Source organism: Coloeus monedula, assembly GCF_965178545.1.
Source record: "Coloeus monedula genome assembly, chromosome: 16".
Lineage (NCBI taxonomy): Eukaryota > Metazoa > Chordata > Aves > Passeriformes > Corvidae > Coloeus > Coloeus monedula.
This window is the reverse complement of record NC_138796.1, coordinates 7,778,269-7,848,026: the sequence shown is the minus strand read 5'-3', so window position 1 is coordinate 7,848,026 and position 69,758 is coordinate 7,778,269. Positions and strand designations below refer to the sequence as shown.

The 69,758-nt window shown below is 50.9% G+C and overlaps 2 protein-coding genes across 2 annotated transcripts; one reads left to right on the top strand and one right to left on the bottom strand.

Moving 5' to 3' along the window:
• Window positions 1–27,075: 27,075 nt before the first annotated feature.
• LOC309579068 (lipase maturation factor 1-like) lies at window positions 27,076–36,662 on the bottom strand (the record flags this gene model as incomplete). The annotated part of the gene is made up of 3 exons (XM_082292101.1): window positions 27,076–27,127; window positions 27,684–27,993; window positions 36,467–36,662. 3 exons carry the CDS (start codon window positions 36,660–36,662, stop codon window positions 27,076–27,078), a joined length of 558 nt encoding a protein of 185 aa, XP_082148227.1.
• A 7,243-nt stretch (window positions 36,663–43,905) lies between these two features.
• Window positions 43,906–47,222, top strand: SOX8 (SRY-box transcription factor 8; the record flags this gene model as incomplete). The annotated part of the gene is made up of 3 exons (XM_082291837.1): window positions 43,906–44,348; window positions 45,491–45,729; window positions 46,507–47,222. The coding sequence occupies 3 exons, from the start codon at window positions 43,906–43,908 to the stop codon at window positions 47,220–47,222; spliced, it is 1,398 nt and encodes a 465-aa protein (XP_082147963.1).
• Between the last annotated feature and the right edge of the window lie 22,536 nt (window positions 47,223–69,758).

The window sequence follows — 69,758 nt, the reverse complement described above, 5'->3', positions numbered from 1 at the left end:
GACAAAAACCATTCCAGTACCTATAAATGCGATTTTTCTGATCCTAAAAGGGGGTTTGCTTTGCCCACGCTCAAGGCTATTTTTTGGGATTACAGTTAAATAAGAAAATGGGCATTGCCAGGTCCTTTTGGATATCCCTCCATCCCAAGTAAAGTAAACAAGAGTCTCCATTCAGCCCCACCCCTCATGGAACCCAACCAACTCTAAGGAAGTTTTGGTGCTGGAAATCTGCTGCAATTCAGGGCTGCTTTAATGCAGATATTTTGCAACACCACGAGCCCAGAAATGACCAAAGGGAAGTGACCAAAGGGACCCCAACGCCCACAGCTTGAACCTCCAGGAACAAAGGAAGGGGGAGCAGGAGGAAGGAGACCAAACATGGATCTCAGGAGTTCAAAAAGCTGCTTTCAAAACCTGATTTTAAAGAGATTTGATGAGATGGAGGAGGAAGCAGCAGCTTTTTGGTGACGATGGGACAAATGGCAAAACTGCAGCTGGGTTAGGGAGTCGTTCTCTCCCTGCACAGCACAAAGGGAGGAGCAAACACACACAGAGGCAGAAATGCTGCTGGTCAGACACCTGAATTATGGGCCAAGGCTCAGAATCTCCCTGACATCTGCCTCTTGATACAAAGAAAGATGAACCAGTTCAGTAATCCTTTCATAAAGTCACACAGAGTGCAGTGAGGATTCTAAATCAGAGAATCCTGGGATGGTTTGGGTGGGAAGGGACTTCAGAGATCAGCTCATCCCACCCCTGCCATGGGCAGGGACACCTTCCACTATCCCAGGGTGCTCCAAGCCCCGTCCAACCTGGCCTTGGACACTTCCAGGGATCCAGGGGCAGCCACAGCTCCTCTGGGAATCTGTGCCAGGGCCTCTCCAGCCTCACTTTCACAGCTCCTGGAGAGAGCCACAAGGTCGGATAACCCAGCAAAAACCCACCTACGGCCGCTCCGAAGATCCCCTCCTCCAGCCCCGCTGCAAACACCGCAGAGCCTTCCTGGAGAAGAGAGGAGGGGAGCAGAAAAGCAGCGCGTTTTCCCACAAATATTCCCATTCCCTGAGTGCTGCTGCCAGTTGGAAGGATCCAGCAGTTCCATGATAACACAACCCAGCAAGATTTTCCTGCGCCGCCGGCAGCCTGGGTGGTGGCTCTCCCAGGCGAGTGACATCACAGGCACTTGTGAGCACATTCCCCGCCATATAATTACGGATTTTTGCTTCTAATTTGAAGAAGCAACTTTTTACATTTCGCTGGAAACCACTGGAATCGACCACATTAAAACAACAATCAGCCAGGGCAGTGACAAGTGATATTAAACAGCTCCTCACAGATGTCCCGGCACCACAAGAGTCGTTTGCCCTGTAAGGAATCCAAATGACTTCAGTGCCTAAAATGAACCAGATGAATGATTTCAGTCCTCACTCGGCACTTATTAAATCAGGCTGAAAATCCTACAACGTTTTGGGGTGGGAGGGACCGTCAGGATCATCGTATACACGCCCCAGAACAGAGGATCCAGAAAAAACCCCCAGTTTTTTAAGTGTTCAGCAACAGAAAGCCAACCTGGAATCGTAAAATAGCAACTACAGCTCAGGGATTTTCCAGACAAATAATCATCCATACCCTAAAACCTGGGAAAATATCCTGCCATTGCTTTAATCCTGCAATTTCAAGTGGATGGCAGCACCTCTGAAGCCATTTCTCCAAGAAAGAATTCAATTTATCGACAGGAATCACTGCCCAGGCTTTGATGCAAAGGTTCAGTCACTAATGGGGAACTTGTCAGGAAAGCTGGGGGCTGGAATTCCCTAACTGGAACCATGTGGGAAGGCAGCTGGAACACCAGCACTGCTTATCCTGGTGATTTATCAACCACCTGAGGCCACGTGTGGCACCCCAGTGACACCCTGGGTGGAGGAGGGAGAAATGCTCTGCTTAAAAATCATTTAAAACGTGAAAAGGGAACCAACCCCAAATCTCAAAGAGCTGTTATTTGTCAAAATCATTATTAATCAGCCAGTTTTTAAATGCTGCTGGGTTTTATACACAAAAATATCCTTCTCTTATAGAATCACAGAATGGTTCTGGTTGGAAGGGACCTTAAAAATAATCTCATTCCAAATTGTCAGTTGGTCTAGAAAAGGATTTAAGAGAGATCAACTCTCTGTAAAGTGACAGTGTCCCACTCTAAGAGAGCACATGGCAGAGGAAGCACAGATATTAAAGATAAATTATTGTTTAAAGTATCTAAAAATGTGGAAATAAAGAAAAGAGAGCACAGCAAAGCTTCCCAAAGGAGAAAAAAATCACATTTCCAAAGAAGAGCCCAGATCCTCTTCCTGATACATCTGCAGAGAGGGGAGATTTTAGCACCTGTGGCATTCCAGGATTCAAAAATGAAATCAAACACTCCAAGATATCCCTGTACAGGACAATTTTCCAAAGAGAAAGTGCTGACCCTTAGAGAGCAGCATGTGTTGGGAGCTTTTTAATTTCATTTTACTTTAAAAACTCACCGAGGAGAAGTTCCAAATGCTGTTTGTGACTAAGCCAGAGTTAAAGGGTCCTCAATAAAAACCTCCACCGATTTCTTCTGGCCATAAATCCGAAAGGTAGGATTGTGCAACACCAGTCCTTCATATTTAATAATAACAAACAGATGGGAAAATATTCTAATAAATTATTTTAACTGTCCAAGCTGTGTGCTAGAAAGTCCTGGCCAAATTCCCCTGCTTAACCATCTCTGGAGCATTTTCCCTGCAGATCTCCGAGGTCTCCCTGCTCCTGGATGGGGAAATATCAGCATCCAGTGACCTTCTTTTAAAATAAATTTTAAAAGGGCTGAAATCACCCCCTGAGCTACATCCTAGGGCTGACACAACACAGCCAAACATGAGGAAGGGTTTTCCACAACAGAGAAGGAGCTTCAGCATGGATCAAACACCCAGCAGCCCATGGAAAATCCCTAAGGATGGGGATTTATCCCTGCTCCAAGGTCGGGATCACTCCTGATTTGGGGGGTGAGTTTAAATCCCAAATCCAACGCCCATCCCAAGGGTCTGACAGCCAACACAGCTGGAAATCCTGGAGCCTTTTGGGACAAAGCTCCCTGTGCTGTGCCCACGGATGTGCAGGAGAGGGAGAATGGCCCCCGAGCCAGTGCCAGCCTCGGGCACAGCCAGGTCACATCAATCCCAGAGCTGGATTTGCTACAGCTCACATTTAAAGGGTTGATTCTAAGCCACCAAACCTTGACTTTAAAGTTCTTCTCCTTCTCTCCCTGGCCACCATCTGTTTGAAAAGCTGAATGAGCCAGAAGAATATTATTAGGAATATTAAGAAGCCATGTAAATGAGGATGTGAAATACTGATATTCCATGTTGTGATAAAGGGGACAAAGAGTATGATTTTAAAGCTTAGCAAAGGACAGATGGGAAGAGCTGCAGCTCAGCATTATCCCCTCAGACACCTCCCTGGCATTCCCTTCGCCATCCCTCTGGGAATTTCTGTCTCTCCAGGCTGTGCTTTCCTCTGGCTGAGATATCCAGCACAGCTGGGCAAATCCGACTGCCCTGACACCACCCCAGATTTACACCCCTGCTGTTTCCAACCTGTATTTCATGGAGTAAAAAGGTCCTGGCAGCGTTTGTCCCAGTGACAATCGGTGACAAAGGGCTGGGCTATCACTGTCAGGCACATCACATGCGTTCTCCCTTCCAAAATTCCAGCATTCCCTCAGGAACCCGAAACAAGGGGACAAGAACCGTTTCCCCAGCAGTTTCTGCTCCTCATCCTTCACCTTTTCCATGGCTCTTTTCCCCCTGAGGATGCTCCCAGATCTCATGGCTTGTTTATTCCCTCCCTCACTATTTCTGGGGGGATCATCTTTGCTCTCTCCTTTCATTCCCTATTTTCCGGGAGCTGCAGAATGACTTTCCCTCGGTACCACCGCCCCATTCCCACGCAGGTCTCCACGTGCTGTCATCCTGCCCCAATGCCTCTTTTCCAGAGGGAAAAATTCCCTCTCCACAGCAGGCAGGCAGCTGGGAGGTGCCATCCCAGCAGCTCCAGGGGCCATTCCTGCTCTGCTATTTCCCAGGCAGCCCTGGAAGCCGGCTCTCCATGGGATGGGGCAGTCGGAGCCCACGCGGTGCCGCCGGCCCCGAGCTGCTCCAGGGAGCTTCAGCAATCCCTGGGGACAGGGAGAACCACAGCTCGCTCAGGATTCCTCGTCCTTCCCACTCCCTCCATCCCACAGCTCCTCCAGCCCAGCTCCAGGGAAGTTGCTGAATGGGACACGACCCACAACAGGCATGAAACAAATGGAAAATGACCCCTTGTCTCCTCCATAACAAATGGTGAATCCAGAGGCAACCCCAGAAACCTCCACAGCTCCCTACCTGCTCCCTAAACCCCTGAGCTGGTTAGTCTGGGTTTAATGGTTTAATCACCTCAGAGCTTGGAATAGTCTGGGTTTAATGGTTTAATCACCTCAGAGCCTGCAAGCTGAGGATAGAAACCGAAATCCCGCTACTAAAATGTTATTATTTTAGGCACTGTGCCTTATCCAAGCTGCAACCTCCTGTTCCTATGGAGGAGCTGTAGGTAAAGCTCTGGAAGAACCTTAGGGAAAGCCTGATCCCCACCTGATATCCAGGGAGACAGGATGTGGAGGAGTTATGGCTCACCATGTCCACAGGCTCGCCTCCCCCCACATGGATAACGCAGCCCCTCCCCTGGACAGGTGCATCCCTTTGGGAACAGGAATTTCCTTCAGGCCTCAAACCTTCTCCTGAGCAAGCACAGGAGTGGCTTTTGCTCCTTCCAAAATGACAAAGCTCAGCACCTCTCACTGTCCCTGTCCCCTCCTGGCCGGAACACCCGCGGCTCCCCAGCTGGAATCCTCTCCTGCTTTGCTCCCTGCAATCTCCCCACCATTCAAGGGTTTTCCCAGAGGGATTGTCATGGAATTATGAAATTATTTGGGTTGGAAAGACCTTAAATAGCATCTCATCCCACCCCTGCCATGGGCAGGGACACCTTCCACTATCCCAGGGTGCTCCAAGCCCCATCCAACCTGGCCTTGGACACTTCCAGGGATCATGGGGCAGCCCCAGCTTCTCTGGGCACCCTGTGCCAGGCCATTCCCACCCTCACAGGGAGGAATTCCTTCCCAATATCCAACCTAACCCTGCTCTCTGGCAGTGGGAAACCGCTCCCCCTTCTCCTGTCCCTCCATCCCTTCTAAATAATCTCCCTCCGTGTTTCTTGTGGCTCCTTCAGGCACCAAAATCCCCAATTAGGTCACCCCGAAGCCTTCTCTTCTCCAGGCTATAACAAGGACAGGTAATTTTGGGATGCATCCAGGCCCATCCATCAAAAAGAACAGGAAAACACCAGAGAGTTGCCATAAACGCAGCAACTGCTCCGAGTCCAGGCCCGGGAGCTGAGGTACAGCGGAGATTTCAGCGCTGGAATTCGCTTTGAAACCCTGACACTTATCTGCTTGGAGTAACAGCAAATATGTACCTTGGCTCCCTCTCACTTCCCAGGGATGGCTGGGAAGAGGATGGCTTAACACTGCGGTTTCACCCGGCTTCGGGACGGAAAGGAAGCCCATGAGAAAATGCTTTTGCTGGGTTTAAAGTAAATAAATGAATCCCGTTTCTTGAGGAGCTTCAGGGAACATGGTGGATGCAGTGAGGGGGTGGGCCAGAAATATTTGGCTAGGTAGCACTGCCCTTAAATCAGGAATGAGAACATGAGCCTGTGACACCCCAGTGCTGGTGGAATATTTCAGGAAATCGAGGCAGCCCACACAGGGCTCAGCAGGAAGCAGAGGCAGCAGCTTTGACTCTGTGCACAAAGATGCCACAAACGACAGAAAAACACAAAAGATTTCAACTCCCAGGAAATTCCTGTCAACAAACAAACACTGGGGACAGCAGGAAAAGTGGCAGCTCCGCTCCTGAGCTCCCTGATGTTTCTGAGACGTGGCTCAAGCACAGCACCCACTTTCCGCTCTTTTCCTTCAGGTTTTGCACATTTCCTCTGGGACTGGTTGAACCCCAAATCCAAAGTTCAGGTGATGCTGAGGAAGGCAGCAAAACCCCATGAAGTCTGTAACTATGCAGATTTTAACGATGCTCAGTCATGAATCAGTTCCTGCTCACATGTACAGGCAGGAGAGGCAGGGAAATACAGAAAATCTGGTTGCTAGGATGTTTTTCACATGCACAAACTCACTAAATCACACAATTTTGTGCACCAAGGCCTGAATTTGTATTTATCTCTCAACTACGACACATTTTCTTCCTAATTTAAAGATGGCAAGACAAAAAGAATTACAACAATTCCAAAACTCCTGACTTCCTTTTGTTGATCCAGAAATCTGCTCGAGCCCACAAATAATCTCAAGGAAACAACGTTTTTGGCCAAAGAAACTTCAAGAAGAAATCCACAGACAGCTCCATTCATGGAGCTCATTCCCTGCTCCGGGCAGACCAAGGAGTCTGGATTTAGAGGAAGATCAAACTTGACCTCTGGCTCTCACTTCCACCAGTTTTTGTGCATGGAGGGAACATAGAAAATGCAATAAACCTCAAAACAGAGGCTTGTGAAGGATCCCAGAGAATTTCAAAAGGGGCTCTGCCAGCATAAATACAATTAAACAATATTTAACCTTCAGTAGCATCGAGCTGTTAAATAAATATTCCTAAGAAGACAACTTAAAAGAAGGGAAAAAACCAATCCCACACCATTCCTTCTCCTCCTTCCAGCAGGAAAAAAGGGATAATAAGAACAGATAAGAACACAGGACAAATGTCCTGGAAAAAAGCCTTAATTTTACTGCTCAATCCAATGGATTTTTAATCCATGGCCAAAAGAAAGCACCAGAGTAAGAATGAGTGGGAAAACTGTATTTTTTTTTTCCATTTCGATTGCAGTGGTGTGACTGCTTCCAGCTGGGGTCCTGGAAGATCACAGAGATGGAGATGGTGCTCCAGACCAAGAGCTTTTCCAGTCCTCTCAATGATTAAAAACAGGTAAAAAATCAAGGCCTTTTAAGCTCACCCAAACTGCTTCTCTGCTCACCAAACATTCCTGGTGGAAAGCAGCCAAAATCCAGGGATTTCCACCCAAACTTCCACATCCCAGATCAATGAAAAGGATGGAGAATATCGCAAGAGCTGGATTCCTTAAAAAGGGCCCAGCCTTCCTCAGAGCTCCCCACACAACTTCCAGCTGCCCTGAGATGCCCAATGCCAAGACCTCAACCCTTTAATTAACAATTCTTTCACAGACCTTGGGAACACCCATCAGGACTCAGCATTCCCAAGCAAAATGAGGCTCCAAAACTTCCTAGGAAGAGCTGGAATCATCCTCATAAATCAGTGCTGTGAAACTTTTATGGGGTGTAGATCAGGGCAGAAAAAAGGCATCGGATGGGACTGAGCCCCAGATAAATCAGAGGTTAGAAAAGACAGTGGATAATGGAAAAGAAAACCTCCAGCAGTTCCTTGGATGCCCTTTGGTTCATTGTGCTTATCCAGGGGTTACTCTGCACATCAAGGTTTATTTAACTTCAGGAAAACACAAAACTAAAAATCAAACCTCTTCCCCTGTGCCAGACCTGAACTTGGGATGGAAGCGAGCCTTGGAGGCAGCTCTGCCCTGCTCTCATCCTCCTTCCATCAAAAGCCTGCAGATTGCACAGGGAATTTAAACAGCTCCATGCTGAGCAGTGTCAGCCTGTGGGAGCCAACACCGACCCATTGTTTTCACTGGAGCCTCTCCAGCTCTTCTTTCTCACTAAAAACCAGGAGAAAACCTTCCCATCTCCCACTTTTGATGTGGATTCCGCTTTTAGGTGGGTTCTGGGCTCACAGAACATTCCCTAGAGCTGATTGTTTCCAGGTGAAGCCAAGCAGGTGGATTTTCCCTGGAGTTTGGGACAGCTGCCAAATACTGCAGGGACAAAAAATGCCAAATTCCTGCTTGGCAGCTTGAGATCCTTCAACCATGAAGGTTTAAAGTCCAGCAGTATTCCATAAACCAGGTGAAGGCCAGGTTGGATGGGGTTTGGAGCAACCTGGGATAATGGGAAGTGTCCCTGCCCATGGAACAAGATGAGCTTTAAGGTCCCTTCCAACCCAAACCATTCCATGCCATAAAATAAAGCCAATGGCCTCTGCAGCTGCTTAAACACCTGCCAAAAATCCTCTTTCAAACACTTGTCTGGGTTTGTTTTCTTAAAAATAGAGCAAAAGGATGAAAATAATCATGCAATAAAATATTTACAGGAGCACTCTGAGTGGGTATTGCTGGGGGACTTTGCTCTGGTTTTCCAGAGGGAAAATTCCTCCTTTTGTGTGACAAAATGGGAACAACCAAAAGAAGGAGAAGCAGCAACTCCCAGGAGTCACAACACCCGCTGTGAGCACAACTGGAGCAGGGTCAGAGCGGTGCCACATCCCCGATTTTCTTTTCCAAAGCCATCTGTGCCCCACAGGACACAGGGGAGAACCCTGCAGGTGACACTGGCCACGCCACACCTCCCATCCCGAATCCCTGCACAGCCTGGGCAGGTGGGGCCCAGCTTTCCTGAAGGATGCACAGAATGAGGATTGCATTGCTGGAGTCATTAAAATTCCCACCCTCTCCCAGCCCCATTCCAGCTGGGGAATTCTATGGGACCTCTTTAAAGCCCCAAGGAAGTGGGTGCTGTGTCCAGGTGCCCCATCCCACCCTGGGCACACGATCTGAACTCAGCCCAGAGAGGTGGCAGCGTGTCAGTGCTGGGCAGCACTTCCCTTGTTTATGGTGAGTTTGGAACAAGCTTTTCTGGGGAAAAAAATACCTTTTCTAGCACAAACACGTAGCAACAGCCCAAGCTGGGATGTCTGGACATCAAATCCTCCTCCAAATGTGAGCCGTGGTTCGGGTGCACCTCGCTGGGAAAAGGTTGCTACGAAGATTTTGATGCTTTTTGAAGAACTGAGCTGGCACTTCTCTGAACGCCAGGCTCGCTCCTGCTCTCGCACAGGAGGAGAACTGGGAACAGGCAGGAAGCCATGGGTTTAATGGGAAGGATTAACACAAATCCAGGGTAAGCTCGGGAGAGATAACAGAGAGGCTCGTGCAAGATAAGGAGAACAAGTGGTGGCTTGATAAAGAACCCAGGAGAGCTCAGGGCCAGCACCAAACTGTGCAGGTGAATCTGCGAACAGGTGAATCTGTGAACAGGTTCAGTCTCACCGACTAAGAGCAATTAGAGCTAATTAAACTAATTGCCTTTCTCCTAGTGTAGAATCCCACAATAGTCTGGGTTGGAAGAGACTTTAAAGTTCATCTAGTTCCAATCCCAACCCCTTCCACAATTCCCAGGTTGCTCCAAGCCCTGTCCAACCTGGCCTTGGACACTTCCAGGGATCCAGGGGCAGCCACAGCCTCTCTGGGAAAGCCATTCCAGCCCCTCCCCATCCTCACAGGGAGGAATTCCTTCCCAACATCCCATCTATCCCTGCCCTCTGGCAGTTTAAAACCACTGCCCTTTATCCTGGCACGATCTGTCCATAGAAAAGGTCCCTTTCCCTCTTTTTTACCCAGTCCAAACTGGGAGATCATTCTCTCAGCCACATCCACACCGGAGACTTCCCACCTAACTGCAGGCCACGTTTTTCCAAATTATGGGAGACAAGGATCCAACTCTTTGCTTTGAAACTAATACTGGAGACAATTTCAATTAACTTGGCAACACTTCAATCTGAGCCTTAAGGAAAGATTCCCACCCTTGCCAGTCACCCAACCCAATTCACCTTTCCTGATGGAAATCATGGAAACCCAGAATCATAAAAGTTGGGAAAGACCTCAAGGATCACCAAGTCCAAGCTGTGCCCAATCCCCACCTTGTTCCCAGCCCAGAGCGCTGAGTGCCACCTCCAGGAATTCCTTGGACACCAAACCTCCCTGGGCAGCCCCTTCCAGTGCCTGACCACCCTTTCCATGGAGAATTCTTCCCAAATTTCTCCAAAGAATGAAACCCCTGCCTGCAAAAGGCATTTTTGTTTGTTTCCTTTTTCTCAAGGCCAGGCCAAAAGTCGGTCACAAGAGCTGTGCAGAAACAATTTGCTTAGGGAAAAGGGTTTCCCAGTTTTGCAAGGCCAGCGTTCCCATTCCACCCACTTACATTCCTGGATTAAGGGAAAATAAAATCACATCCGCAGGCCGGTCAGCGGTGACACAGGTCGAGATCCAGGAACATGGCAAACGGCTGGAAGAAAATTCCATGCATGGAAAGCTCTTTGGAGAAGTTCTGCACTCCCTCCAGCACCACCATTTCCATCAGGCCTCGTTAAGGAGCATTTCAGCCCTTCAGATCATTTGCATAATTGCCGCAATCAAAGGCACTACTTTACAGTAATAACTTTAATGGCAGATTTTTCCTTAAACATTCTTTTTTAAATGCTCCAAGGTCGGTGCATCCATGTGCCAGGAGAAATACAGGCAGGAGGTGATGCTCTGGGAATGTGGGGTGAGGAGAGGGACCAGCTGCTTTTTGTTTTGGGGTTAGTTCTGCTTTATCACGCTCAAGGTGCATCCCAGAACCAAAATGTTTGTCAACTAAACAGCAGCCTGGTTAGTACATTGGGGCTATTCCCTGCTTTTTTCCCCATTAATTTTGCTACTCTTGTCTCATTAGGAGGGAATCTGGCTCGTTTCCAGGCTAAAACCAGGCTTTGGAAAGGAGAGTGCAAATCTCAGCCTTTGGTTTGCCTCCACAGAACCCTGGCATGGCTTGGGTGGGAAGGGACCTTAAAGCCCATCCCTGCCACGGGCAGGGCCACCTTCCACTGGAGGTTCTTCCTAAGAAGGTGGAGCTCTGGCCTGTTTCCCTCAACTCCATGAAGATAAGACCATGGAGATAACATCTCCAAAGTCTTGTAAGGTTTATTTTGAAGATAGGCAAGAACCACTGGCCTAATTTTTAATATAAAACACAGACTTAGAGCAAACAAGCTCAGATCCAAGGGGAAATTCACAGCAGAAGCCAGCTGGGATTTCCACCCTCCAGCTCCTGTCTGTGATTCCAAGCTCTGTGTCCTCCAGAAAACCCAATGTCACGTCAAACCCCGCGTGCTCCACCAGTGCATCTCCAACTCCATCATGCTGGGATGCTCCTCATGGAAAGCTCCCCTAGGACCACAGGAGCATCGTGGATTTGTCCAAGCAAGCTCCACACCTCACCCCTGAGGCAGCAAAAGATTTGGGGAACACTTCCCCTAATTGGGGTTCCCAAACGAGCCAGGCCCGAGCAAAGGCCCTGCTGCCCTTTAATGCCGGCCTAATGACATTAAACCCAAACATGGGGCAAGGCTGGGGAGGGAATCAGACAAGCCATAAATTAAGGCAGAGGATATGAATTCCATGCAGGCTGCAGTGTTGGGGTTAACGTGGGTCTGGAAGCAGTTTAGGGAAAACCTGGAGTGGCTAAGGGCCAGCTCTGAGCAGAGCTGCTCTGGGCTAATCGTTTCCTTCAGGCAGGCTACTCCAGCTCACTAATAGGTTTTAATAAAAACTTCCAATTGGGCCAGTAAACCCCTCATTAAGCTGTTTTTAAAGCATGAATTTAAGAGGGCCGGGGGTAAAAGGTCAGGGGGAGTTTTTAATTCAGAACGGCTGGCAAAAGGTGCTGTTGTGATTGAAAACACCAGAGTTCAAGTGTCCAGGGCCACATAAACATCCGACTCTGTCACTAGACCTGCTTAAGTGACAGCTTGAAAAATAGATTTAATAAGACAGAGAGAAAAGTTTCCCACTCTTACACAAGCAATAGGAACAGCAGATCCTAATATGAGGCAGGAACAGGATGATCAGGAAGCAGCCCCAGCCCTCCCATCCCGGCCTGAGGGGATGAATAAAGAGCAGCCCATGGCCAGCTGGGTGTGCAACCATTCCCAGGGGCTCTGGGACACTCAGATCCAGGGCCTCCTGCTGGGAAGGGAGCAAAGTTCTCTGGGAATAACACGGAGCAGCCCAACCCCACATCCTGCTGCCAGGGTCTCCCACACAACCGCTGCCATGGGATGCCAGCACGGGAATTCCCTGCTGCCATCTGAAACAGCACAGAACCCCACAGTGGGTTGGGTTGGAAGGGACCTCTAGGTCAGTCCAGCTCCACCCCTGCCATGGGCATTTTCCACTATCCCAGGTTGCTCCTGGCCCACTCCAACCTGGCCTTGGAAGCTTCCAGGGATGGGGCAGCCACAGCTTCTCTGCCAGGGAATTTGCTTGGGCAAACTCCCACACTGCAGAGGGGTCTGCAGGAAGCTCCATCTCAGCTCAGCCCAGACCCATCCCCACCTCAGCACTCTTAAGCCAAGCTTTGGGCCTGCACCAGTGAAGTTTGACCTCAGATGTTTCATTTTCCTCTCATTTTTCTCCACGACTACAGAGCTGCTCTCTAGGACAGTGCAGCTAAGGAAAAACTTCCCCCTTCCCTGGGAACACGCACTCACAGAGCAGAAACATCTCCTCCATCTCGCCCAGAACCCCAGCTGTGCACTCTAACATTTAATTTTATGTCAATGCACATCTAAAATTTGAGATTCCCTGAAGACCTCTTAAGAGAAAATCCTCCCTGGAACAATTTGCATTGAAGCAAAGAGTGAGGATTTAACAAGTGATGGAGAATTACAAATACTCGGCTTTCAACTTCTTATTCTACTTCTAATCAAAACACACTTCAAGCTCAAATTCTGAGCTAATAGATGCAACAAAATTGGGAGGCATTTTAGGTAGGAACTCAGTTATTTGCTCATTCCATATTTACAGATAGTGGAAAAAACCTCTGGAGTTTGTTCAGGGATTGTCTTCTCTCCACACCAGAATTAACAAGGAAGCTTACTGGGAGAGGGGGGGAAAAAAAAGCTTTTGCTTTTAAAAAGTGCTTCTAATTCTGGCCTGTGAGGAGAGCAGAAGCCAGGCTCTCTGGAATGATCCCTACGGAAACATTTGCTTTGGCTCCAGACAGGACACTCTGGAGCATCGGGAGTCAAATCAGATCAGCTGCTCCTCCATCCTTTCTGCTTAATGATCCCATTGATAGCCACGAGGTCAGCAGATGCATTCCTGCCTTTCCTGCCTGCTCCTTGCTGGGAATAGGGACTGCTGCTCCGACAGGGATCCCATAGGCACGGAGGAGTCAGGATCTTTCTGGACAGTGACCTCATTTTCCCTGGATTTTCACTCTACACAGATTCACTACAGCTCGCTCCATCCTTGCAGTTTTCCTGCTCTGAACTCCCCAGTGCCAGCTTTTTTTTGACCAAGGCAGGCTCAGGACCATCAAAGTCTCTTCAGAATATCTGGGACTCCTTAAAACCAGAAGGCAGAGCAGAAGAAAAGAGGACAAGAAAGCCTGGAAAACAGCAGCACCTTTTCCAGGCCTCTGCTAGAGCAGGGATAATAAATCCCTACATGGAATTGGATTTCTATCAGGGGAAATAAAGAAGTCCTGGGGGGCATCCCAGGCAGAAATTCCTGCTCTAGGAGAGAGCCCAGGGTCAGAAACAGCAAAGCTGGCACCACCACAGACCTGGGGAAGCAGTTTAGGTCTCATCCTAAGCCAGGAGAACACAGGTCCTTGATTTTCAGCAAGGATAAAGCAGGAAGTTGGCCTTGGGGGTTCTTTCTAACCCCAGCACCACAGTGGGAACCTGGAGAGAGGGGCAGAGCTGCCATGACTGGAGCTGAGCCAGACCAGGACACCTGGAAAGGGGCTCCAACAGGGAGAACATGAGGGAAAGGCCTTGGACCTGCAAAGCTCAAGGAGGAGCTTGAGGCTAAGGATGGAAAAGCCAGGAAAGTTCTGCAGGAGCAGCCTGGTCCTGCAGCTGTGCTCCAGGGAGGATGGGCAGCACCTCCATCCGTCCACCCATCCATCCCAAAACCACCCCAAAGCCTGCCAGTGCACTCCATCCATCCACAGTCCCACCAGAGCAGTGCCCTGCCAAAACCAGGGAGAAAAGGGGCCCTGGATCTGGATCGGTGCCCATGCACAGGGAAGGACCCAGGTGCCACCAGCACCCCTCACCGAGGGCACCCCGCTGGGTGCAAAGCCAGGTTTATATCACAATCACAATAAGCAAAGCCTGAAGTGATCCCAGCTCAGCTGATCCCAGAGCAGCACAAGCCCCTGGCTGATGCCCACTCCAGGATCTGCATCCCAGAGCAACTCCTCACCTTCCAGGGATACACAGCCCAACGTGGGGCTTGGCATTCCTGTTTCCCAGCTCACTCCCTCCAGCGAGGAGTGCTTTTCATCACTTTTCCCTGCCAGGAGTAAGAGCAAAGAGCAAAACCTGTGGCAATACCAGCTGATCCCACAGCTTGTTGTTATTTCCAGGCTCTGGAGTTCTTTAAAATTCATAGGGACAGCATGGAGTTTGAATAGAGGCTACCAAAATGCATCCTGAGATGCAGCAAAAAAAACCCCACACTTCCTGGAGGGGAATAGGAAACAGTCAGCACTTACAAAGAACTCTCCAGGAATTTTTATTTTTTTTTTTTTTAAAAGATCTTGCTTTGAAGTAGATGCTCCCAAAGAATGAGGCTTCCAGAGCTCAGCAATATTTAATGTACTGCCCCAGCAATGGATGACAATGTTGTTGTTTCAGCTATATTATAACAAAAATATTGTGGTTTTCCTGTATTCTAACAAAAGGAACTGGAGATTTACATCCCCTTCATCTCATTCCGAAGGAGCCCTCACGCCAAAAGCAGGGAAGGGAGAGACCCCACTGCGTACAAAGGGCTGCTTGGAGGGGGAGTCTCCAGTTGGGACACAAGGAAAGGCCAAAAAAAGATGAAACACCACTTGGAAAACAAAGCAAAAAAAAAAAAGCCATTTTTCTACACCCATCAGCAACACATCCAGAGGATGAGTAACTCCAGTCCAACCCTCTGGGTTTGTGTTGTCCTGGATAAAATATCCACATTCAACAGGGAAGCATTATCTGGAATGTTTTATGGATTATAATGGAAAATTCTCCATATTCCTCTGCTTCTCCACTTGAAGAAGCTCCACCTCAACATTCCCAGAAACCCTCAGACAGCTCAAGTACCCACGATTAAAACAATCCATTGGAAACGAGGAGACAGCTGCAATTCCCAGGAGGAGAAGGGATCAAACCTCCCTAATATTCACACCCAAATGGAATTCAACCATTCTCATTCCTCCTTTCTGAACAACCAGATTCCATCTGTGAACGGAGCCAAGCTGGGAATACAAATCCCACCTCCAACCATGATCCAGCGTCCTTCACCCACCCATCCCATGGCACGAGCACATTCCTGAAGGGAGAAAACATGGCCAGATAAGCTCGTTTAAGACATTATTCCATGGCAGTCATTCCCAGAAAATCGGCAGTTTTCCTAATATTTCCACAGAGAGGAATGCTTCCAGAAGGATTTCTAATTTTCCATTTAGGAATGGGTTGGAAAACTGAAAAAAACAACCCACCAAGCTGGGCAAAGCATGTCCTGACTTCCAAGGGGGAAACAGCTGCACCTCATCCCAGGGAAAAGCCCAGGATAGGAGTAAGAAATTCCTGATATCCAAATCACCCGTGGAAAGGGAATTTGGGAGGAACAGGTTCCCTCCCAGGGATGTCCTTTGTTCCCTTCATCATAAACATAACCCTTCCACCAACTCTCTTCAGCCTCAATTTACAGAATCTCCTTTCTTTGAGGGCATAGGAGCAGAAAGAAAGGCAGTGAAAGATAATCAAAAGCTTAAAAAAATTATATATAAACTTAAAAAAAATAGCCTTAATTAAAAAAAAAAAAAAAATCAAAACTTGAACATGCCAGAGAAAGAGTAAAAAAAGGAATCAAAACTTGAACATGCCAGAGAAAGAGCAAACAAGTTGGAGTAAAGTAAAAGCTACGTACCCACAAATGCATCAAAAAATGATAAATGCAGCTTTTGGCTCATTTTTAGTCACTTACCAAAGGAATACCTGCAAAACAAAAGGAAGAAAAGGCAAAAGAATTAAAATTGGGCTTGATAAATTCAAGGAATCGACGTCCTGTGTTAGTTTTGTTCCTCACTTTAAACCTTTGGAGCTTCAAAACACTGTCAAGGAGGACAGAAAAGTTCTGAACCGCATAAAATGTAACACAAACGGGGAAATGCTGCTGCCTGGAAATGGAAAAAGAGCAAATTCCCAACTTTTTGGGCTATTCAGCACTCCAAGGGATTGCCCCCCTTCTTTGCATAAAGCAGCAGACACAGAAGGGACCCCCCCTGCCCCAAATGCCACCAGTCTGGGCTTCCCAAGAGCTGCTCCTGGTTTTCCCACTGGAATTCCCTTCAGCCTCAGCTGCAGCAGGGTGACTTCCTGTAAGATCACCAATTCTGATTAAAACTGACTTTTAATCCTAGCATTGAGCGAGTTTTAAGATGTTCTCCTTCCACTTGTGTTCATTCCCGGCATGGCTTCAATCCCACATCAGGCCTTTATTATTTGTATCTGCAGCATATTCAACTAACCCAAAAATCCAAAAAAAAACCCCCCAAAACTAAAAACCACCCCAGGTTTGAAAGATTTTCAGAAGGATTCGCTGTTACTGAAGATGCCCTGAGTAAGCGCGTTCGTTTTGTACTTATGCACGGTTTGATTCACTCTAAAACCCAACAATCTCAGTATTTTGCACCATGTTTAGCAACAATTTCCTACAGATTCGCTGATGTACAAAGACACCTTGATATTGCAGGCTAATTTGTAGTTTTGTTAATAATAAAAGCAGCTTTTTAGAAAGCTCTCTGCCGTTAAGGGAGCCTCACTTTGCTGATCTCCATCACGCTCGTGGTGCCGCTCAACACCAACTTGGAGGAATTATTCTCATTTCTTGGCAGAAGTTAAGAACCCCCTGAGGCTCATTTAAAACACCCCCCCCCCCCCAAATGAGGAATTAATAAAATATTGTATTTTGCTGAACCACATGAAGTTTTCTGACGTGTGTCTGGTGCTGATTACATCAATCCAGGCTCCCGGCCTTGTCATGTGATGACAGGCAAACACTTGTGGATTTATTCCTCTCAAGAAGCCTGCGAGACAAACGCCAAGGAAACCAAACCAAAGGGCCCACTCCGAATCCATAAAAGCAGCAGGAATTCTTGCAGGGATTTCTTAGTTTTTTAATAGGTACAAGCAGGGCAGGTACCCAATTCCCCCACATTTCAGGTTGGGGTTCTGACCTTAATCACCAGTTTTCCTTTTCAAGGTGCTCTGTCAGGAGCTAGCAGAAATATTTCTTGTAACAATGTGGTTTTTTCACTTGTGCCTCGGCATTTGAAACATTCCCAACAGATAATGACAAGGAAAAACATGGATTTGATTTTGCAGGCTTGGGGGTAAATTTCACCAGCGGAACTTTTGATCTGCACGTCGTCAGAGCCAGAAATTCTGCTGATTCCAAGTCTGCTCCATTTGGATTGCCTAAATCAAATTAAAAAGTGATGCCATGGCTGTTTTCTGCTCGGAGAGACAACATTTCTAGGCCTGACTTGCCAGGGGAGGCAAATCCACATCCCACTTAGCCCAGATCAGCTGGGAATCATAAACATCATCTAATATTTGAGTTAAATGGTTTTCACCACCTTGTCCTGCTGATTAATCCTAGCTCCAATATATTCCTGGAAAGCAAAATCTGAAAGCAAAACATGGTTTGAACCCCATTATTCCCAAGGAAAACACATCCTGCTGGCAAGAATTTGAGGACACGGCTCCACAAGAGCTTCCAGGGATCAGGAATTCCCGAACTCACCCAGCACAAAATGCCACCTTTTCCAGAGAATTCCTTTTTTCCTGCATGCAAAGCATGTGGGATGATGGCTTTTATTTGCTGAAGGAGGAGGAGGAGCTCATCAGCCAGACTTGCCCCATAAATTTACATTTCCTTCTCCACTCAGCCACCCCAGAGCTGCCCAGGTTATTTAATGCAGGGGTTGTTTGTGACAGGGCTTCCTCTAAGGCTGGAAAACATTCCTGAAACAATATTCCAAATGGAGTCTATTAAAAACAGGATAGAACAGGCAGGCTTTACCTTTACATCTATGGAAGTTCTGAGGAAAATCCAGCTGTATTTGTAATAAAAACGGAGTAAAACCGGTCCCACCTACCCCAGCAGTGCCCAACACCACGAGCTCCTTCCAACTAAATTTCCACAGGCAGGAGAATTCCCTGCTGCATCCCTAAATCTGCAGCTGGTGTTAACAGCTCCCATTGCTGTTCTCCACAGAGAACATCCTCCATGGAATGTGAACCCAGATGTCAACTTCCATCTCCATCAGGAATCCCTCTCCTTTCTCTGGGCTCTGGAACCTGGGATGAGGGAAAAGTTATTTGCGTACAGGAATATTTCCTATTTTCCATCAGGATTTGGTTCCCAAAAGGAGGTTTCCAGGAAGTCTCCACAAGCTGGGAGCACCACTGTGAGGTATCCCATCCCTGGGAAGGTGGGAATGTGGCATTTTTAACTCTCCAGATCTTCCCTGTGGCAGGGAGGGAAGGAAGCAGGGGATGATCTCCCCTGGAGCAGCCTCAGGCCACAGCAGGCAACCAAATGGACACACACAGCTGCAGCTTCCTTCCAAAATTCCAGCAACAGGGAAAGCTGGATGAGCCACCTGCCACAAAGCCAGCACGGTGTTCAAAAGGGTGAAGCCATGGAAGTACAGAAAATGTGGGAAATGCACCTGTCCTGGGACAGGACTGCGTGAGGAGCACCTCAGCCAGAGGCCTGGCCAAGCAGAAACTGAGATTCCCCTCCCTCTCCAGGGATCCAGCCTGGGGCTGTTCCACAGGGACATTTAGGAGGCTTTTTCCTTATGCCTAACCTGGATCTTCCTTCCCATCACACAAACCAGCAGCTTCTTGTCCTGTCCACAGGGAGATAGGACAGAGAGCAGAATCCTGGGATGGTTTGGAGTGGAAAAACCTCACAGCTCATCCAGTGCCACCCCTGCCATGGGCAGCGACACCTTCCACTGTCCCAGGCTGCTCCAAGCCCCATCCAACCTGGCCTGGAACAATTCCAGGGATGACTCCACAACCCCTCTGGGCACCCTGTGCCAGTGTTCCAACCTCTCTGCTTCTTTCACACAACTGATCTCTGTTTCCTTTCCCACTCTTCCTTTCCCTCAGCTACTCCAACTCAGCTCCTTCAGCTTCTCCCCCCTGTGCCACAGCTTGAGCCTCTCCTGCGCCCGGCCTGGGGCCACAGCCCCTTCCAGAGCAAAGGGACACCCAGACACTGCCACTTCCCTGGCTCTGAGGAGTGGAAAAGCTCATCCACCGCTTCCAAAAGTTACTGAAAGCTTGCTGGAAAACCACAATATACCAACCAAATTAAAGCTGTAAACACTTAGGATGGAAAACCACCCGTTTTTCTTCCCTGGGACCTGGGGATCCACTTCCCCAGCCCAGTTGGGAAACATGGCTGGCAAGAGACAGCAAATCCATCAAAATGAGATCCAGGATTAGCCTGGTGCACCATTAATTTCAGAACATCATTAACTTAAAAGTGTGGGGGTAAGAAACCTTTCTGACAGCTGGTTCTGGTCCCTGCCAAGCCTTTAGCACTGCACAGCCGTGGTGGGGGGAGGAAATCAGCTGGAATGGGAGCAAATGAAACCAGTCTGGTTTCTGGATTCACTTTCTTGTGGTCACAGAACTCTAAAAGCTGGGATTCTGTGCTCTGTAATTACAACATCCACATTTAAATGGGAGGAACGGGGCTAACATTAAAAATAAAGGAGGAGGAGAAGGAGAAGGAGGAGGAGGAGGAGAAGGTTTGCTCCTCGGTGCTGGGAAAGGTGCCTGGGCAGGGCTGGAGCCAAGCAGGGGATGTGGAATGGGATGTCCCATCCTGTGCATCCACTTGGCTCTTCCCAAAGCACCACACTGTGCTCCCCTGGCAAAGGCCTGGTCAGGAGACCAAATGGGAATTATCCAGCTGAGCCCCAGCACTCACCAACTCTGCCCACACTCGTTTCCAAAGTCAAAAAATGATTCCAAACCCTGGCTTTAGGTGACTGCACAATTTGTCAGACTCCAGTGGGGTTTGCTTTGGTAAAATCCTGCCAGTGCCAAAAGCAGATGCTGAAGTGGCAACCTTGGGAATCCTGCTCTGAGCTTCTCCTTAAGCTGGACACTGAGCCCAGGGGAAGGGGAGAATGGGAACAGGCAGCAGGAAGAGGACCCCAGGCTGCCAAACCAGTGCGTGCCCAGAAGCAGGAGCAGAACCGGACACAGACCCTGATGGAAAACCACGGGATCAGCATCAGCCTGGACACATTCAGGACCTGGAACAAGTGGGAATCACCTCTTGAGCACTGCTATGATCCTACTGTACCAGCAGAAAGGCTCTGCAGGTAAAACCCCAGGAAAACAGGATGTGAGTAATTCCTTGATTAAAAAAAAGAATCCTTTAATTGCACTAATGAATCTCTCTGGGGTTGGCCCCTGCTGCCAAGCACTCTGCAGACTGAGATTCCCCAGTGCCACCTACACTTACCTCACACATTTCTAGGTCTCCAGGACTAATCCAGCCATGGATCACCTCCTCCTGCCCATCCACTTGGAATTCCAGCTGAGCAGATCCCACCTGGCCCCTCTTAAGGACTGCTCCTACCCCAACCCCAGGGGCAGGGAGAGGAAAACCTTCCCCATGCTGGGAGGGGGGGGAAAACACTCCATGATTCATTTCTGCCATCAGCCACAATTAAATTTTCATCTCTCACCCCAAATATGGTTCTCATTAGCTTCATTAGCTCCCGGTTGTACTGCAAGGCAACGGTGTCACATGGAATTAATCTTTGTTTTCATTAATGTGTCATCTCCAGCGCTCAGGGCTGCTCGCAGCATTCTTTGAAACCGATCCCTTCCCTCTCTTCTGGGCAAGGAGGAAGCGCCAAAAAGCAGCTTCCTGGGCAGGAAGGATGACCCCCTGAGATCCTGCAAGGCTGCCTTTACGCTTCCAGAGATAATCTTTGCTTGCTGGGGACAGAGGGAGGGCAGCTCAGAGCAGAAGGGATGCGAGGCTGCAAGCCACAATAACAAAGAAATTCCTGAGCTTCCCTGCCAAGGCCTGATAAAGAAGCAAGATATTCTAACTTTTCTTCTTCTTGTTGTCATTGGGGTATTTTGGAGAGCTGGGAAAATAAAGCCAGGCTGCAAAAAGGGTTCTGGGTAAAGACTTATTTGCAAGGCCCTAAAAACCTCCAAATTACTCCAATTTAGCCCAGGCACCAAGGTGATATTGGTTAATGAGATTTATCTAAAGATATTTCTTTTTAATACCCAAAACTGGACACTGGATTCAGGCACGACGTGAATTTCTGCTTCCACTTCCAATCTGAATGGAAAGCTGGTCTCAGTTAAGAATTCCAGTCCCTCAGTACAAGCTTGTATCACTTCCAGACAGGCTGATAAAGCAGGATAGAGACTGATGGGAAGCCCTTGCCAAGGTCACTCAGTCACACACAGCTGAGAGATCCATTCCCACCTGTGCTGTGATCCCAGAGAATCCCAGGTGTCCTGACAAAACCCAGGACACCCAGGTTCCTACTCCTTCCTTGCCCAGCTCCTGATTCTTCAGTGTCTGACAAAAAGTCTTCCTGAATTATCCACACTGCTTAAAAAGCCAGCACAGCTCCAGAGGGGATCCACTGATCCCTGCTGCAGCTGGATTGGGCTGCTGGGAGCTCCAAGGGGGATTCTCTCATCTGCTGGTCAGGACAGGGCTCCTCCAGGCCAGAGGAGGCCACCAGGATGGTCAGAGGGATGGATCTGCTCTGCTGGGAGCAACAGCTGGGACAGTTGGGATTGTTCTGCCTGGAAAACTTCAGGGTGACCTAACTGTGACCTTGCAGGACCTGAAGGGAGCCTGCAAGAAAGATGGAGAAAGGATTTGCAAGGAATGGAGGGACAGGACAAGCAGGAATGGCTTCAAACTGTCAGAGGGCAAGGTTAGGTGGGATACTGGGAAGGAATTCCTGGCTGGGAGGGTGGGCAGGCCCTGGCACAGGGTGCCCAGAGAAGCTGGGGCTGCCCCTGGATCCCTGGCAGTGTCCAAGGCCAGGCTGGACAGGGCTTGGAGCACCCTGGGATAGTGGAAGGTGTCTCTGCCCATGGCAGGGGTGGAATGGGATGAGCTTTAAGGTCCCTCCAACCCAATCCATTCCAGGATGATTCTGTTCACACTCTTGTGCCCTCACCATCAAAGAGTCACAAACCAACATGCTTAAAAGTGGGAATGTTTTGCCTAATCCAGCCCCAATTCACACCCTGGCTGCTTTCCAACCTGGAATGAGAAACTCAAAGATCTGTCTCCAACCTTTACTGGGCTGGATCACTCTGGACAAACACCCTTTAGTCTCAGAACCCAAAGGTGTAGAAAATAAGAAGAAAGAACATGGGAAGAGGCTCACTGAATGGCCACTAGCAGCTTCCTGGAGAGGGAAAACACTCCCTGAGCATCTCCTGAGCTCCAGCAGCCACTGGAGCTGAGCCTGACCCAGCCTCCAGCACACCCTGATTAAACCCTGAATGGGTCAAGTGCTTTTTAATGAGACAAACCCCACTAGCCCTCCACCACACACCAGCCTTTCCTCTTTCTCTGCTGCAGATGAACTTCTAATCACAGTCATTTAATTGCAATTAAATCACCTGCCTCAGAGACAAGCCTCATCCTTCCATATGAAACTCCCAAGCTGTTCTGTTCCAGCAGCTAAAGATGAAAAACCACCAGGAAGTTGTGGAGCATCTCCTCCCCTCTGTGCAATTTTTGGGCTTCAAAGGCCACAGAAGCTCTGTTTCATATTCCTTGCAGGAAAAAAAAAAGTGCTTGGTCTTACTTGATCCCAAATACCTGCTGGCAGTAGCTGCACCACCCTTTTCCACAAGGGAAGAACACACTGAAAAGAACCTCTTTTTGTAGCCACCTCATGCTATAACATTTTATTTATTGCCTTGTTTAACTTATTCCCTTGAGCTCCTGTAACTCCACCAGAATCATGAACGAAAATAAAGGCAACACCATTTAAAATCCCACAATTCCAGCTTTTTTTTTTTTTTTTTAAATCTGTGCTGTCTGACAACGGGCAATGAGCTTTGGGAAATGACCCGACACAACAACCCAAGGAAAGGAAGGGGTTTCAGATGCCAGTTGGAAGTGCTGGAAGGGAGGAAACAACAGCAGAAGAAACAGGAGATCAGTGGCAGAGTAGCTGAAAAGTTTGTTTCTATAAGAAAATGTAATAGCTCTCTGGAGACACCTTACTGGGGGATAAAAGTGAATTTATTCCAGAATTACTAAGTCACTTTAGAAGTGCATTAGTGCTTCTGGAACAAAGCTGATTTAACTCCTGCTGGAAGCCTCTCCCACACAGCTTGTCCTGCCACAGGACAATGCCCATCCCCACAAACACAGATCCCACAGAAACCACAGGGAAAGAAGCCTCAAATGGAGGCTTCACAGGGCCACCTGCAACAGGGATTTTGATTAAACCAAGGGGCAGCTTTTCCCATATCCTTGTTCAAATGGATGAAAATCCATTATAGGAATATTCAGAAGGGAGGAAGTGGGAGAAAGGCAAAGCCTTTTGTATGGGACCAGTGGAGCTGCGCTCTGGACAAGCTGGATTTGCAGGCTGCAAAGTGAATGTTGGAACTATGAGGAATTCCCACAAAAATCTTTTAAAACATCTTTAAACAGCTTCTACTCTACTCAACCTGGGACCACTATCACTTTAGTCCTATTTTACTAGGGCAGAAATGACAGGAATAATCCAGGTTAAAATGAACATCACGATTCAGCACTTCACCCAACGGGTCAGATTGGAAATATTCTTTGCCCTGGCAGATTTTGAGACTCTTGACGGTCTCCTACTTCAAAAGGAAAAAGTTCAAAGTGGCAGATGGGGATAAAAGAAAAAAACACCCCAGTATTTTAAGCTGGACACACTGAGTGTGACACCATCACACGGGTGGCCTTGACCCCAAACACACCCAGGTTTAGTCCAAGCAGACCCACAGCTGTTTTGGGAAACACTGTGCCCAGAAGGACAAAACCTGCCCAGTTTGAAGGTGGAGAGCACTGGGAATCTTGACCCCACACTTCCCAGGCACCAAAATAAATTCATTTCTCCACAAGGTCACTTAATTTTGAGAACCACCAAGGTGCATCTTATTGCAGACTGTTCAGAGTGGAAGACAACAAACTGGCAAAGTCAAGGGCAACAAACTGGGCCAGGTTCTTGGGATTTTAGGTTGCCAAAATAATCCTTACCCTTCAAACCCCACTACAAACAGCTCACAGGAGCAGTTTTCCTGCGGGTTTAACACCCTCCAAGCCCTCAGCTGCTCCTGGCTGTGCTGTCCTCAGGCTCATGGATATTCCCCAGCTGCCAGGTGGGGCCAGGGCAGGCAGGGAGCATGTCCTGCCCTTCAAAGGAGACACTTTGCTCTTCCAAAGCTTCCCCTGGCTGAGGCCAAGCCAGCTGGGCAGCAGTTGAAAGAGCTGCTCCTTCAGCAGCGCCCAGGGTCTGGGGACTGCAGCCCAAAACAAATAGGGACATTTACAATTAAAATAGACAAAAAGGCGATAAAAGGAATAAATTGTCCCTCACTGGCCTGAAGAGGAGAGCTCTATTCCTGCTTAGCATGCCGGATCTTCCCTGGACTGGCTTCCCAGGCAAGCTCAGCTGAAGGTTTTGGTGGATGGGAGAGCCCATGGGGCTGGCTCAGAGCAGCCCACACTGGCCAGTGAACAGGGACAGCAAGATTTTGTACAAAAACTCAAAATAATGTGGCCACAGGAGAAATTTTCCTCATTTCAGGCACCTCTCTGCTGAGCTGCCTCATCACTCCTGTCAGGAATGCCTGACATTGTCCTTTCCAGGAGAGCTGTGGTCTCCTGCAGGTGCTTCAGAGAAGCAACAGAACTCATCAAAACCTCTCAATCTGCCCCAAACTGGGAGCAGGACAACTAAAGGACCATCTAACCCCACCTACGAACCAGTGTGAGACGGGAATTTTCAAGCCAGCCTTGGTTTTAAGGCCAGCCTAAGCTCTAAGACCAACGCTGCCCACCCACCAGCAGATTTTGGGTACTCTGAGCTCACCCCTTTCCACCACCACAATTCCTGAGGGACAGGGAGAATTCAGGGAATCCTGCTTTGCTCATTCCCTGCACTGGAAGCACCCAGCATCCCCCTCTCCAGAGAGTTCCATGTCACACCACATACACAACAGGAATAATCTGGGTTTGGCCACCCAGCGACCCATTCCAGAGGATCTGATGAAAAATGAGGCTGCAGCTGAAGGAGCTGGGCTGCTTTGATTCTTCTCCCTCCCAACAGCCACCTCATTTCCTGTTTAATATAGGATATTAAGAGGAAACGAAGCTGAGGGAACATCCCCAATCCCCGCTTTTCTCTCTTACCCCTTTCCCAGAAGATCCCAACTCAATCCCTGGAGCACCAGGCTAGATTTCACCCCACAAATTTCAAGGAGAAAGGGGGCGGGGGGGAGGGAATCCGGCCTTATCTCAACCATCAAGAGTCAATTCCTTTCAACCACAACAGGCAAACTCCAGGCTCCATGTGCATTCCTGCCAGGCAGATCATTGTCTTGGAGCTGGGAAGAGACCCAAAATTCATCCCTGAGCTTCCACCCTGCTCAGGAAGAGGGGTTTGGACATGGTCTGGTGGAAGAGAGGAGAAGGCTCCCCTCTGTATCCACCACCTTTTTCCTCTTCCTTGAAAAAGGTGCCCAAAAAGCCACGCCAAGTACACCAGGCACACCTGGAATTCTTCTGGTAAAACCTCAGGAGCTCTGCAGGACTGCCAGAGGAGACACCACCCCCTGTGCCAGGAGAAGTGGGAGCAGAGGACCAGCACTGCACACACTGCTCAAACACATGGAAAACACATCCCAGGTGGAGCTTTTTATTAAAAATAAAACTCTCAGAACTCTACAGCACCAGCACAAAGAGCTTTCCAGAGAGCTGTGGGCACTAATGAAGAGAGCCTGTCTTAATTATCTCACTGCTCCAAGAATTAACCCACCAAACCTCCAGCCTTGGAGTCACTGCAGCTCCAGCTCTCAGCTACAAAACCTTGGCAGCTTCAGGGGGAGGTTGTTGGGATTTTTATTTTCCCCCCCTCCAAACAGAAACACAAAGAGGAAGAAGCCAAGGATCACATCCAGATTGCTCTGCTACAGCAGAGGCTCCTGTATGCCTGGAAACCAGAGCAGGATGATGCTTGAATTCCTGCCCTTTAGCATTAAAACATCCAGAAAACAGACAAGCAGCTCTGGAACAATCTGGAAACAGGCAATGGAAAACCATCCACCAAGTTATTTTTCCAACTCTCTGGCTTGGTTTCACAGCTTTAAGTTCATGCTGAGTTAAGAGCTCAGAGAATGGAGCTTTTCAGAGGCTGTTCTCCTTCACCCACTTACATTCCAGCCAGAGTAGGATGGGAATGAATGGGACAGCACACCCAAATCCTTAAAACCAAATCCACTGAGCCCATCTGTGGAAAAGGTGTCCCGCTGTAGAGCCAGAAAATTTGGGAAGAATATCCCTGGGCACCTCTTCACAGCAGAACCTTTTCCCTCTGCAAAGGTGTCACATCACCTCAGCTGCAGGCAAAGAGGTCACCTAAAGGACCTCTTTGGAAGGGTTTTATTAAGGGCACATCCTCTTTCAACGAATGTATTTGGGGTCTTCACAAGAGCAAGGACAACCTACACCCTTTATTTTTGCACCACAGCCCTGCCCTGCAGCAAGGTGATTTACAGGGAGTCAGGGTTTCTCCTTCCCCCCCCCCCCCCCAACAAGCTTTCTGTACTTATTCTGAAATACAGAATTCCAGCTCTTTTCTGGACAGAGCTGAAAACTGAGAAACCATCCTAAAAGTAATTATTGAGGGAATTCTCTTGCAGCAGCCACGAGGGGAAGCACTGCACAGCTGGGATGACACAGCACGGAATGTTACGGAATAACCTCAGTGGGAAGGGAGCCACGAGGATCATCAAATCCAATCCTGCAGGCAACTGACAGAGGAGAAATCAGGGTGGATAGCCCAGGTAAGACAGAGCTGGGAGACGCCCATAAATAATTTGTGCCAGGTGCTGTCCTTATCTCACATTCCTACATGGATAAGCTGGTGAGGAACAATGTTAAGATCTTGGATTTCCAACCTTCCAGGGTATGGGAGGATCCAGAGGGTCAGGCCATGGCAGAGCTGCTGTTTGGGGCAGTTGTGGAGAGCCACGAACCATTGTCTGCCCAAAGAACTGAGCGTGCCTGGAACAGCTCCAGGGCCCTCAGCACAGGAAGGAATCGTTGGAGCAACTCCAGAGCTGCTCCCAGGGCTGGAGCCACGCTGGGAGAGCTGGGGGTGCTCACCTGGAGGAAACTCCAGGGAGACCTCAGAGCCTCTTCCAGGGCCTAAAGGGGCTCCAGGAGAGCTGGAGAGGGACTTGGGACAAGGGATGGAGGGAATGGAACCTTCCAATGCTCCAAACAGAACAGGAAAAATCAATGTGCACCACAAACAGCACGAGGGAAAAGCAAAATAAGAGGGATTGAGAACCCACCAGATCTGTCCAACGTTGACCAAGGAGAGGTAGAGCAGCCACAGCAGGGACATGAGGACCATGTTGGCACAGCCAGTCAGCAGCACAAAGGCTGCCAATGCCAGGCCAGCCAGGGCCAGGCAATCCAGGGTGCTGTCCATGTCAGACCAGTCCAGGAACCAGATGAGCGTGGGTGCGTAGCTCAGGGCATCCAGCCCCACCTTCCCTTTGAAGTACTTCTTGACATCCTGCAGGTAGAGCTTGCAGGGGAGCAGCCCCTTCTCTCCTATCAGCTGCTTGTTCTGGTGGAACGCCACCAGGAAGGCCACGACTGCAGGAAAACAAGGAGAGGGGAAAATGCGTTAGGAATCACCCAGGATGAGGGATGTGTTTTGAATCCAGAGTTACAGAAGCAATTCGTGGAAGGAATTCATTCACAAACCCTCATCTCCAGCAGTGCTCAAGCAGAAGGTTCCCTGCTCATGGCAGGGGGTGCACCTGGATGATCTTTTAAGGTCCCTTCCAACCCAAAGCACTCCAGGATCCCATGGTTTCTATAAACCACAATGCAGAAGGCAAAGGAACTCTATACATCCTCTCTTGGCTTTGGAGGAGAGCAGATCTCCATCTTTATGTAACATTTCCTGGGCATCTATCAAGGACCGGAATCTTTTCCTTATATTAAAAACACTTCATATTTCAAATTATTGCTAATGAGACATTTTAAACTCATACACCCCATTAAAGAGGTGTTCACAGAATCCCAGAATAGTTTGGGTGGGAAGGGATCTTAGAGATCCTCTCATCCCACCCCTGCCATGGGCAGGGACACCTCTCACTGTCCCAGGGTGCTCCAAACCCCGTCCAGCCTGGCCTTGGACACTGCCAGGGATCCAGGGGCAGCCACAGCTTCTCTGGGCACCCTGTGCCAGGGCCTTGCCACCCTCACAGGGAACAATTCCTTCCCAATATCCCATCCAGCCCTGCCCTCTGGCAGTGGGAAGCCATTCCCTGTGTCCTGTCCCTCCATCCCTCCTCCCCAGTCCCTCTCCAGCTCTCCTGGAGCCCCTTTAGGCCCTGGAAGAGGCTCTGAGGTCTCCCTGGAGTTTCCTCCAGGTGAGCACCCCCAGCTCTCCCAGCGTGGCTCCAGCCCTGGGAGCAGCTCTGGAGTTGCTCCAACGATTCCTTCCTGTGCTGAGGGCCCTGGAGCTGTTCCAGGCACGCTCAGTTCTTTGGGCAGACAATGGTTCGTGGCTCTCCACAACTGCCCCAAACAGCAGCTCTGCCATGGCCTGACCCTCTGGATCCTCCCATACCCTGGAAGGTTGGAAATCCAAGATCTTAACATCTTCCCATCCCCTGAATTCCCACTTTCCCACGTCACTACAGATGTCCCGTTTATAGTGTCTCTGCTCCTGCCCTGGACTATCTTAGACCAGCCAGATGCTTTTTTTAACAGCACATCAGCAATTTAATTACAGTTCTTTTGATGGCCTACAGAGAAAGTTGGGCAGTTTTTAGGGATTATCTCATATTTTAGGCATCTCCTGCAGTTACCAATTTGCAGTTTGTAACTCCAGTAATCTCCACATCTCAGGGGGAAAAAAAAAAACCAGTAATGAGCAAGGCCAACATTTCCTGATTAGGCTGCATCCACTAATTTACCCATCCTTCAAACATTATCCAAACACCAGCCATGTCACGGGCAGCAGCACCAGAGCTCTTGCAAAAGGCTGATTTGTTCCCCTCCCCAATGCTCCCTGGTTAATGATCAAATCTGTTTCCTTGCTTATCTCAATGCTGGCATTCTGCAAACAACAATCCTGGTGTTCATCTGGTGTCTCGAACTGGGAGCGCTGGGGGAGAGCCTGTGTGAAATCAGAGCCCAAATTCCCATTTCTTTGAAGTCTGGAGCAGCAACCCAAAGTCTGCAGCCCCAGGGAATCCAACTGAAAGTCCCATTCCCCAGACAAAGGTCTCCAGTGGGTTCCACTTAATCCACTTAACACTCCCCCAGCTCTCAGCACACAGCCATGGATTTTATTCTCATTTTAAAACCACTAAAAGTCATCATCCAACACACAGCAGAGGTCACTGCAAGGGTTCCCTTTGATTCCAGCAGATCCTGAACCCCAGGGATGACACAATAAAGTTGGGAGTTAATTGGTTGTGTCTCTTCCCATCCATCTTTTATACACAGTGAATAATTTTACAAATAAAAGACATTTTTATTCAATTATTTTATTCAATTATGGACAGGGAGAGACATGAGAAAAACTGATGCCAACACTACAGGATCAGTTCTGGAGCACAGGTTAAGTGTTTTCTATTTTATTCATATTTTCTACCAACACTCAGCTCAGCACAACTGTGTAATCAGAAAGTCTGACATGAAACCAGCAGAAATATAATTGAAATATAATTCTTCTGAGCTTTAGACAGCTTAATAGCTTCATTTCTGGCTAAAAAAAAGCCAAGCAAAGGCCAGTTCTGCCTTAAAACTCCATGGCTTGATTTCCCATGATTAGCACTGCAATTTGCTGCACAGTTTTCCAAAAGTGCTAATCAAATTCACCTCTAAATGCTCCAGAATTGCTGCCCCAACCCATAAGAAGTGCTGAGTAGGTTTTTGCCTAAAAAAGTCTAAATTAGACCCCTGCACTGTATGCCAGACAAACAAGGAAAAGGTAAATTAGGAAAAACAAACGCCAGCAATTCCAGCAAAGTCCACATGGTACAGACAAAACTGTGCTCAGCCTCCCTGAGCCTGCAGGCAGCAAACACAGCACTGGAGCTGCCATGAAATGCACATTTTAGGATGGCCCAGCTCAGGCTCCAAAGGGGTTTCCTCCCAGGACATCCATTTCCCACTGCTGGGATTTCCCACATCACCCTTTGCAGCCAAACCCCAGCAGCAGCCACCCTAATTTCAGGAGAATTCACCTCCCCCAAAGCAAATCCCACTGTTCCACCTGTGTTTGATCCATCACCTCCCAGGCGATGCTCACACACGTGCAGCATTCCCAGAGCTCCATCCCAGATCCAGCTCCCTCTCCTGGACACTCCCCACGCTCAGTCTGCGTCTGGATGACTCCGGGCTCCCTCTTCACCCATCTCCAGCATCTTCTGGAGCACCTCTGAAGGGCTCATCCCCGAGGCACCTCCCACTTCCATCCATCCATCCACCCATCCATCCATGCCCTCCCAGCTCCCTCTCCAAGAGGTTTCCCCCTCAGGCAGCAGCTCCTGTGCTGCTGGACACAGGGAAGAGCTGAAACTGAAGACAGAGACCACAAAGGATTTCAGCAACACAGGAGATGCCCAGATCCAGGAGGGAAAAAGGGAAGTTATTTATCAGCTTGTCATTGCTTCCTCTCCCTGAACCCCAGAGAAACTGGATCCTCAAGTTCAGTGTAGCAGGCCCTGCTCCCTTCTCCAGGAACCTTCCCTTTGACCTTGGCTTAGTCAGGGGGGTAAAAAAGTCCCTTTTCCCCCAAAGCCTGTGCTTCTTCCTCAACCCCTATTCCAGGCCTCTCCCCCTGTGGCCTCGTGATCGGGGATTTTCCACTCTGCATCTTCCACTCCTTCCAAGGCAAACAAGTTGCTTCCACCTTGGGCACTGACTGGCACAATCACCCCTCTGCTGGGCTTGGGGCACGCTGACCCACTTCCCCTCAGTCCTGGAGCTTTTCCCAGGGAGCCCACGCCCCTCCAAGCCTCCAGACCTGGCACAAGCCCCCACCACGCTTCCATCAGCCCTGGGGCTGCTCACTGCCTGTGCTTTTCATGGACACTTCCAGGATTTGGGAGCGTTCAGCCCAGGCCAGTGCCCTCTGTTCCAGCTGATCTGCCATTCCTCAGGCTGTGCAGGTGGCAGGAGCGGAGCAGCTCCGGGTCTGCCTCCCACTGCGGAGCTTTGACAGCTCACATGGGAGCTCTCCCTGCTGCCAGCTGAGCTTTACATAATACATGCAAATTATCAGGGCTGCTAATAGACCTTCCCTACTTATCCTCACCTCACAAGGTGCTTCACTGTACTTTTCCATTAACTCCCCCCTCTCCACCTTCTCCTTCCCCTCCCAGCCTCCTCTCTCCCCCCAAACCCAGCGTGTTCCTTGCTCAATCCCACATGGTACCAATAACCACCACCCAAGCGTCCCCATCCAAAAGGATTCACTCCATCCAGATTTCCCTGGCACCTCAGCTCCTTTCCCCCAGTCCAGGCTCAGCCTCTCATGGTAGGAGAACGAGCGAATCCCATTCTTCATGCTCAGGAAAGGTTTAAAGATGTGAAATCCAAAACTTTTCAGTCATATGGCTTCTTCTCTCTTCCCCCACGCCCTGTTAAAAGAAGCCTTAACTTTTCCTCAATGCCCAAACCACAAGAAGAACTGAATCAAGAGCACAGAGCTCTGCCTGAAAACCAAACAACATTTTGCACACACACACAAAGTCTGCCTGGAGCAGTTTATCAAGTGCCCCTTTGACCCAAGGAGGCATTTGGACAGGCCCTGAGCTGGCTGCTGCAAGCTGAGGTTGTACTGCTGGAAAGAAGGAAGAGCAGAATATTCCTGGTATTTTCTTTATTACCAGAGAAATGAATCGAGTAAGTTTCCAATTGATGAATTCCCCTGCAAAGTCTTGCAACACAGAAGCAACAACACCAGAGCACTGAGCGAAGGGTGAAGCCAAGCACCCACAAAAAACACACAACAAAGTCCTCTGTTCTTAACACCTTTTTTGTTTTCTTGCCTTTCACAGCCAAGCTGAAGACTTTGGGGTGGTTGCTCAGGGGGTTTTGAAGTGCTCATCTCCCCGCTGCCTCCTTGTTTGAAAAGGTGTGTAAATAGAAAAAGCTTCCCTTTGGGTCTCAGGCTGCTCAAAACCACCCCAGCCTGCAGCTGGAGGATGCCCTGGGAAGGTCCCTCTGCTCCAGAGCAGCTCTGGGCAAGGAGCTGACTGGGAGCTTGATAACAAGAGTGGAGAAGAGAACCTTTTTCCCTTTCCAGCGGGATGCAGCTGCTCAGAAGACCCAGTGCTGACACGCTGCTGGTGCTGCACAGCCTTGCTAACGAGCACTGAGCTGAAATAAAACCTTCCAGGGCAGCAAAAGTGCCTGAAGATGTTCTCTAATCCTGACCAGGCAGGCTGAAAGTTACTGGGAGCCTTTTAATAAAACTGAGGGAAGGGAAAGCAGGGGAGATGGCAGAGAAAGAGAAGAGGAAGGACACCGGGGAGAGCCAGGAACCTACAGGAAGCCAAACCCCCCGAGAGGGCTTTAGATTTCAGATTTAGGAAGAAGAAGCATGAACCTCCCATAGCTCTAGCTCTGGGGAAAGAAAATACTATTAAACAATACATAAGGAGAAGGAAGATAAACTGGATTTAAATAATAGGTTTTATTTCAAAGCTCTTCACAGAGCCTGGCTGAGACTGGGGAGGGTGGTATCTAATTACTTCAATTTCTACAGCTGGAATCTGCTAATAGTAATCACCCAAAAAGGGCACTTAAAAATGATTTAGAAGGAGGGTGAAGAGAGCAAATACTGCACGTTTGTTGTCGAGAGCTTTGGGACCAGCTATTTACCTGTAAGAGCACTTCCAACAAGACCTCAAAGTATTTCTGTATTGCCAAAACACCGACCCCTGTCACAGGGAACAAACACACGGGGCAAGAGCAGGATGGAAAGGCTGCAAATCCCAAACTGGCATTGGTCTGAACCTGTGCCCTGCCCAGGTGAGACCCCACTGCAGAGCTGCCTTCAGCACAGGGTTCCAGCATGGGAAGGATGTGGAACTGCTGGAACCAGTCCAGAGGAGGCACCAGGATGAGCAGAAGGATGGAGCAGCTCTGCTGGGAGAGCTGGGGTTGTTCAGCCTGAAGAAGATGTCATTGTGGCCTTCCAGGACCTGAAGGAGCCATCAGGAAACATGGAGAGAGACAATTTCCAAAGGATGGAGTGCCAGGACAGTGCAGCAAGGACCCAGCCTCACAGAGCCCTTTCAGCTGGATCCACTTTCCCTGCCTTCCCACTCCTGCCAGCAGCAGGTGGGGCTGGTCTCTGACCTCCCCAAATCCTCAGATCCTCTCCCACCTCCCATCTCCAACCTGCCTCTCACACAGCAGCTGCTTTGCCAGGGACTTCCCAGGCTCTGGCTGCTCCTGGAAAATCCCTTCCAAAGGGGAAAAAAAAAAAAAAAAAAAGAGGAGAGTTGTTACAAGCAAAGGGGGCAGGGGAGAAGAGAGGGCACACCGAAAGACACTTCACACCTGCCTTGCTCTGCCTGTCCTCCTTCTGCATGGGAAGATCCTCAGGGAAAACATCTCCCTTGCCTGCACCAGGCAATGACCACCTCCTTTGGGAACGGGGTGGGGGGCAGGAAGGAGGTGACAGGCCCCCAGACCACGCTTTGGGGTCACTGTACACCCCAAATCCCATTTCTCTCCATCCCATCCTCAGGATCCTGCGCTCTCCCATCCCTCCATTCCACCCAGGAGGGGGAACAACCCTCAGCTCCCAGAGGGGCTCCAATCACCAGGCAGTGCCCACTTCCCCAACACCTTTAACACAAATTCCCCTCAGAGGGTTCACTGCTCAGCCCAGCAGGAAGGAAAGGGTTACACATAAAAGGGTGAAATGAAAGAAGGGGGGAAAACATCCCACGACTGAGGAATGTCAAACTGTCACAACGGCATCAGCCGTCTCCTCAGCGAGTCTGAGCCTCGGCGCGCGCGGAATCGCCGCGTCTGGGAGAAAAATCAGCTGTCACAGTAAATGCTTCCATCTCCAGAAAAAAACCTGCAAGAGCAGCTTGGCACAGAGGCACAAAATTGTTTTCTGCTGTTTCTAAAAAACCCAGGCTCTCCACAGAGATCAAAGGGCAATCCACCTTCCCTCTGGAGCATCCCACCCCAGGGCTGCCCCAGAGGGAATCTGCCTGCCCACAACCTCTCCAGCTCACACACAACAAGCAGCTTCCACCCCACAAGTTCTTGTGGGACACCTCTGCTGTATTGCCAGCCCCAGCACTGCTGCCAGCAGGAATTTGACCTGTGTTAAACCAGGCCGAGGTCCCTGACCTTGGATCACCCCAAACCAGCAGCAGAACTCCCCAGGACCCGAGTGCAGCCAAGCACAAGCTGCACAACAAGCAGGTGAACTTTTCTCTCCTATACCTCTTCCCTTCACAAGGGACACAAACATCCTCCTGCCCCGCTCCTTCCAGCTCCAGTACTCAAAATCCTCCCTCTGACACTCCACTCTCCAAAAGGTTTCCTTGTTCTACACTACAGAAGCATTTTGGGGTCTCCTCCCTCCCTCCCTCAGCTACCTTCTGGTGTTCCCACACCTTTCTCTTGCTTGAAAAAGCACCATAAAGAAGTCTCCCTCTTTTTTAGCATCCCACACCTACTCACCAACCTGCAAACTCAGCTTCATCCTCTGGCTCAGGCACTCCCAGCCTCCTTTTCTCCTGCAGCCCACCAGTTTCAATCACTTCCACCAGTAACTCACCTGACCCCCAATCAGATCCTTGTTCCCCACCTCGTTGTCCCAGCTGTCCCACTCACCACAAAGTCCCACACCTTTGATTTTCACCAATTCCCACCCCTCCAGGCAGCCCCTGCTCCCTTCCCACCCCCGACACCCCGTAAGCTCCCAGGTGTGGCACATTTATCACCCCAAATCCACCCCAGGAAGCAGCGGCCTCCACCGAAGGCACAGCAGAGAACAGCAATCAGTTTTTCATAAGAAAACTGCAAACTGAGCCACGGGAAACTCAGCAGCCTGGATTTACACACGGGGGAATATTGGAATCGCTTTCATTTTGACTGAAAGAGTCATAACCTCGCATTTCACTGAGAGCTGAAACCAAACTAGAACCAGAGCACGTGTCAAAACCATACGAAACTACAACTTCTGCATGGTTTTGATGCAAAATAATCTAAGCAGGCTGGCAGGCTACAAATTCTAACGATTCCATGGACAAATCTGGGGCAAGTTTAGAATTTGTACTGTAGTGTGTTACTTGTCAGTTTTGGTTTCACTGTAAATATTTTTAAATGGAGCACCAGCGGGCTTTGAGCGCAGCTCTCAGTGCCAAAGCAAGAGGCAAACAAGCACGGCAGAGGCTGGAAACTGCTTTTACTGTGGAATAATTTAAGGTCATGTCGACTGTAGGTCCTGGTTGGTGGTGTTGGCACCCAGGGATGTCAACTCTCTCTCTAGTCCTGCTGCTGCATAAGACAAAAAGTTCTTGCACTGGGAGCTCACAAGTCGAAGGGAAAGGATGAGCAGCTCCAAACAGCTCTGCTGAGAGGTACCAGCCTTGTGGTGCAAGCAAACTTCTCCTTCCAGCTCCACCAGCTTCCAACATCACCAACCCCATCCCAGCATCAGCCACAGGGTTCCCAACCCACCAGGAAAGTAGGAGTGAAAAAGAAGAGAATCATGGAATATCCTGAGCTGGAGCAAACCCACAAGGTTCATATAATCATAGAATAAACTGAATTGCGAAGGACCCACAGGGATCACCGAGTCCTGTTCCTGTACAGGACATGCCCAAGGATCTCACCACGTGCCTGCGAGCGGTGTTCAAACGCTCCTGGAGCTCTGGCAGCCTTGGGAATGTGCCCATTCCCTGGGGAGCCTGCTCGGTGCCCCACCACCCTCCGGGGGAAGAACCTTTCCCTGCTCTCCCCCCTAACCCTCCCTGGCACAGCTCCAGCCGTTCCCTGGCTGCCGTCCCCGCTCACCACTCGGGGACAGCGCGGGGCGCAGGGGCAGCGCCCGCCCGGCACTCACAGTACAGGAGGGCAATGGAGCGCAGCAACACGATGCGGGTCAGCCAGAAGGTGCCCGGGGAGAGCGGCGAGGCCGCGGCACCGACGCCGGGCTCGGGGGAATCGGGGGATGCAGCGGGGGCCGCTCCGGGGGCTCCATCGGGGGCTCGGTCGCGGCCCGGGCGGCGCTGGCGCAGCCCCGCGCTGGGCGCCGCCATGTCGGGCACAGCGAGCATGTGCGGCCGGGCGGGGCGGGCCCGTGAGGGGACACGGCGGGGACGGGGGGAAACGGGGAGAATCGGGGAGAAATGGGGGGAAATAGGGAGAATTCTGTGCAAAGCGGCGCCGCCATGTCGGGCACAGCGAGCATGGGCGGCCCGGCCGGGCGCGCGCGTGAGGGGTCACGGCAGGGACGGGGGAAAATAGAGGGGGAACGGGGAAAAACGGGAAGAAACGGGGAAAGTTCTCAGCGAACCGGCGAGAAAATGCAAAGTTTTATTTAAAAAAAATAACGTAAGCGGCCAGCGGAACCGCGGAGCTGGTGAGGGGTCTGGAGCATCTCTGTGATGAGGCTGCCGGAGCTGGGACTGGCTGGAGAAGGGAAGCTGAGAAGGGATCCCATGGATCCAAATATTTCCAAGGGGTGTTGGAGGATGGTGCCAGGCTCTGTTCGGTGGTGCTTAGCAACAGGATGAGGAGTGATACCCTGAGCTAAACCAGAATCCACATCGCAGAATACTGTGATTTGGAAGGGACCCGCAAGGACGATCGAGTCCTTCAGCGAATGGCTCATACAGGGATTGAATCCACAACCTTGGTGTTACCAGCACCATGCTTGGACCAGCGGAGCTCAGGACAGATTAACACAACAAATGCCACCTCAACTTAAAGAAAAACTTATTTCCGTGGAGGTGGCAGGGCCCTGGAACAGCTGCCAAGGGAGGGTGTGGAGTCTCCCTCTCTGGAGACATCCCAAACCCACCTGGACACGTTCCTGTGTCACCTGCTCCAGGTGACCCTGCCTGGGCAGGGGTTGGACCGGGGGATCATTTTAAGTTAAATTCCTCAGGTTTTCCTCATAGAATCAGAATGGTTTGGGTTGGGAGGGACCTTAAAGCTCATCCACCTCTGATACCTTCCACTATCCCAGGCTGCTCCAAACCCCGTCCAACCCGGCCTTGGACACTTCCAGGGATCCAGGGGCAGCCCCAGCTTCTCTGGGCACGCTGTGCCAGGGCCTCCCCGCCCTCCCAGGGAACAATTCCTTCCCAATATCCCATCTAAATTCACTACTTGTGATGCTGCCGTGATTTTTACTTCATATAATTTATAGGCGTCAAGCACCTGGCTGTGTGGAGTTCATAAATAGTATTTTTGAGCATAAACATACACTGAGTATCCTCTTAGTAAACACCTCCGTGCTGGTCGCTGAGAAAGCATCTGCTATCAGGTGTAACATTATTCAACATTTCTCATCCTCTAAACCAGTCCCTTCTAAATGCCCCTTTTGTTTTTCCAGTTTCCCATCACTGCTGCTTGCATTGTTCTTAGGGGAAAAAAAAAATCCCACATAATGGTGCATTGTATAGGGAAGGAAAAATCAGCTATTTGTTAAAGGCCACTGGAATACTGCAGTTTTGCTCTCCCATTGGATCAGTCGTGAGATTTGGCAAGGAAAATTTAAATAGATGGGAGCTAATGGTTTCCTTTGTGGGGTCTTTTACAGCAAATCCCACGTTAAATGGGGATGTCTGTAAAACAAACTGGATAATTGAGGAAATTACTGAGGGAAAGTGGAGGGTTTAGGCTAAAGATTTAGCAAAAAAGGGAGGAATAATTGGGGCTGGGAAGGGAATGCTGAGCTGGGTCGATTCTCATTGCTGAGGGTCGCTCTGAGATGTGCCAGATGCTCAGGTTGGGGTGGTGGCACCAAGCTGGGGACATCGTGTGTCAGGAGCACCTTTAAACAGGACAAGCTGCAAATTTTAAGCTTAAAACAGCAGAAGTATGTTGTCACTAAGAAGGACTCAATTCACGTAACAGGCAGTGGAAGCCTTTCCTGGCTTTCCTGGAAGATGATTCAGGTTAGAAAGAAAAATGTGATAAACCAGTTGATTAGGACACCAAACGACGCCTTTTCTGTCCCAAATGTGACTCGAGGATCTTTGTGTGTCCCTCCCAACTCAGAATATTCCGTGATTCACCGAATCTCTTTGTGGGGACCATCACCTGTGCTGGCTTTTCTGCTCACGTATCCATTTCTTCATTTATTTTCACGTGGCAACTTCACAAGCGACACAGCAGGAAAGCAAACAGCGCAAACCCCAAGCAAATAACGCAGACAAGGTATTTAAGAGCGAGGTTTTGAGCCTTTCAAGCCTCCAGGGGAAGGCAATTCACGAATGCCAGGCGAGCAGGGGCATCATTGATGCTCCTCTTCATTCACCAAACCGCCCCCAACGCCACGTCCCCTATTTTGCTGTGTTCCAACCAGCTGCAGGAGTGCCAGGGGAACAAGCCTTTACTGTCACAGCAGCCAGCAGCTGTCCCCAGCAGCACCCCAACCCCGCTGGCCCTGGCACCCGAAGTCGCTCTGTGTTCATTCAGGTCTGGCCTTTCGCCCCTCTGGCTGCCAGGAATGGGGTTGAAAGGGAGCAGAGAAAGGGAATGTGCGCCGAAGTCGGGAGCTTGGGAGGCAGCATTAGCATGGGGGGCTCCTCTGAAGAGAGCATACATTCAGTTATGGATAATGCAGGCACACACCGAGCACTCAGCTGCGTTTGCTGAAGGGGACATGGGCATCTCACAAAGAATTCGGGAGCTTCCTTCTGCTAATCCATTTTTTTCCAGCAGTAATAATTTTTCCCTTTAAAATCCCTGATTTTCCCCGTGGAACTTTGCTCTTTAACTCCAGGATTAACAGGATTAGGGCTGGAAAAGATTTCCACCTTTTTTCTCTCGTGTATTTGTGCAGGATAATGAGGAGGTGCTGATTCAGAAAAGGGATTCTTAAGTGGTACCATAGGAGAAGCAATTAATAATCACAATAATCATAATTAATCCTAATAATCTCCATTATTTTGAAAAGATGCCATCCAGGCTGTGCTGTGCAGGAGGAAAGAAGAGATCCTCTGCTGACACCTCACCTGACACTTAATGTACAATTCATACATGGGTGGGTTTTGATCCTGCAAAAACATTCTCGTTTTCTTGCTAGGGTCTTTGAATATTCGAATAAATACCAAATAAATCAATTTTATTCAATACATTTTGAATAGAAATAACATATTGACATCAGACGTCCTTTTTCTCTGGTGTCCACCGCCATGCTCAAACCTAGAAAATATTTAGGAATCCCATGGATTCCTCTCCACTTGTATTTCAAGCAGGAGAAAGAGGAAGAACTGGAGTCCTGCCCAGTGCAGGTGTGCAGAGCTTTTTTTATCCACACCAGGTAAAGTGGTGTGAATGTTCCACATTCATGTGGAAAAGAGCTGCTGCAGGACACAGAACTGTGGGATTAGGTTGGAAAAGCCCCCCCAGATCATCCAGTCCAACCATCCCCCAGCACTGCCAAGGCCACCCCTAACCCATGTCCCCAAGTGCCGCAGCCACATGAGCTTCGGATGAGGCAAGGCCCATTATTCTGTGAACGAAAGGCAAATTTTGGACCTTTTGGCAAGGAATGGATCCACACCAATTTAGCCTTAAAATTGTGTGAGCAGGCAGCAGAGCTTTCCCAAGCACCCAGTGCAGGATGGGACCCATCACTCTTGTCCAGCTTGAGGGCAAAGCTCGTCAGCCCTTCCGCTGCTGTTTTAATTGAAATTCATTGAAGTTACCACCTGCCTTTTTATTCCTTCTTTTCAGATATCAGGAACTTTCCTGGAAAGGCTTGGACATTGTTTCACAGCAGCCTCGGAGCTGCCACGTTCTCTGGGCTGAGCATGAATCCTGCAGGTGTCAGAGGCTGATTTTAACACCACAGGTTCCTCTTATCTGATCAGGGCTTGGTTTTAATTCCCCATTGTGCTCTTTCTCTTTGCTCCTTGGAATTCCCATGTACAATCTGCTGGCAGGTCAGAGGAGGCCAGCTTGGGAGAAATGAGAACTTTCCCCCTTGATCAGATTAAGGGCAGAGCCCACCTTTGGGAGGGATATGGTCTGTGTGTGCATCCCAGAGCACATCCATGGAATCCAGAGATTCCACGCACTCTCATCCTCTAAAAATGCCTTCCCTGGCTGCCACTGGAAAGGAAATTTTTCCTTCCTGGCACGAGCAGGGCTCTGCCTGCTCTGGAGCCAATGCACACGCGCTCTTATTCCTGCAGGAGGAAGGGGTATGGAACAGAGGAACCAGGATGGGAGGTCAAGCTGCCTCCATCCCACAGGGATGCTGAGGATTCCCAAGTGAGAATGTGATGGAGCCAGGCACACAGATCTTGTATTTTCTGCCCAATTCCCAGAAACACTGGCTGAGCTGGCCAGGAACTTTACTGGAGACCACGTCAGAAAATGAAGCAATATTCCAAATATCAGCCTCTGCCGTGCCCAATCCGTCAGGAACAGCTGGATCTGTTCCTCCAAATCCTCTCTAAACATGTCCCACCTGGGTGAAGTCCTAAAGGCTCCACTGGGCAACAGGAACCTCGGTTCTCCCCTCCCGAATCTGCACCCTTTTCCTGGGAATGCTGATGTCAGGGCCTGCCCTGCAGCAGCCTGGGTCGGGCCAGAGCCGTGTCAGGCCAGGATGACGCATCCTGTGGGATCCAGCCCTGCAGCTCCAGCCTTTGCCCATCCCTGGGCAAACATCCCTGCTCCTTTGTCATACAAAATCCAACCACGAGACCCCGCAGGACAAACGGCCCCACTTGAACCCACTTGTTCCCTGAGCATTATCTCATTCCATTTCATGGATGAGTGAACTTCTCAGGAAACCGGAGCTATTGAGCTTCTCCAGGTGCTCCAGCTCTCTCCTGTCCCTGCGTGCTGGCTGTGTGAGGCCAGGGAATGCTGCTCCATCCCCTGAGGACTGACACAGGAACATGGAATGGTTCGTGCGGGATCACAGAGCCAGACGTGCAGCAGGACACGTTCCCTGCCCCGCTCCAAGGCACGGCCTCTTCCCTGTGCCCATCTCTGGAAGAAGAGGAAACAACTGCCCAAAGTCGTCTTCCTCCTTCTACCTGTGCTGGACAAAGAGGGATTCAAGCTTGAGGGCTGGAAAATGCAATTCCCTGCCTCAAGGCAGGGCTGGGGAGCCCTGGAAGGCAGCAGCAAGCAGGGAATAAAACCAACGTCTCTAATTCCTGCCGTCCTTGGGGGCTTCTTTTACACGAATCTTTGGAGTTGAAGACAGGGAGCAGAAAAAAGGGGTTCTTGTTTCCATTCCTACCTCCAAAGCTCCGAGCATCCCACAAATCCCTTCCCAGCCTCAGTCACGCACTGAGGTTGGGTTCCTCTGAGGAAGGTGCTCCACAGGAGAGGCTGGATTGGGAAAGATGGACTAAAAATAGTGATTATTGCTTGGACTCAGCCATGGCTAAAAACCCAGATGAAACACTGGAATTCTGTGAGTCGAGGTAAATTGCCCAATGATACAGGATTTATAGGAATATACATTAATTATGTGTCACACGAGAGGGAAAAGAAGATTTTTCCAAGTGTCCGACAGCACTGCAAAGTCACCAATGCATAGCCCAGGGAAACATAAACTCATCCCCAATCTCATTAAGTTTAGCAGGAAATTTCAATTATTCCTTATTAGAAAGTCCAAAGTATTTAGTTTGCCTTGAGCCTTAAAATAATTTTTTTAAGGACATTTTGAAAATTATATTTCAAATAACTTTGTCAGGAGGTAACGCTGCAAACAGAAAGCTGAAAACTGGAAAAATTAGGGTTTGGAGTTTTTTAAAATAAAATTAAATCCTGCTTTGCAATTTGAGAGAATAAATTAATTTTCACGTAGAAGGCAGGCGGCTGTTCAGGCACATTTAAAAACATTTTAAATTCAAAGCATACGGTTTATTTATTACACATCACAGTAATTAAACAAAAAACCACTACGTTCCTGCTACTTTTTAAACGCTGGAATGCTCGAAGCCCAATTGCTATTTTTTCCCCTGTCAATCTTATACGTGACCCTCTATTTTTCCGGGGGGAAGCAGCAGATAAAACTGGAATTTGAGGAGTTGCTTTTATTTCCCCCCCACCCCCAGTCGCAATTAGAAGGCTGAATTCCGCGGATAATTAGAATCAAATGCTCCAAATAAATGCTGCAAAAGCAGGGCTGGCCTGGAGAGGGGCAACTTAAACTGACGGGAGAGATTTCGGGGGTCACCCTCCCTTTTTCCCCGATCCAAAGGCTCACCCCGAGGTGCCGCATCCTCCTCCGGCCGGGACCTCCCGGCTGCTTCCCGGGGCTCGGGACCGAGCCCGCTGTGGGAAGGCTGCGGGAAAAGAGGGCAGGAGAGTCGGGGAGGGGACACGGAGGGTCTTGTGTCGCTTTTGCCCAGCGATTCCCCGCTTTCCTCCGTTACGCGCCCGTTGGAGAGTGCGGGGGCGAAGCGACGCGCTCGGGGCTGCAGGAGCGCACGGCCCCGGGGCACGGGGGATCGGCTGCAGGGGACACACGGGGACCGTCGCTCCCCCCCCCCCCCCGCCACGCGCCGACCGCCCCAAAAACCCCTCGAAAAGGGGCTTTAAAGTAACCGGCGGTCTCACGGCACCGCTCCGCCACCACTGCCGCTCCGCGCCTCTTCCCCGCGGCATCCCCGTTCCGCGGCGCTTGGAAAAGGACCCGGCGGCTCCATCCCGCACCCGCTGCCCGGTACCCCGCTAGAAAACCGGGATCCCGTCTGTACACTGGCGTGTACACATCCCCACCATCGGGGGGTCCCCGCCAGTACCGCGCGGCGGTGAAGCCCCCGGACGATTTGCAGCGGAAAAAGCACAGAGGAGCCGAAAGAGGCAGCCGGAACAGAGAGCCGGAACAGCGGCGGGTGGCAAAAAGCGGGCCCAGGCGGCAAAAAGCGGGAGCCGCAGCGGGACCCCTCGCCGGCGGAGCGGGGACTCTGCGGCGGCGGGCGGGCGGTGCGGCCCCGCCGGGCCGGAGCCCCGCCCCTTATGGAAATCACCGGGGCCTCCCGCCAATGGCGAGCGGCGGCGGAGGCGGGGCCGCTCGCCCTGCCCTTAAAGTAACTTGTTGCCAGGGGCCCCGTTTCGCACTGGACGTGGAGCGCGGCGCGGGGCAGCGCGGGGCCCCGGCGGCAGCGGCGGCAGGACCGGCTGCGGAGCGGGGGGGGAGGCGTGCCGATTTGGGGTTGAATTTTGAGCGTTTCGTGTCTTTTTCCTTCTAGAATTTATTATTTTTGCCCGTTTTCCCGCCGCTCGGGCGCCCGCGGAGGGTGCGCGGCCCCCGGCGGGCACAGCGCGCGGCCGGCCCGGCTCTGCCGCCCGCCGATGCTCAACATGACCGAGGAGCACGACAAAGCGCTGGAGGCTCCGTGCAGCCCCGCAGGCACTACCAGCTCCATGTCCCACGTGGACTCGGACTCGGACTCGCCGCTCTCCCCCGCCGGCTCCGAGGGGCTGGGCTGCGCCCCCGCGCCCGCCCCGCGCCCGCCCGGCGCCGCCGCGCTGGGGGCCAAGGTGGACGCGGCCGAGGTGGACGAGCGCTTCCCCGCCTGCATCCGCGACGCCGTCTCGCAGGTGCTCAAGGGCTACGACTGGAGCCTGGTACCGATGCCCGTCCGCGGCAACGGATCGCTCAAGGCCAAGCCGCACGTCAAGCGGCCCATGAACGCCTTCATGGTGTGGGCGCAGGCCGCCCGCAGGAAGCTGGCGGACCAGTACCCGCATCTGCACAACGCCGAGCTCAGCAAGACCCTGGGCAAGCTCTGGCGGTGAGTCCCGACCCGCGCGGACCCCCCGCGCCGCGTCCTCCGCGGGGCTGCGCGGCTGCAGTCTCCCTCCCAGCGCTTCTTTAAAGCTTCTGCCTGCTTTGTTTTTATTAATCTCTGTTTCTCGGGATTCTCGGAGCGCTTCGAACTGAAGTACAACCCTCCCCTCCGAGCATCCCGGCGCGCCGCAAAGGACACAGCGGTCCCTGCTCCGAAAATCCCCTGAGTGGCTTGGGCTCCCTCGCTCCTGCCACGGGTGGATTTTCCCTGCTGCATCACGGAGATGCACAAGCAGCCTTTCCCTTGCCTGCGGCTTCCCCATCCCCACGCGATGAGACTTTTTTAATGACTTGTTTTATGGCTTTTTCTATTTTTTTTTTCCTTTGGGCTTTGCTTGTTGCTTAACAAGCTATAAACTCAACTAAACCAATTTTTAACAGCTCTTTTAACGAGCTTCCTGATTTCCCTGCTTATCTGCCTAGCGCTGCCCGGGGATGCAAACTTTTATTTGCTGGGCAGCATCCGAGCCTGCTTTGCTTTCCGAGGCTCTTCCCTGAGCCACGTTTTTCCGTGTGGTTTATCCCATGGTGTCTGCCTGTACGTAATTCCCATCTTTCCTGCCTGCTCGGGCCAGCGATGCTCCCGCTGCGGTTTGAGCCTCTCCAAGAGTTTGCGAAGAGAGGTGTGGGCGGGGGGGGGGAAGAGTTTGGAAAGCAATAATCCCATCCCTGGTGCCTTCGTGGCTTCTTTGTAAGCACCAAACAAAGCTGGAAATGTTTGTGGTGGTGAGGGGGTGGCATTCACAGGGCAAACATGGGAATTATATTTTGTAATTGTGTTGGAAATGGGGAAGGGGGATTTTGTTTTGCCCACTTATCCCTGTCCATAGTGGTTGGGTTTTTCATGGCACTGTAGTTGGTATTTTATTCCATTTTTTGCCGTGGATTTTAACTCTTTTTTTACCACAGCAAATTAATCTCGTAGTTAACTTGCTGAGTACTCAAATCAGTGCCTGGGAAGTGGGGATGTACGAGTCTGAAAACAAGATGAAAACTTCGAAGGAAAAGATCCTAATTTTGGATATTTTTTTTTTCCTCTCTTCCTTATTAAAACCACCAAACTCCCCAAATCCATCCCCAAACCAGTTTATTGAGCGAAAACGAGAAACGTCCCTTTGTGGAGGAAGCCGAGCGACTCAGGGTGCAGCACAAAAAGGATCACCCGGATTACAAATACCAGCCCCGGAGGAGGAAAAGCGTCAAAGCCGGCCAGAGCGACTCGGACTCGGGAGCTGAGCTCAGCCACCACGCCGGCACTCAGCTCTACAAGGCCGACACGGGGCTGGGGGGCATGGCTGACTCCCACCACCACGGGGATCACACAGGTAAAGGGCGGCATTCCCGCTGATCCCTGCGTCTCGGGGTGGGATGGGATCCCGCTGCCTCCCGCCGTGGGGAGCCAAAGCAGGAGCTGTTGTTCCAAGAGCTGCGCTTGGGAGCATGACTGTGGTTTTCCTCAGTGAGTGCTCCTAGAGCTGCCTGTGCCGTAGGGAATCCCCAAAGCACCGGGATCCCAGTGTCCCTGGAGTGGGGAGAGTGAACTGTGAGCTAATCAGGGTCAATAACCGAGGTTCCTGGGAAGCAGGGTCCTGGAGCAGAGTTTCCCAGCACCGGGAATTGGCGCAGGGAGCATGCTGACAGATTCCAGGAGCATTGCGAACGTCCTGCAGCCTCAGACGCTGCTGTGCTCCAGCCCAGCTTGGCTGGGGATCCCGGCCCTGGATCCCTCTGCCTCAGGAGAGTCGGGCTGGCCTCAGGCTGCCCACGGGGAGAGGATGAGCTCCATCATGGGGCTCGTCACGGGGCTCACCCTCTGAATCCACCCCAATCACTCGGGCACAGCTGAGTTTGTGCCACCAGGGTGTCCTGGTGTGTCCCAGAGTGATTCTGATGGGCACAGAGTACTCCCAGCTTCATCCCATCAGCCATGTGGGAGGCTCATCCCAGGGGGGACGCGGTCACAGGGGGATGTCACCTGTACCTGACACGGTGCCGTAGATTTAAATCCCCAATAAGCGATGGGCGAAACACATTTCTTGGATGGTGAAGGAGTTGGCTGTTCTGTGGTCACTGTTAAAGCCTCGCTGTCCCTTTGTCCCCAGGCCAGCCCCACGGGCCCCCCACGCCGCCCACCACCCCCAAAACCGATCTGCACCACAGCAGCAAGCAGGAGCTGAAGCACGAGGGCCGGCGCCTGGTGGAGAGCGGCCGCCAGAACATCGACTTCAGCAACGTGGACATCTCGGAGCTGAGCAGCGAGGTCATCAACAACATGGAGACCTTCGACGTGCACGAGTTCGACCAGTACCTGCCCCTGAACGGCCACGCGGCGCTGCCGGCCGAGCACGGCGCCGCCGCCGCCTCCTACGGCAGCTCCTACTCGCACTCGGGCTCGCAGGTGTGGACTCACAAGAGCCCGGCCGCGGCGTCGCCGGCGGCGGCCGAGCCGGGCCAGCAGCGGCCGCACATCAAGACGGAGCAGCTGAGCCCCAGCCACTACAGCGAGCAGCCCCACGGCTCCCCCGCGCACTCCGACTCGTACGGCTCCTACGGCGGCCAGGCCTGCGCCACCTCGGCCGCCCCGGCCGCCGCCGCCGCCTCCTTCTCCAGCTCGCAGTGCGACTACACGGACCTGCAGAGCTCCAACTACTACAACCCCTACCCTGGCTATGCCTCCAGCCTCTACCAGTACCCCTACTTCCACTCCTCGCGCCGCCCCTACGCCACCCCCATCCTCAACGGGCTGTCCATCCCGCCGGCGCACAGCCCCACCGCCAACTGGGAGCAGCCCGTCTACACCACCCTGACCAGGCCTTAAAGGATTCCCGGAGCCTCCGAAGGCTTCCCTGGAATTATGCACTAATGAAGGAATGAGGAGGAAGAGCGTGGAGTGCCGCCGTCGTTTCCAAAGTGCCTCCTGAGCCGCTGGGAACTCTGCTCGTCCTGACCTTGCTTCGAAACTCTCCGAAAGGACAGAGCTCTATTTTTCTTTGATTCGTAGGATTTAAGAAATTAAAAACAAACAAAAAAACAAACAAAAAACCAACCAAACAAAGAACAAAAAGAATTTTTTTTTAAAAAAAACAACCTAGAGGAGAAAAAAAGAAAGGAGAAGGACCGGCGATGCCTTGAGTAAATGAAGGACAAAACGTTCGACTCCTCTGGGAGGACTGAGCCGAACTTGCTCGGCCTGGAAGTTTGGCCAAGTGCAAAAAGTGGAGCAGGGGGTGGGGAGAGGGGGAGACAAAACAACAACAACAAAAAAAAGCTGTTTGAGACTTTCAGGGTCTATTGCAATGTGAGGAACGGACCAACCTTGAGGGCAAGAACTCACTGGGACCAACAGGGATGAGCCCCGAAATCCCGGAACAATCCCGTGGGAAGAGTCTGATGGGACCAACCAATTCAGTGTCTGAAGTGTTTGTTTTGTTTGTTTTTTTTTTTTTAGTCAGGAGTTCTTCTAAGCAAGGTTTGGCTGTAATTAACATTTTGGTTTTTTGGAAGCTTCAAATGTTTTTGGTTGTTTTGGGTTTGTTTGTTTGGTTTTTTTTTTTTTTTAAATCTGTTAAATATGTATTTATGTTCTGTATTATTTTGTCTTTTAATTAATGAAGTAATTTTGTGCAAAACGGTAAAAAAAGTAGAATTTTAAAAGATTTTAAAGATGGGGGAGGGAGCCTAAAAAATAGTGGAGATGATACAATAAACTGGTGTTATGAGTCTATAGATTTTCCTTGGTTTTTGGGTTTTTTTCATTTTGGAACCGCTGCAGGAGCCGTGCTGGAGAGAGGGACTGAAGGAATCTGCCTGGAAACTCCAATGGGAATGTCAAATAACGAGGGGGGGGGAATTACTAATTCATTTGGGAGGCTCAAAGGCTTACTATAAAGGGCAGGTGATTTTCTGGCCACCTGTTTTGGGCTGTTAAAATTGGATTTAAGGAGTCTTCGAAGGCTTTCAGAACCAGGACTACTTTAAAGAAGCTGTAATTTAATGAGAAATGATCGACTGCCGCTTTAATTTTGGCTTCTAGGGACCAGATATCATCCATCAAGCTGTGAAACTAAAATCTCCTCCACTAAAAAAATGGGTTTAGGTACTTAGTTTTTAGACTAATATTTCATTGATATATTTCTACTTCTTCCATTGTATGCTGAGCATATAAATAACCATCTATTTTATGGGAACTCGTGCCTTTAAAACCTTTGTAAATCTAAACCCACCTTTCAGAGGTTATTCATCTTTTTACCTTTTCTACGTTTCCTACTCTTTTTTCTAAAAAATATTTTTTTGCATATTTCCTTTCGGGGGTGGGGGGGGGAGGGACACGCTGGGCTGGGGGAAAAGACAAGAAAAGCTCATTTTTATGCAATCTATTTTTCTGTATAAAGTTTGAAAGACTTTTGGCTGTTACTGATCTGTTCTCTTCACTCGCTTCTGACTAAGCAATGCTAACTATTGTACAGATCCATTTGATAAAATTAAAAAGTGCTTTTTATCAAGGATGTGTTCTGTTTTCTTTCTGCTTGAGCCTGTTTTCTGTGCTGCGAACAACCTGGGAGAACAGCTTGGAAGGAGATGCAGTCTTCAGAATAAAATCTTTTCATCAAGGATTTCTTTTCCTTTTAGTCTGGATTTTTTTTCCCCCCTCGCTCCTTTTCCCTTTGCTTCGTGTCTTACTCTGAGATTTTTTGGAAATACAGATAAATTAATTTGATTTTTTCCTTTGAGAAGGGCATTTCCATGCCTGTAATCCCAAGGATTTCATAGGATTTCAGTGCTCACATGAGGCTGAGTTTGCAAGGTCAGCCTGCGTGGGTTTAGCCCCGGTTGATTTTCCTCCTGTAGGAAATTTACAGGAAGAAATTCACTTTTCTGCTTGTAAATAAATACCTCTGAATTACGAGAGCAACCAAATTATATGTTGCATGTGGGGCTTGGTTGATTTCTTTTTTCAACACGGTCATTACAATTGTTACATTTGTAACTTTTACTTTGGTTTCTTGCAGAAATGTTCGGTCGCTGCTCGGGGCTGTCAGTTCAGGGAGCTGCGGGGTCTCAGCCTGGGAGGAAAATGTTGGGATTCGGGCATTTTCAGCACTCCCTGCTTGAGAGAAAAGGCTTGAACATGAGGGGAAATCAATGTGATGACAATTAATGAAGCTGCAGCCCATTAAGACGGGCTGGGGAGCAGAATCCCACAGAAAATGTGCTGTTTGCAGCCGCTGCCAAGAGGGGCTGGAAGGGGACACCATTTTCTCCGTGCTCCTTTCCAGCACTCCTGGCAAAAGGATTTGATTCCAGCCGGAGCCAAAGTGCAGCGTAATTCCCTTCCCTCCCTTCTCCTCCCTCCTGTGACACTGCACATTTCACTCTAATCCTGATTTATGCCTGGGAAATGGATGTGCTTTGGCTTTGCCCTCTCTGCGTGTTGAGGTAGGGGTTTGTCTCCAGCCCTGCATGCTTTGTGGGGGAAAAAGGAAATAAAAGGTGAGAGCGGAGTATCTTTGGGAATGATCTTTGCTCTCTTCTGGATGTTTGATGGCACGGCTTGGAGTGGCTTCACTGGGATGTGATAAAGCAAAATATCTGCGGGTGATAAAATGGCGAATCTCCCAAAATGATGATGTTAAAAATTGCACATTACCCCAAGTATTAAAGGTTGCACTGAAGCATCCCTGACTCCTGGGAGAGCATGGCGTGGGGGAGTCTGTGCATCCAGCAGGATGGATCCCAGTCTCTTGCCTGCCTCCTCTCCCTTCTCCCAGTGTCACCCAGCATGGGGTGACACCCAGCCACTGCCCCGTCCTTGTCCCATCCAGGAGCTGTGGGATGAGCGTGGAGCTGTGCTCTCATCCCAAGGATTGCACATCCAACACAGGCAGGTTTTAAATCCATTTGCTTTGGCAAAACTTGGTTTTATTTCCCATCAGCTTTGCAAAAATAAATTCCCTTTTTCCTGGTATTTGCAGAAACAAAGGAATTAAATGATATATTATAAAATAGATGTATACTGTGTTTTATCAGGGAATTGGAGTTGGGAGGGATCCACAAGGATCATGGAAGTCCAATCCTGCTTTGAGATATCACGGATCTGTATTCTGCATTTTAGATCTGTTCCATTCCATAGGTGCAAGTGGTGACGGGAGCCTTGGAATCATCAAATCCTGGAATGGTTTGGGTTGGAAAGGACCGAAAAGCTCATCCTGGTCCATGGATGCCCTGGGCAGGGACAACTTCCACTATCCCAGGCTGCTCCATCCAACCTGGCCTTGAACACTTCCAGGGCTGAGGTGTTGGAGAGCCCTGAGCAGCTCCTGGAAGCAGTTCCAGGGAACAGCTCCTGGGGATTTTGTGGAGCTGTGGACACTCACTGCACGTTTGCTGTGGCTAAAACTCAAAGATGTTGCAGAATGGATGTTCAGGCAGGTAAAATGCAGCATCCTGGACAATCCAGGGCTGAAACTCATGGTTTAGGGTGAGCTGGACATTCCCAAGATCTCCAGAATTTCTTTCCCTGCTCCTCAATTTACACTTAAGGCATCTCCCATTTCATTTCACTGAGAGGAAAACCCAGATCCATTTTTCTCCAAAGATCATTTTGATTAGAAATTCCTGCTGCTTGCACAACCGCATTTCCACAGCTTGTCCTCCCCTTCCCTTTGCTGCTCCTGGCTGCAGGAGGAGAAGGATTTTCCATGAGTTTTCCAGCAGTGAATGGCAGCATTGTGTGTCCCGTGCTCAGGGCTGGTGGCTCTGAGCTGGAATGTCTCTGCAAAGTCAATGAGATCAGGTGAAACCAGGGCCGCCTTTTGACCCCTGGCTGTCAACAAAAAGGGGTTCTCAAGATAATTGCAGGAATCCACGGGTGAGAAAAGTCCCTCGATTTTATTTTGGGAGCAGGGAATTATGAGTGCTGCTGTTTAGCTCAGACAGTGCTGCTTAGGAAGAAAGAGGAAATTAATTTTATGGACCATATCCACATTCTTTCTGCAGGCTGGGAAAGAAAAGTCCTGTCCCATCCTCCTCGTTTGAATTTTTCCTGGAGTGATATCGACTTGTGTTACACAATTTTTTTTTGTAGGATTGTGGCAAAGAAATGATTAAAGGGCATTTTTATGACGGCCTTGAGCTTTAATAAACTTCCACATAGGGATATCCCTGCTCCCTGCCTATGGATTGACCTCTTTGCCACCTTTATATTCCCCTTGCCAGGGCTGGGTGCTCTCCGTGGCCTGGGATTTGGGGGGAAAAAATGAAATCTAAAATAAAAATGACTGGAGATGCGATGTCAGTTGGAATACAGGGTGTATTCCAGGGGGGCAGGAAAAGCCATTTCCAGGTGATCCTGGGAGGGCAGAGCTTTGCTGCTGGAGGGATCTTGGGAGCAGGAGTGGCACATCGGAGCCCATGGATGGCTTGGTGGCCATGGGAAGGTTTTGGTGGCCACCTGAGGAGGTGGCACTGCAGTCACCCTGGCGTGGCACAGCCCTGTCCCCATGGAGCCGGGATGAACTTCCCTTTGGGAAGGCTTTAAGGGAGCTCCAACCTTGCCTTATTTCCAGCCTTCACAGGCATGAGGTTGGATTTAGGGCTCTGAAGGCAAATTTCTAAGCATGAACTGACTGAGAGCTCCAAGCTCCCTTTTTGGGTCTGGGAAGAGGGAATTTCACATCAATTCCTGACTGCTCCATGAGGGATACATGGAAACACCCCAGAGACAACAATGCCGTGACCTCGCCACTGCCCTGCTCCTCCTCAGAGACCCTGCAGAGGCTCCACAAGGTTTTTTGGGAGTTCACCACATGAGCACAGTGAGGGAACCTGCACAGGGCTTTGGGATCCAGGAGACCTGAGCCAGTCCCGGATCCATCCCCTCTCCAGCAGCACCAGCTGAGCCAGGGCAGTGTCATTTCCAGTCCATTTTCTGTGTGTTCCAGGCAGGAATTCGGGATGGCAGCAGGCTGAGGCTTGGGGAGGGGAAGCCATTTCCCAAATGAGTCAGCAGAGCTATAAATAATCCCCCTGGAGATAAACCCAAACCACAGCCAATGGTGCTCATTCTCCTTCGTTCTCCTGCCATCCTGCACCCCCAGCCCACCGAGCCAGGGAGGCTGCAGGGCAGTCCCTGGGATGGGATGGGATGGGATGGGATGGGATGGGATGGGATGGGATGGGATGCAGGGGATGCAGGGGATGCAGGGGATGCTGCCTGATGGGATTTCGGGACTGGCCGCCCTCCAGGCAGCACGGGTGGCTCAGGATGGATGTGAGGCCGCGGGGTTCCTGTCACAGAGCATTTGCAGAGGTTCCAGCAGGATGAGGCTGGAGCGATTGAGGTAGGAAGGGAGGTTCTTATATTCCAGGCATCATTTTTCCATAAAACCACGCTGTTTGCGTGGGAAAACTCAGTTTGACCAGAGCTCAGACACCAAACCTACCCCGGCTTCTGCTGCAGCTGAGCACCGCAGCGGGATGGGACACTGTGGGATGGCTGCTGCCACCAGCCTGGGGGCTTTTTCCCAGAAATACTTTGGATAAAGGGGGTGGGTGCTGCTGAAATCATGGCTCTGCCCTTCCCAGGCTTGAAAGAGCTGCCAGCATTGCCACTGACCCCTATTAAGCCTCTCCCATATGGCCCCGGAGCTCAGGCAGGCACAGTGTGGCACTGGCTTAACTGCAGGCTCGGGGCTGACCTGATTTAGGGAAGCCGCGGTTAAAAAAAGCTGGTTGGACACACTGGGTCAGGTTTAAAAGCCCCTTCTTTTGGTTTATCTTAAACCAATTAGGGATGAATACCAAGCTGCTCCTAATCCAGAGTAAGAGCGGGTTCCTCCATGCCTTGAACCCACTCTGGGGCTGGGCTGTTTTGGGAAAAGTGAGGCAAAGGCACCACTGGCGTGGGAAGGGAGGTCCAGGAGGGACGTGGAGTCACACACCTGTCCCAGCACGGCACCTCCCACCCACCCCAGCACCTCACACCTGTCCCAGCACCTCACACCCATCCCATGCCAGCACCTCCCACCCATCCCAGCACCTCACACCCGTCCCAGCACCTCGCACCCGTCCCAGCACCTCCCACCCATGCCAGCACCTCACACCCATCCCAGCACCTCACACCCATCCCATCCCAGCACCTCACACCTGTCCCAGCACCTCACACCCATCCCATGCCAGCACCTCACACCCATCCCAGCACCTCACACCTGTCCCAGCACCTCACACCTGTCCCATCATGGGATCTCACACCCATCTCAGAACCTCACACTCATCCCATCCCATCCCATCCCATCCCATCCCATCCCATCCCATCCCATCCCGCCCCTCTCCATATCCCATCCCTCTCTCCGCCACGCTGCCCTCGGCTCCCTGTCCCCGTATTTGCTTGTGGCTGTGTGCTCGGGCAATACTGGGGCTGGCAGAGCGACATTAAAACATTTGCCCAAAACACCTCTGCCTGCCTCTCTCCTCCCCTCTCTCATCCCCCCTCCTCCTCTTCTCCTTGCTTTTTTTTTTCCCCCGGTGCGTGTTGAAATTCCCAGGGCAGGGCTGCAGGCCCTCGCCCAGGAAAGGGTTAAACATTTGGAAAGGTCTTGTTTGAGGTAAAGTGAATTTTAACCACCACACACATAACGAATGCACGGCAGCCTGAATTGCTGGTGAGGAGCCAAGAGCACAAGAGAGGAGCTGCTGAATTTTAATGATTCATTATTGCATGGAAGGCCTTTGTCTTCCTTTATCCGGTGCACAATAAAAGAATTAATTGGACAGAAAATGGCAGGGCAAAGAACTGACAAGTCATTAAGGGGCTCTGAATGGCTGATTAGGTGCACATTGGGGGTGGAATTTCAACTGCACTGTTGCAGCAAGGGCTCCGGAATAATAATGGCATGGCACAGTTTATATTTTGTATGCAGTACCAGAAAGGCCTTTCTGTCGGCATTGTGGGGCTATTTATTCTGCTGTCTATTTAGCCATTGTTGGCATTGTGCTGCCAATAAGAATGCGCAAACAAAGTTGGGATTTTTTTCTTTTCTATTTTATTTTTTTTTTTCTTGGGGGGAGTTAGTGGGGAGGGGGGGGGTTTGGATTTCAACTTCCCGCCGGCAAAATAATTGGGGAAGCAGAATTTCGCTCCGTGCGTGGTTTTATTAATTTCACTCTGTGTGTGTGTGTGCGTGTGTGTTGAGGGCCGGCTGTAAATATTTAGACTTGCCAGAAGGAGCTTCATTTAGCACGAGGAAAAAAGAAGGAATAAACTTCTCCTGCTTTTTTTTTTTTTTTTTTTCCTCCCTTTCCCCCATTCCCGAGGAGCCGCCGGCGGCCGGGGAAGCCTCGCGCAGCTGCCGGAGCCCCCGTGGTGGTGAAAGCCCCGGGCTGGGGCAGCGAGCACTTCCCCAGCCCCACGCCGGGAGGATGCAGCCCAAGGAAAAGCAGCCAAGTGGAATTATTGGTCGCTAGGATGTTCCTGGGACACCTCGCACACGCATCCTTGGGGCGGCTCCTGCCGCAGCCGCGCTGTTGTTGTTGATGTCGGGCAGTTGCCGGCGAGTTTTAATAAAACCCCCACACACGGGAGGGGGAAAAGGGAGGAATAAGAAGCCCAGCCCGCTGGGTAGGTGTGATTTTGATGGATTTCCATGAGGAATGTGCTTGGTTTTTGAAAGGATAACAAATAGGAATCGCAGTTTGCTCTCAGGGCCGGGCGCAGCTGCTCCCAAGTTTCAGGGGGAAAAAAGGGGGGACTTCATTGGAGATCCAGGTTTTTTTTCCTTGCAGATGATTCACCCCAGCCTGCTGGCAGTGGGAAGCTGTCACCTTCTCGTAGCCGAAGGATTCTCACTCCGTGAGGATTGGATTTTTAATTTTGCTCCGAGCTGGTGGAAGGTGACGTCATTCCTGCCGAGCTCCCTCCTTCCTCAGGCTGCTCCCGACCTCGCTGGGTTTGATATCCAAAGGTGCCTCCTCTTATTCCCAAATCCCCGGCAGCAAATATCCCTGTGCCTGGGAGCAGGAGCTGTGCTCCCACCTGCCAGCCCTGGTGGAATTCCTGATTTCCAAGGAGCAGAGGAACAAAAGCCGCTGGGAGCTGGCTGATCTCATCCAGCTCCTCTGGAGCCTCCCTGGATGCTCCTGCTGATGAGCTGGGATGGACTGGGGGGGACTGGGATGGACTGGGAAGGACTGGGATGGATTCCAGCTCTGCCACATCCCAATCCACTCCCCATTCCCATCCTTCGCCTCCCTCCCCCAGAACCCAGCTCAGGGGGGCTTAGCCCTCTCACACCCCTCACAAAACGATCCCGGCTGGAGGGCACAGGGAGAGCTCCATTTGCTCCTCCTCCTTCTCTGATCCCAAATTTTCCTGCCTGGGACATCTGGGACCAGATGGAATCTCATCCCCACGTGATGTCATTGGGGTGATGGCTTTAAATGAATAAAAATCGATTTAGATTGGATATAAGGAATATTTCTTTATAATGACGGAGGCAGAAGTTCCCAGAGAAGCTGTGGATGCCCCATCCCTGGAATTGTCCAAGGATGGGGCTTGGAGCAACCTGGGACAGTGGGAGCTGTTCCTGGCTGTTTCCCACACTTCTCCCGTGTTCAATTTCTCCTTGGAAGCTGCAGGATAACAACGGGTTAACAATATCTGTATAAATTGGAAAACGGGAGCGGGGATTTGGGTGTCAGGGAGATGGATGAGCTGCAATCCGAAACTTTTTTGGGAAGAAGAAAAGGGAAAAGCAAACTGGGGCTGGTACCAAAAATGCCCCTCCCGGCAGGATACAGCAATAATAGTGAAATAAAATGCTTCGTCAATAAAATACTCAATGGAATGAAAACATTTCAATAAAAGGCTGCAATAATATTTGCAGACTCTTCTTTCAGAGAGGGAAGGGATGTGGGGCAAACACGAGTAGAACGGAATAGAATGGAATAGAATAGAAATAAATAACATTACATTACATTAAATAATAAAATAAAAAGGGGTGGGGGGTAACTGGTTCCACTGGAGATTGTTCTTCCTTCAGTGGGAAGGAAGAAAACAGTGAGAAAGGAGAAAAATATTATATATATTTATATCTATCTAGTGCTATTTGTGCTCCTCTACTACACATATATTTATATATTGATTTATAGATATTATATATATTTTATATATTTGAATATACTTATATTTTACATATTTGTATGTATTTATTCTATCTAGTGCCATTTGTGCTCCTCTGATATATAATTATATATTAATTTAGATGTATTTAATATATTCATATCCACTTACATTTATTGAATATGTTTATATATTTGTTCTATCTATTGCCATTTGTGCTCCTCTACGATATATATTTATATATTAATTGATATATATTTAATATATTTAATATATTTATATACACTTACATTTCATATATATTTAATATATTTATATTTATTTATTCGATCCATCTAGTGCCATTTGTGCACTCCTATTTTAGATATCTATTTATATATTTGTTTATATTTATTTAGTTAGTTATTTGTTTATAGTTTCTGTATTTAATATATTTATATATAATGTCTATATTTATATATACTTATATTTGATATATTTAATATATTTACGTATTTTTATAAATGTAGGTATATTTGTATATATTTTAATACATATTTTGTAAATTTATGCATGCCATATATATGTATTTATATTTATATACATTGATATGGTTTTGCATTCATTTTGTCTATTTTATACATTTATATCTATTTGTATATATTTATATATTTATATATATTTATATATATATATTTATAGTGCATTTGTGCTCCTCCGCTCCAGGAATGAGCAGATGGAAAAGCTTTTCCTACAAATCCCTCGTTTTCCCAACCAGGAGACTCCAAGGAGCAGCTGCCAGGACCTCTCCAGGTGGGCAGCGAGGTCCCAGGCGCTCCAGGTCCCTGGGAATCCCTCCAAGGCCACCTGAATCCCGGAGGATCTGGTGGCTTTGGGAGCCTCTCCTGGTCCCCACATGGAGACGGGAATTAAAAAACCGGACAAAATTCTGGCAGAAATCCAGATCTTCCCAACATTTGTGAGAAATCAGCTCGGCAGAGGAGAAGCTTGGAGAGAAATCCCTTGGAACAATGTCAGGTGAGGCTCTGGAGCCCGATCCCGAGCATCCCTGGGGAGCTGAGCGTCCAACCCTGGAGCAGGTGCCTGGGATCCAGCCTGGGGATGGGATATGGCAACAGCGAAACCTCTGCAAAGCGCTTCCCGAAATTCCCAGCTGGAAGCGAGTTTGTTTGTTTGAATGGAAACAGCTTCACAAAACATCCGAGTGGGAGATGTTTGTGTTCTATTTCTGGGAAGGGAGGAAAGATCCGCTGAAACCCCCCAGGAACAAAGGGGATTGAAACAATTGGCCCCGAACCGGGAAGATTTTCAGTTCTGCCTGAGAGAGAGAGGGAAGTTGGAAATATCTGCACTGGTTTGTGAGCGGTAAATCCTGATTTTTGGGTCTTCCAGGGATAAATTTCTAAATCTTTGGGAAAGTGCACTCAAGAAAAGGCTGTGGCACGGCCTGAAATGACTTTGGTACTTTGGATGCTGAAGGAACCTGGCCAGGACTGTCCTGCAGGAAGGAAGGACGGGTCTGGGGGAGCAGCTGGAGCTTCCTTAGGGAACAACAGGCAGAGGCCGGGAACGGGACAGCCAGATCCCAAACTGGTGATGTGTCCTCATCCTGCCCTCAGGACACCCCAGCTTTCCCAGCTGGGAATTGCCATGCCAGGGGCTGAGCCCTGGGGTGCTCCCCCATCCCCACCTCCTGCGGGCTCCAGGGGTGTTCTGAGCTCCCAGCCCAACCAGGACACGGATTTCCAGCCCTAAATGGCTCCAATGGCATCTTTTGGATTTTCCCTTTTCCCTAATTACAGGGATTTGTTTTTATTACCACCATGGGCTTGTTCCAAACCCAGCCGGCTCAGGGAAAGCTTCCACAGGCTCTTGGATCTGAGCTCTTGGATCAGGCCAAGGCACTCGGGGGAGCTTTTCCTATAACAAATTATCCATTATTTGCTGGTTCTTATTTAATTATCAACCAGAAGCTGCAGATATTTCCCTTCCACATGCCTTGGGATCAAGGAGAAGACTCCCACTGCCTGCAGGACGATCCCACCCCACTCCCGAGCCCACAAATTGGGAACAGTTGGATCCGTGGTGTCGTATCCCAGGTTGTTTGGAGCCAAATATCGCTGACATCGGACACAAGGAGGTGGATTTTGGCCAAGGTTTCTCCAGCCCAGCCACCCCTGTGAGCTCAGAGCACCTCTGTGTCTGGCACCTGCTCCACCTTTTTGGGAAAAGGCCCTAGAATGGCCTCACACCTCAGCTGGACACGGGGATTCTGAGGGATTTGAGGCATCTCTGCTCTGTGGGCTGAGCTTCAGCTCTCTCAGGGAGTTTTGGAAAAGTGGGAAATTGATGCTTTTGACCCTCTTGAAGAAGGTAGAAAATGAAGGTATTTTTTGTGTTCTTCTCCTCAGGGTTTTTCCTGGTCTGAGGCGTGTCCCACACAGCAGAGGATCCCACGGAGCAGCAGGGATGGGGTGTGGGAAGCAGAAATGTTTGAATTCCTTTAACACCAGTGAGTTTTGCCATGGATTTCACTGGAGACCACGTGACCTTTGGAAAGGGGCTTTGCGTCTGCCTTAGGGATGCTCTTGGCGTGTCTCATCCGACACGGGATCACCTGTGGGAATGCTCCTTTCCCCCCAGTCCTAAACCAATGCATGGAGGAATGGTTCCCCCATGGATTCCCTGTTGCGATGGAGTGTTTGGAGAGAATAATTCCCACAGCTCTGCCTCCACCACGGGATATCTGATGGTGCTGACTCCAATCTGAGTCGAGGTCTGACAGGTGGGATGTGACCTGCTGCTTCCCAGACCGGTGGCAGTGGAATGCCCCTCATTTTCCCCCATTGAAAATCAGGAATTTCAGTGCTGGATCGCTGTCTGGATCCAATGCTTGGCTATCCTCTGGAGGATTGCAGCAATAACCACATCCTGGAGGAAAGTCTTCCCCCTCGGGACACCTGTCCCTCCCTTGGAAATGGGATTCGGTGGCATTTCTGGAGGTGTAGAGCTCTCCAGCAGCAGTTAATATATGCATACTTTGGGTTCCCTCATTACCATTTCAGTTGGCTCGTTTACATAATAACACAGAACAGAAGATCATTTGCATAAAATTAAAAAAAGAAGAAAAAAAAATCGAATAACTGAGTGTTGCTTTCATTTGGAGAAGGAGCCTGTGAAGTTATTTATATCCCCAAAGTCCCGAGGAGCCGGATCCCCGGCAGGGAACCGTGCTTTCCACACAAAACGGGACTTGACCACTTCAATTTATTCATGGAATAGCAGCTCCCTCCGTGGAGGAGGGGTTTTTTGCAGCAGCTGACGGGAAATCCCCTCCCAGCTGCAGCGGGAGCAGCACCACTTGGAGCCAGACAAAAGTCAATTCCCCCGGCTCGGCTCCGCACCTGAGGGGCTGGGAATGAGGGCTCTGCTCCTTGGAGACGCTTGGCGGGCTGGAAGAATGCCGTGGAAAAGCGCTGCTCTCTTCCAGCACTTCTGCCTGGTGGTCAGAACCTGATCTGGGGGGGTTTCACCCATCCCCATCCCACATCCACCACCGAGAGCCCGAGGAAAGCTCCTCGTGGGCTTCCCGGATTTCCTGTCATGTCGTGATGGAATCACGGGATCATTTAGGCTGGAAAGCACCTCCAAGGCCATCGAGTCCGACCTTTGATCCATCACCACCGTGCCAACGAAACCACAGCGCTGAGTGCCACGTGCCAGAAGGAATTATCCCGATTTCCATGGGCAAATATTCCCAGTTGGCCTTTCGATGGGATGGGTCCACACTGCAGGTGGTGTGACCAGAACCATTGGGGTTTGGAGCCAGTGGAATCTCCACCAGCAGGATATCCACGGACAGGGAGAGCTGTGTGCCTGTTCCCAGCATGGACAAACCTGGAAGTGTGGATTCCATGAGGGAATGTGATCCTGAGCGGTGGAATTGGGGCTGATTTGGTATTCCAGGCGTGTGCAAAGGGCTGGGATTTGCATGAGAAAGGTTTTGTGGGAGAAATCTCAGGCCAAATCCTCCTTTCATTTCCGAGTCTCCAAACTTGCAGCATCTTTATGGACACCGGGAATGTGACTTGGGATTGCAGAGGGGTCATGAGAGCTGAGCCTGGCCCAGGAGCATCCAAAGCCTATGGAGAGATTTATTCCAGCAGCTCCTGCTGAAACCATCACTGGAATTAAACCCCAACCCCTGTAATGAACTGACCTCCCCACTTCTCCCCCCGGTGCAAACCCTCCTGGAGATTTTTGGGATGAGCAGTGCCACACTTGGAAATTTCTTGGAGTGCAGATGAAAGCTTGAAAATGTGACCCAGAGCTGCCTCCTCTCCCTGTTCTTCGGGATCCAGGTGCACGGGGACAACAGGACAATGTTTTACTGGGAATTCCCTGTCCCTCAGCATGGTGCTCCCAAGAAATATGGGAGCGCAAGGGCTGCCCTGGCTCCCCCCGGAATGCCAAAAACAATGGGAATTGTTGGCCATGGGTGTGGTGGGGCCCAGCTCTCTGCGCCTGCCAGGCCTGGAATTCTGCCCCAAAGATCCACATGGCCTTAATAATGATCCTATTCCGCTGTTCCCACCCTTCTCCATGGCCTCACCAGGGCTGGGGGCACTCCTCGGCTGCCACAGACAGAGCTCAACCTGCCCAGGTGGCTCTGGAGCTGAACCAGGAGAAGCCACATCTGATTGTCCCATGGAAAATCCTTTGGAAAAGCCGAGGTGGGACATGAGGGACTCCCTTCTTCACAAGGAGCCACCTCCTACTGTCCCATGGAAAAACCCCTGGAAGAGCCGGGGTGGGACAGGAGCGAGCTCCTGCATGGTTCCACTGCAGCGCCTTCTCCAGAAGGATTTGGGAGGGCAAAATCTCCTCTGTGGAGCTCCCCATCCCAAAAAAACCCTTTTGTGCCCACGGGGACCTCAGCTCGGAGATCTTTCACCTCTGTCTCAACGCAGGTCCCAGGGTGGATCCCACCAGAAGCCTGGAGGAGTGTGCCCAGGGAATACTCAGCTTGGGCTGGAGCTGATCCTGTCATCCTGCCCATCTCCACAGCCTGAGCACAACGTCCGGGGCACAGCTGCTCCCTTTTCCAGGTGCTGCTGGAAAGCAGCAAGGAGCACAAAAGCTGGAGCTGGGATTTGGCTGCTCCATAAGAAGGGAAGTGATGGTTCCTCGAGCCCTGCGAACATTAATCCTGCAGGGACAGCGAGGCCCCGGCTGTTTGGGATGTTTCCTTGTGTTCCTGTGCTGAAGAATCAGAAGGAAAAATCTTTTCCTTCCTCAATTGCACTGGGAAAGAGATTCCCATGAGTGTCCCTGTTCTGGATGGGCGTTCTCCAGGTTCCTCCATCCCAGACACCAATGGAGCCGGGGGGAATCCGCAGCAGAATTTCACAGCTCGCTCTTCCAATAAAAGCCTGGAAAATGCAGAGTGGAATTGAGTTCGGGCCTTCCCAAAGCACTCAGAGTTTGGAACACATGGATCAAGTGTGTGGGAATTGTCCTGGCCTGGAGAGCAGGGCTGAGACCCAAACAGCTCCAAGAGACTGCTCTGGATCTGCTTGGAGCTGGATCCAGGAAAGGATGATCCCTTGGAAATGAGGGAACGGGACACCCATCCTGCTGACACCCCAGCCATGCTGCAGGGAATTCCAAGGCCATTGGGAAATGCTGTTCCAAGGTGCTCTGCCTGCTAATAACAAGAAAAATAATTATGACCACTGTTAATTGCCACAAAATAACCCCATTCCTGTGGTTTGTAACTCGCTGTTCAGCAGAGCCTGCGGAGGGTGTGGAATTGCCTTTGCTTTAGGAAGAAAATGGGATCCTGGCTCAGCTCTGCAGCATCCCAAAGGGCACTACCAGCCCAATTTTTGGTGTTTTATTGCCAAAAGCTGAGGATTTGGCCCAAGTCGGGTGATCCCTGGGCAGAGCCGGGTGCTGAGCCCGGCTCTGGGAAGCCGCTCCTGCTTTGCAAGGGAAATGCTGGGTAAATAATCCTCATTACCCGGGAAGCCGCCCCATCCAGCCCGCGCTCCCTCATTATTCCCATCACCTGATAAGCCTCATTTGCTGAATTTTTTACTTTCTTCCATGCTCTGGCTTCGCTGTCCTGGCTTAAAAAGGGTTTAATTACTTTCAGTAATATTTCTACTCTGTGTGTTTATCCCAACTGAAGGATTTGTGATTCCTTCACCTCCTCCGGGGCTGGAGTGGGCTGGGGGCGCTCGGGGCTGAGCTGTGTTTGCTCCCCCCGGTTGTCCCTGCTGGGTGAGAACATCCCAGCTCATCACACCCAGCGGGCTCTCAGCAGCTGCCCAGGCCCATAACCAGGATGAAAACACTGGAGCAGCCCCCTTGGAATTATTCCCAGCTGCTTGGTCGCTCCGAGAGCAAAGGGGTTCTTTTTTGTGGGAATAGCTGCTTTTTCTTTTCTCTGAGGAGGGATCAGGACACAGCACACGGCCACAGAGGTCTCTGGGATGGTGGAACACCCCACTTCCCACCTTCTCACCCCCGTCACATCCAATTTTCTCCTGAGGTCAGTCTTCCCTGCAACTTTATTCACTTTTTAGAGGTGATCGAAGCTGGATTATCCCAGTTCCTGTGGAAGGGACAAGGAAGGAAAGTGCTGGCTGAGGTGCTGGCTCTGGACCTGGGGCCAGCCTTGAGTGGCACCAATGCCATCCATGTCCCCATCCTCATCCCTATCTCCACCTCCATCCCCATCCTAGCCCTATCCCATCCTATTTCCCATCCTAATCCCCATCCCTTTCCCCATCTCCATCCCTTTCCCCATCCCTGCCCCATTTCCATCCCCACCCTATCCCACTCCCCATCCCCACCCCTATTCCCATTCCCACCCCCAAACAGGCATTGCCCCGCATTTCCCCGTCTCCCCCCAGCCTGTCCCGGAGCAGCAGGATGATGCAAATGAGATGCAAAGGAGAGGGACAGGGATTTGCATCCTTTGCTCCGTGCAGAGGCTGCTTGGAACGGCCCCAGGGCAGGAGGGAATTGTTTTCCAGCTCTCCGGGGGTATCCATGTCCCTGCTGGCCCACGTGGGATTTCTGGATGTGGAATTTGAAGGACAAGGATGCAGAGCTTGGTCAGTGCAGCCTTTGAAGGTCCTGCTCCTCCCTGTGCAGCTGCAGCTGTTGCAATTAACTGCCTCTGTTTTTTCTATTAATTACATTTTTTTTCGTGTGAAATTCCCTGCATTTTAGCTGATTAAGACACTCTTCCCTTTCATCCCAGAGCTCTGCATCCTCCCTGCTCCCTCTGCAGTCCCTGATGGAGCTGTCCCGGGAGAGGGGCTCGGTGGTCCCCAAAAGCAGCTCCCTCATGGATAATCCCAAAAATTCCAGGAATGGATTTTACTGAGAGTGATGTAACTTTTCCCACTGTTCTCCATAACAGGGAAGAACCTCCCTGCCTGTAGGAACTAAAACTCTTCGTCCCGATTTCCAGCATCTCATCCAAAAGGTCCCTCCTGCCTGCGAGTCCTCAGGAGGGCGCTGGGTGTTGGACCTCGGGGTATCCATGGGTGCATCCCAAGGGATTGGGCAGCGCCGAGAGGGACGATCCCGGCAGGAGCGGGGCCGGGGCAGCCGCCGGCCCCTTCCTGTGCGTCTCGGGCTCCTCCTGAAGGAGACAGCCCCGCGCAGCTGCGGGAGCAGGGAAGGGGGCACGGATTGCTCCCGGGCCGCGGGAGGTGCGGGATGGAACGCGTGGGATGGAAGCAGGGTGGGAATGGGAGAACAGGAATCCAATCCCGCCGTGTTTGAATGGGGTTATCCCGGCCCGCTGCAGCTCCAGCGGCACAGATCCCATATGCTGGGGCAGCTGGGGCTGAGGGATGGGGATCGGAGGGACGGGGATTGGATGGATGGGGATCGGAGGGATGGGGATTGGAGGGATGGGGATTGGAGGGATGGGGATTGGAGGGCCACCAAGCTCTGGATGCCCTCCCTGTCCCTGCTCCATGCCAGAAATCCTGGCTGGCACTGAGCTGGGAGGTGGCTCCTCATTCCCCAGCCAAGGCACAGCCCTCTTCTTTTCCCTAGGAGGAAATATTTATGTTAATTGTGCCTGGGTCTCTGTGGGATGGGCTGCAGTGGGAAGGCAGGGACACGGCTCTGAGGGGATGGGAAGGGAAAAAGGGAAGGATGCTCGGGAAGGGAGCAGCTCCCAGTGGGCTGAGCCGTAGAATCTGAACCATTTCGGTTGAAAGAGACCTTTAGAAGTCATTTATCCAACCCCAAAACTTGCACTCAGCTGGGGGTGAAGGTTGGAATGTTGACTTCACATCCACATTTCTCACTGTGGAGGGCTGGTAGGGCTTTCCCAAATTCTTCCTTTCTTCCACCCTTTTTCTCTTGGGTGACATTAACCCTGAGCCCTGTCACTCTACGCTTCCTCCGGAACATTTTGTGCCCAATAATCCACATCTCAGCTGAATCTCCTGCAAAGAGAAGGAAAAAACCCAGGGACCGCCGGAGCCCGTCCCGAGCAGAGCCAGTGCTGCCCCCCAAACAACTCCATGGAAGAATGTGCCCATGGCAGAGCTCCCTGAACATTCCAGGCAGGATATTGCCTGCTCCTGGATGCGGGAGCCTCTTGCCACTGCAGTAACATTCCCGATAATCTGCCGTGACTCCGCTCCGGGGGAAGCAGGAGCAGGGCCTGGAATGGGGAGGCGCTGGGGGGGCTCCTTGCTGCCACCCACCCTCTGTGCCCAGGGAATTCTCTGCATAGGGATGGGGTTGGAAAAGCAAGGAATGCCTGGGGGTTGAGGGAGGTCTTGCTCCCTGCCCACCCCTGTGGGGTAAATCCAGGCTGGGCAGCCGGGATGGCTCCGGAAGCTCTCCGGCCTCTGTGCCAGGCGCCTGGTGCTCCTGGCAGCCATCCCAGCCTCCTTCATCCCATTCCTGGCTCCTGCCAGCCTGGACACTGCTCCTTCCTTTGCAGGACTGCTCCTCCAGTCCCTGCCAGGCTGCCCGGGACCCCACGGCTCCAGCGCCCTGTGTGGGCACAAACTGGCCAGGAGGGATTTTTGCTTGGATTCTGGATCGCTGCTTGGAGCTGCTTGGGCGGGTTTGGCCTATTCCAGGGAAAACTCCTCAGATTCATAGAGCCAGAGGCTGGGATGGCATCGTGGAGGCCATGAGGCACTTCCAGGTTGTCCATGTGCTGGGCCAAGAGGGATTTCACTGCCAGAACAGCAGCTCTCACCCTGCATCCATCCAGAGTTGCTGAATCCATCATTTTTTCATGGGATCTCTGACAGCAACTAACACTCCTTCCCAGTGCCAAGCAGTCCCTATTCCCAGGCGGAGTTTTGTGTGGTTTCCATTCCTGGCTCTGGCTGTCCCTCTCTGGGCCCTGCCGGGGTCGGTGCCACCCCAGAGTCTCGTTGTGGGTGGACATTCCCAGCCCGGTGCCTGCAGTGGTTTTTCCAGGGAGAGCCGGCGGCTCCTGGCTGCCCAGGCCAGCAGGAGCTGGGCCCTCTCCAGCCTCCAGCGAACAAGGAACCGATTCAGGAGGAAATTCTGTGCTGCTGGCCCTTCACACCTTCCCAGCCAGGGCCATAAACCCGTCCAGAACAGAGCCGGAGGGCACGGAGCCGTTTTTGGGATGTGACTCTGGACAGTGTCACCCCGCTCGCCCTCATCCTGCCTCCTTCTCCTTGATCCAACAAGATCCGTCTCCTGCTGCGGCTCAAGGTGGCCTCGTGCCAGCTGGGGACAGCACTGGAGGCGCTCTGGGTTTCCCCCAAAATAAGACGAGCAGAAAATCTTTGGAGGGGGATCAGCGCACGGAGAGGCTCCTGTGGAGCCAGCGGGTTTGGATCGGGATCTGCTGTGGGGATCCATAAATAGCGGCGGAGTCCCTGCAGCCCCCAGGAGCTGTGAGGGCCATTCAGAGCTGCCAATTCCCAGCTCCTGCAGCCCCATCTCCCCCAGGCCGGCCCCGCTCCCCGTGTTTAACCCATAATTCCCCCTCGTTCCCCCACCTGAACGCTTTACAAGACAAACACCTAATCCCGCGTGGAAATCAGAGCCACAGAATATCTCTTTTCACTCTCTGCCGAGGTGTTGAGTCTGATTACAGCACACACTGTTTGCTTTGTGCCAGGGTAAAGCCCCTGGAATTTCTCGGCGAGTCAACATCGTCCCGGCGGCAAGGCTGAAAATCTACAGGCTACTGTGCAAACGAGCTAGCAAATATTAATCCACGGGAAATGATCCGGGAGGGGAGGCAGGGAAGGGGGAGGAAGGTTATTTATACCCCCCACCCCCCCCGAGATTAATAACGCCAAATTAAAAATGGAAAAAATTAAAGAGGGGGATGAGGAGGAGGAGGAGGTGGAGGGGTGTGACACATTCCTGCTGCCACCACCGCTGCTCCCTGATTTCCTGGGAGGGAAAATGCCCCAGTTCAGAGGATCCTGGAATGTCCTGAGTTGGAAGGGATCCACAGGGATCATGGAGTCCCAGGATGGATCCCCCCTGGTCTCCCAGGAGCATTGGAGGGTGACAGAGATGGGTCGAGCTCCTCGTGTTGTCCTGACCTGCCCCGGGCTTCCCACGAGGAGAGAGTCACTAAAAAGCGCCGTGACTCAGCTTCCCCATCTTTAAACACGGAATATTGTTGCTTCCTAATTCCCTAGGGCATCCTACATGGATGAGAGGAACGGACGCTCAGTGCTGAGGGTGCCACCACATAAATCTAAACTGAGGACATGTGGAAAGTCTTTGCCAGGTGCTGTTTTCCCAAATTCAGGAGGTGGCTGGAGGGATCTGCACTGCTCCGGGCTGAGGGCAGACACTTTGCTCCTCATGAGTGCTTCCAGGTGAGACCCCTTTGCTGGGAGGGCTGGGGAGGCTCCCCTGTGATTCCCCCAAAATCTTCATTCCCATCTCACCTGTGGTGAGGATACCCCTCCCCCCCAAAGCCCGGCTCAGCATCCAGCCTGCCCACAGTCCTGGGGTGTTTCCCACATGGACACCCCTTGCTTCCCACTTTACAGACCCCCAGGAATGGGCATTTGGGGCTGGAGCTCCTTCCCCCACAGCTCCCTGCAAGCTCTGCCCCGCTGGAGCAGCAGCACCTTCAGCAGGGCTCTGCAATCCGGCTCTTGGGCTCTTCCCAGGAAAAACATCACCTTGGGCTGGGATGCAACAAGAGTGACATTGTCTGGAAAGAAAGAAGGATTTGCTTTAACCTGTGTGGGTTTGCAGGCAAGGCACCCCGGCGGCTCGGGGCGAGACGGAGCCCTGGAGTCTGGCCAGGCATGGGATGGCATGGGATGGGATGGGATGGGATGGGATGGGATGGGATGGGATGGGATGGGATGGCATGGGATGGGATGGGATGGGATGGGATGGGATGGGATGGGATGGATCCTGCTCCACATCCCAATCCTGCTGCTCCGCATCCTGATCCCGCTGTTCTGCATCCCGATCCTCCTGCCCCGCATCCCAGCCCTGCAAACTCCTTCCCGGTGGTTCCAGGGCGGTTCCCCCCGGGTCTCCCCGCAGGGAGCAGCAGGGTTGTTATCCCTGTGGCCGGGTTCGGCGCAGGATGGAGCTGGGAAAGCGCCGGCACATCCCGGCTCCCTCAGCCCCGGCGGTGGCACGGGCAGGGCCGATGTTATTGGAGCCCACGTCAGGCGGGTGTTAATGAAGGAAAGCCAGGCCCGTGCTCTGCAGCGCCCTTAAATCTTCGGGAAAACGTGTGTGGAGGGAGGAGGGGAATTATTGCTCCCAGCGGGGACCCCGGGGTCACTGCTGGTGGCTCCAGGCTGAGCTGCGGTGCCCGTGGTCCCACACGGCTCCAGAACCCTCCAGAGGGATCCAAATTAAATTAAAAAGACTAATTCGGCTAATGCAGCCTGCAGCAGGCAGGATGAGATGCACTGGGTGGATCCACGTCCATCCCACCACGCTCCCAATTCGCGGGTGGCACATCCCTGCTCCACGCGGTGCCCACACGGATCCGTGGGGTCGGTGCCCAGTCGGGATTCGGCCTCCTCGGAGCTGGAAAGGCAGGGAACTGTTCCTGCAGCACTCCAGCTTTTCTTTCAGCCTCCGAGCTGCCTTGCCAAGTGTTATAAAAATATATCAGTGTGAGCCAAAACATTTAGCACTCCACTTATTACTTTAAGGTTATAGGTTAAACAAATTCCTTCTCAGAATTTACTGTGTTCATTTTAGCTTCACAACGCAGCCCTGCTCGCGCTGGATATATTTCACACTGTAATTCCTCCCTTATGGATTGCAGGGGAGGGGGGGAAAGGAGAGGAGGAAAGGAGCTTTCTAAATTTTTATATGAACAAAAGCTACCATATAAACTAGCTGCAAACAAGTCCTCTGCAAGAGATAGTTTGTAAAACTTATTTTCCAGTAACCAATAAAAGCAGGAATGAAAGGTAAAGTTTGTTTTTTCCTTACCTAATAAGTTTTTTTTTTTTTTTTTTCCCAGTTCACACCTTGGGCAAGCAGGTGGAATTGTTGCAGGGAAAGTGCAGCTCGGTGAGCTGGACTTAAACCCCTCTTGGGTGGTGCAAGGATTCAGGGAATAGGAATGGGGTGCCCAGAGAAGCTGTGGCTGCCCCTGAATCCCTGGAAATGTCCCAGGACAGGGTGGTTGGGGCTTGGAGCAGCCTGGGACAGTGGGAGGAGTCCCTGGGGATGGATCAAGGTGATCTTTAAGGTCTCTTCCAACCCAAAACATTCTGGGTCTCAGCTCCATCCTACGATGCCATTCCCGTCGGTCTCACGGGGAAATGCTGGAAGCAGCTCCAGGATCACAAAATCCCAGGATAGTTTGGGTTGGAAGGGACCTTAAAGCCCATCCAGTCCCACCCCTGCCATGGCCAGGGACACCTCCCACTATCCCAGGCTGCTTCAAGCCCCATCCAGCCTGGCCTTGGACAATTCCAGGGATCCAGGAGCAGCCCCAGCTTCTCTGGGCACCCTGTGCCAGGGCCTCACTACCCTCCCAGCCCGGAATTCCTTCCCAAAATCCCATCTTTCCCTGCCCTCTGGCAGTTTAAATCCATTTCCCCTTGTCCTGTCACAGTCTGTCCATATAAAGACCCCTCTCCCTCTTTTTTAGAATCCCCCGTATGGAACTGGGAGGATTTTCCCTTGGTGCTCCAAGCTGCTGCTCTGGTTTCTATGGAACAGACCTCAACAAAAGGGCTAAAAAAAAAAAAC